The sequence below is a fragment of the Oryzias latipes genome, chromosome 19 (genome assembly GCF_053564925.1).
Source record: "Oryzias latipes strain Hd-rR chromosome 19, Olatipes_Hd-rR_3.1".
NCBI classification, from domain to species: Eukaryota; Metazoa; Chordata; class Actinopteri; order Beloniformes; family Adrianichthyidae; genus Oryzias; species Oryzias latipes.
The window spans coordinates 8,334,775-8,404,369 of NC_136255.1; the positions used below are offsets into that span (position 1 = coordinate 8,334,775).

The following is a 69,595-nucleotide window of genomic DNA, read 5'->3' on the forward strand; positions in this document are numbered from 1 at the left end:
AGCTTTTTCTTTTTGAGCTGCTGCTGGTCTCATTCCACCTCTGACTCCTGGCAACGATCCCAGTTTAAGGCCTTTCAGGTGGGATCAAACTTATGCTGAAGGAATTTCTCTTTATGTATCTCTTACAAATTATGTCTCAAGACATCTGTGATGAAAAAATATGTTTGATATTCAGAATTAGGTCACCTTATAAATGTCGGGCGAAGTTCCCTTGTTTATAGTTTAATTTAATTTTTGAATTTGTGCTCCAGTTGATCTCAGAGAACCAAAGCTGCCCTAAAATTCTAACACAGAATATAGATGTTTATAGATGGAGAGGAGTTAATGGAATAACATAACATGTTCTTGTAGCATTTTTTGTTGATTGATTAAGAATAAAATTGCATTTCTAAGTATTTCTTTATTCAAACTGTTATGAATCAGGAGTAGACGAAAAAATGCCATTTGATAAAGAGTTTATTTGCCACATTGAAAATCTGCAGGGTGGGCCACAAGCTCCCTGCTCTACTCCATTCTAATCCACTTGCAGACAAACAGATACATTAATTCAGAGGTGTAACTCAATTGCTCAGGGGGCAAAAATCCACTTTAGGTCGCAAGCCAAACAGGACAAAAAAACGCCACACACCACAAAGAAACACCCAGTTAATTAGCATGAGTTAATTATCCATTATCTATCATTACACATTTTGATTGAATATCCTACTTTGCTACCATGTATGGTCTCCCTTTTTTCCCTGAAACATCAGGAACAATCACCAAAAGAACAAAAAAGCACAAATAATCAAATACCAGGGGTTTGGGTATAACCAACCAAGGTTGAGAGGGTCTTTGCATTTTTACTTTTCATGCATTTAAGTGGGGTAAAATATAAGCAATTATAACAACCTGCTATTGTTAAAACCACTCTATTGGGCAGCAAACTGCCCAATCTGGCAACACTGGTCAGCAAGGCGGCAAAGCTCTGCATTATGGTATCTGTAGTTCATTTGTTACCAGCGCTACATATCGCCAGGCCATTAATACAAACAATATAAAATGATCTTGCGGGGCGGAGATATAATTACACGCTGGGCTGGATGTGACCTTGACACATGTGCGTTAATGTCTCGTCTGAGCTGGCATCTGCCTCAAAACTGTACGGCTGGATACATCCAATGTTGCTCGCTGTTTCTGTTGCACTGCTAATGTTAGTTTAAGGATGTGAGGGGGCTGTAAGATTGCAGGAGATCATATAAACAGAGAGCTTTCAACACCGAGTACGGTGGGTTGGGGGGTTGTTCCTCGTCACCAACAGCCCCACCCGCAGCTCAGAGGCAAATTTCTGATGAACTATCGCTGCTCTGCTTAAACCATGTCAATGAATTTTTTTTATTTTGGCTAAAAACGGCATAATCATAATTAAAAGAGCACTGGGAACACTTTTAAAATCTATTAAAAGATGAAAAGAGTGGGGCCAATTACAGTATTTCAAAACAAATTCTGATTTGATGATCAGATTCAGATAGGCACATTGTTTACTTTAATCTGACTTTTATTTAAGGTCAATCTGGTAAAGAGATCTCTTATACGTTTGGCTTTATTGATGGTGCATTGTTGAAATAAAATCTTTACTCTTTTTACTTTTTGTTATTTTTATGTATTAACTAAATTTTGACTGGAAAAAATATGCATAACACGTAAATGAGAGACTGCACTTGATGATAATCAATATGGACTCACAATATATTCCTAAAAATGAATTAACAAACTAATAATGTTTAAAAAAAATGTATAAAAATGAGAGCAACATTCGCTAAAAGTTGTCGCGTGAGATGTTGCTGGTTTGTGGGAATGACTATGGGGAAGAACTTAAGCAGGAGATGTGTGATACTGACCTCTAAATGTAGATTGGAGTAAACTATTTTCTTTCCATTCTCTGCTTCTGACCTTCAGTTGAGCGAGCTGCTGAAATAAACATTTTTTTCTTTGCTGTATCTAACCTCCAGAATGATTACAATGTATCTGCCAAGTTCTCAAAAAACCCCTACAAGACCTGAACTCTCAAAATCTTGAGCAGGCTTTACTTTTTATCAGACTGTCACCTAGATTGGGGTTCACTTCTGTTATCTTGACGTGTGTATAGAGTAAAGTAAGGATGGCGTGCAGACCCTCCATGGTGCTGCCCCCCGTCAGGACCTGTTAATAGCAAGCTGAAAGAATGTATTCATAGCATAATGAGCCCTGATGTTTTCCACTACTGCTGACTCGGACTACGGTTGGAGATGTGCAGGGCAGACCCACCTCTAAAAGCTCTGGAACGGACATTAATTAGGAACTATTTTGAATTGGGTCTCACCAGCTTCCTCTTCATCTTGCTCCAGGACACAGACAAAGAGGAAGGTGAAAAGTAAAAGAGGAGTTTTAGTGCTTCCTGATACTGTGGGATGTTTTGGTGAGGCTGTGTTAGATCCTGCACCAGAGAGGCAGTGACACAAGAGGTGTGAAGAGGAAGCTATATAGCAAATACTGAGCTCTGGGTTACTGGGGACATAATTCTGTTTGCCTCACATGCTCTATATGCTGATGTCTATCAACAAATCCCAATTCTCCATGAAAACATTCTCCTCTTTGATGTTGTCAATACCTTTTTTGCTTTCTCTTCCTTTGTGTTGTAATGAATAACTTTACATAATGCAAATCCCCCTTTTGGTTTGGTTCTGGTTGTTGATGTTTTCTCTATAATCTTAAAATTAGTAGAAATATTGTCAAAGGCGAGTCAGCCAGAGCAGGTTAGAAGAGTCAGATACCGGCATGCTTGTAATGGAGCATGTGCAAAGATGCACCGCAGATTTTCCAGAACTACATCCCACATCCTTTGTTGTAATAATAAAAAACTGTTAAACGCTTTAAGTCAAGCAGAAAGAGGCATTTAGTAAAAATCAGAGGTGAATGCACAAAACAAAATATTTTTCTGACTTTCCCTTCTTGGATGTAAATGACAGATTACATTTAAATACACTTAGGTGCAGAAGTCCTCTTTAGCAGTGATGTGTCAAGGCTCAAACTGTCAGTTCTTAACAACCCCACCTCCTGCTGTAATTCCCCTCAGTGTCCATGTAGAGTCTGGAAAAGCAGCCATGGGTTAAAGACGTTGCAGCATCAGGGTCTTTCCCAGAAGCAGCACCAAAGCCTTTCTATTTTATTGTCAGGGGATCCCAAAATATGACGGATTATTTTCTTTTTCATATAATGTTCATATTTAAAAAAAATGTATTGAAATGTTTCATATATCTACATTTGGGGAATTTAGCTGCATTTGAAAAAAAGCATCAGAAGGAATTTCATCAAGTTCAGCAACAATGCTGAGAAGAACAAAAAGGCCACTATGGCTCCCTCATTTAGGGACTAAGTCCCAAATACCAGATCTGATCTGCATGAGTTCCTACTCACAAAGTGGTCACAATCCCAGACCTGGTTTCTCTCAATCTGACTGTTTTCAATCTACAATGCTGAGCATGTCCTCCAAAAGTCAAATGATCTTCATTTTGAGGTAACTTTTCTAGCCATGGGCCCACATGTGGTGTTAGAATGAAAACCGTTTTGTAGTTGATCTTATCCTATCAAGCTTAGAAAAATAGGGAATGGTAAAAAGTAGAAAGCTGTGACTCGCCGCTCTCTGGGAGAATGATGTGTACAACAGCATTAGAGAACTCTTAATAAAAGTGCTAAATGCTTTGCCACGAGCTCCACGGCTCACATGCACTCCGGCTGCACGTAAAACACAACAAAAACCACAAACTGCCGTGCATCCACAGGAGGGGCACAGCACGGGGGCCCATGTTTGACGAGGGACTGATCTGGATCTCAGGGAGGACAGATTCACCAACAGCTGAAGGGAGAAAGACAGCATGGACTCAGGGATGGAGTGATCCTCAGATGTGGACATAATTTGGTGCATATTTGGTTAAAAAAAAAAAAAGGAACATTTTTATTAGTAAATTCAACCCATTTAATGGTTCAGAAAAACACTAAGAGGTAGAACTGAACCGCTTCCTTATCGGTTATTACTAATAAGGATCTGATAGCAAATTGATCTCTGTTAAAATTGATGGTAAGCAGGACTCTTTCCAAATTGTTTGTGCTGCTTTTGTGTTCCGACTCATCGAGAGAGCTTTTTGTGTTTTTGGTGCAAGCAGCCACCTGCAGAAGACAAAACAGCATGTGAGCCACTAAAACCGAGCAAAACATTCCTGCTGTGGGTCAAAACACTTCCAAAGGCGGGGCTTAACTCACCATGTAGACGGATGTTGGTGAAAATAAAAACAGATTGGAGTGGGATTTGTTTTCATCACAGCTGCTTCTGATAGCCACAGTTTTGAGTCATAAGGGTGAAATCATTCTGGTGCATTTAAATGAAGTCACTCAGACCTGATCTCCTCACAGCATGGCTGTTTCACTTTTGTCTGGGGTGCAGCTTAGAGGACTGTCTGCTTGGAGCAGCGGTAACTAGCGAGAGCCACAGCGTCTAGGGGGCGACACGGCTCACTCCATGTAAACCTGCTAGCTAGCACATGCCAGATGGGTTTCTGGGTAATACCAGTGCAGGATCCGAGGTGGGGACGGGTCAGTGATGAGCGAAAACAAAATCCGTTTAGGCTTAGCTGTTGAGGCGCTGAGAAGGCATGCAGTAGAAATGATAAGTTGCTTCAGTCCTCAAAGGGATGGTTCCAACACCAGAATAGAAGGATGGTTTGAAGCCAACCTCGCTTCTGTGTTACTGCCTGATTTTTTTAAGTTTTTTCACCAACAGCCTACAGGGTAAAGCTCTTTTGTAATCCTTTCAATCCAACAGGGCTGGACTAAAAAAAACCAACAGAATCGCACCCTTACAACCTTTTAGTTAAAACTATAGCAACTAATCTCATCCTCCGACAAGTACGTTGCCCCTTTTGAACCCTCTAAAGGCCTTCGTTACCCCCCATATTTGCCACAAATCTCTCTTTTGCTCCCACAACAGACATAAATGTCAATGTCCTGCAAAGACTTGCATGATATCTGATACGTTTTCATGGAGAAGGACATCAAAACCACCACAGAAATGTCAAAATTAGAAATAGATGAACCAATTCCACTCTAACATTGTGTAAATACAGATGAATCTGACAGCTAAAAGAGAAAAACTAGGAAAAAGTAAGATGATGGGACACTTGCAGAATTATAGTATTGATCTCTGTGCCTGGACCCCCCCCCCCCCCCCCCCCCCCCCCCACACACACACACACACACACACATGGAACATCAGCTAGATTGGACGGTCGGCCACAAGAAGCAATCCGACCCCCAAAGCTGGCCCCTCAGGTCACCCCTCCGTGACTCTGGACATCAGGTTGCCATAGTGACAGAAAATTACATCCTTGGCTTGGCCTGGGTGGATGTGAAAGAGTTGGAATTGTGCCCAAGCTCCCCAGGTGCTTTTCATCTCAGGGGCCATAAAGAAACAGCAGCACAGCATTTGTTGCTCTGTACATTTATTCAAGGGCATCACTTTGTCTTGGAAAATTCACTATTTGTTGGTTTGTTTAAAAGCTGTTCTACTGCTATGCTTTTCTCCATGTACAGAGAATAAATATAACTGAGAACATTCTTTCTTTGTCAGAGTTTAGGGGATTTTAGACTAACAAGGTATTTACCACCAAGATTTTCTCCCGAAGATGATCATTTTTGGAGCACAGTAGCATCTAATCAAGTACATTAATTTTGATTTTGTTTGTTCATGTGGCAACGAAAATGCTGGAATAGTGAATTCAAGATGTGAAAAGAAAGATTGAAGACAAAAATGACAATCTGTTTTTCCTGCTTTACAAACAATGTACACTCTCGTAATAAAAGTGGCTGGATAGTTCAGTTAGCTGGGTGTAGAACTGTCACACAGGAAACCTAGGAATGCTTCCCAGGCCATGCAATAAGCAAAAGACAAAAATCCAGTGTGGGTCCTTAGGCAAGACCCTTCACGCCGCTGCCTATCTGGGTCTCCCTGTGCATTAAACATACAGGGTGGTTTCAGGAAAGGCGTAAAACAAAAAAAACGTGCGCAGATTCCGAATAGCAAAAAAGGTTGAATAAAAAAAAAAACACTCACTATGATTGGCTTGGTTACACCGTAAGTGGCCTATTCTATTCTTAAGCATTTTATAGTAATTAACGTCCACGTATACCTTTGGCACACATAAGAACGTTGTTTGTTTTTTTTGTAATAAAATTAGTTATTTTCGCAGCTCAATTACCTAACCAGAAGTAAGACGACTCATTCTCTGAGGCACCGCCTTTCACCCGCTGTGGGTACCGCCCACATGTCTGTGTCTGGGCAATTTTAGAAAAATGTTAAATTAGATAGCTTGAGCAACCAGAAAAACAAAGACTTTAGCAAATTGAAGATCTAACTCAAAACAGGTATAGTGAATGATTTAAGACGAATCACCATTCAGACATTTTACTTGACAACACTGAAGCAAAGAGCAGAAAGCACATAACCCACATCTGATAACCATCCAAGGGCGGGTCCAAGATACTAATGTGATCCGATGGCATTCCAGGAGGAAAGTCAGGCTGAAAGTATTTTCCTTTGTTTAGTTTTTCTTGCAGTATCACACACAATCATGTTGAACCATTTTAGGATTGGTTCTTCATCTGCACTCAATAACTCACACTTGTGTTCTGGTCCATCCCAAAGATCCAGAAAGTAGAAATCTATTTAGATTATTGTTGTACAAAATGTTTCTTTGCACAAATCATTTAAAAAGATCTATCTTTGCTCATTATGCAAGCAAAGAAGTGCAAGTTTGTGCTCCTCTTAGTTTGATTACCTTGATCCATCTAGAACTGTCAGCAGGGAACATTTGTTGTTCAGTGGCTACTTTGCAACCAATTTGGAGTCCTGTCTATAGTTTTAGTTCATCAGGGAGACCAATCCACACTCACGTCGTAGAAACAACAGTAGCAAAACAAGCACTAACAATTATTCTTCTAGCCTCAAGGTTGATTTAAAAAAAAATCCCCATTTGTACGAAACTAAAGAATTTTCCCATTTACATGTATAAAAGACATTTCTCTTACAATACTTAACTGAACTGCCTTTAGTTTTGGCTTGTGTTGACCATGTTTGATTTGCAAATTGCTAAGGATTAAAGTATCTGCAGGTAAATGAACTTTAGGAGCCACATTTTCACCCCTGAGTGTTCAACTTTCAGCTCCAAACCAGCTTTTCTGTCGATTCTCTTTGGCCAGATAACACCAGCAGTTTCACAAGGTCTTTGTCTGTCTGGAATTCATTTACATGTTTCACAACAAAAGCACGTGCATCTCCTAAACAGCTGTCTCTTTTTTGCACAGCATGGAGGCTATGAGCTCAAGCAATTACGTTTTTTTAAAGCTCACTGTGCACTGAGGTTCAATATCCTGCTTCCTTCTTTGCAGTTTGATGTTAATGGATTAAAACTTAACTGACCGCATGCATACTGTATGTACTGCATCTTCAACTTTTTCAATAATTTGCTCTTATTAAACTCCATTTCCTGAAGTGTAAAAAAGGAGGATTCAAACTTAAACCCAACATGATGATGTTGTTTATGACCTGCTTCTGTTTAAATATGGACATAGTGAGGAAGTTTTCTTTGGCTAAGAAGTGTGCATAAAGAACTGTAGTTAATTAGTCCGTAAGACGTCTTTTCTGTCTGATCCTTGACACAAAGGCCTGCCCCTCTTGACCTTAGTGCAAACAACAGAAAGTCTGCATACCATCTGACAAGAACATGCAAAAGAGTGTGAGACAGATACTGCCCGTGCAGCTCCTGCAGGATTTTCTTCCGCCAGATAAGATCAGATGGATGTACTTTGCCACAGCAAACCCTTTTCCCTTTCTTTTTCCCTTTGCAGGGATTCTCAGTCACAGCACATTTTGGCTGAATGATACCTCGGCATGACCACTCGTCTCTGAAAACACATCAGGATGGTAATTTATGCAAGTACCAGCTGCTGTGTCAAAATGATGATGCAAAAGATACCCTTGAAACTTCTAATGAGCTCACCGTTGTGTATAATGTGGACGGCAGGGTCACAGAAGTTGAGATGTGCACACCAGCTTGTGTGGGTTTCTTTAAGGGTTCTGTGTGCACGTTTTATATAAAGTGTGGCTTGACATTCAGCTTTTAAGGACACCCAGTTAGAGGCATGCAAGTGCCTAACAAGTCGTTATCACATCATGTCAGCTGAGACAGAGGAGCAGCAGGCACACTGCAGTACCCAGGTCATTGTGCAACCTTGTTTTTGTTTTTTGCCATTTAAAATGTAAATGAAAAACTGAAACCAAGCCTTTTACAAGAAAACATCAGAATGCACCAGACATGGAAAAACCAATCTGCACTACAATACAATGAAAGGTCATGGTTGTTTTCTTTTCTAAATGTGTAAAAAATGTGAGTTTGTGGTTATTGAGTTATTCTCATGGCATTTTTGTAGATGTTGAGGATGTTCAGACTGCAGTAAATTCAATCCAGTAAGTATCTTCATTTGGTTTGGTTTCTTTTCACACTACTTGTAAGGATGGACTAAACTTCGTGGTTGATGACAATTAAATGTTTAAATAGTGGCTGGATATAAGCCAGTTTCATCTAACCTACCAGGAGAAATAAAAAATTAGAAGAAACTTCAAAGCCACACACATTATTATCTGCACCCTGCTAACACCTTAAATCACATCACAGCAGTGCAGTTTGGTCTGGATAGAAGTTAACTTCCTCTTGCAGTCTGGTTGGTGGTCAAACGATCAAATTCTGGTCAAACTAAGTGAACCCGGGTTCCTAAAGTGTGAATGCAGATGAACTATTCAGCGTATCAAAAACAGGAAATTCATCAAACTTAGTGGTGTAAATACTTATTTTCACATCAGGAAAAAGCAAAAAAGCAAACTTAAAACTGGAAGGTATTATTGAGGTGAAGTAAATAGGTGGAGTTGGATATGACAGCATGACAGTGGACCATTGATTGTATACGAGAACTGGACTGAGTAAGTCTGACATCACCCAGAGTAAATGATTTACTTCTTGCTTTAACGAAATTAAGCCAATTTAGTTGTCTTTTTTTATTTTGGCAACACTAACACTGCCATGTTGGAGCCAGGAATATCAGTAAGCAGTGATTAGTCCAAGTCGGTTTGACTTTCTATGGTAATCACTCTTGCCAATCGGCAGTGAGCTTGATGGAAGTCCACAATCCTACCACTTGAAAGCAGGCTCTGGAAATTCTGTTAGCCACATGTTACGAAGGTTCAACGTGAGACCACATACTTTAATTGAAGCATCTGATTGGCCGGTTTAAAACTTAGATAACTTGCTATAAAGAAAAAAGTATCATAAAAATAGAATGTAAAGAAATGAACAAAATAAAAGGTAGCAGAGTAAGAATGGTTATTCAGCTGTTTATTTCTGAATAGAAGTCTTCTTGGAGAAGATTTTTGAAGATGAAGAAGATTTTTGATTCTTGGAAACCGGCAGGTACTTCTTGTTTGGAAAGTGAGGGGGGAGGGGTCATGCAGTCCAACTCTCATATACAGTCAATGCAGTGGACTAGCGGACTAGTTGTTTGTGTTCTGTTCAGTTTTGGGTAGTTTTCCCCGTTAAAAATCAGCTGTTGAAAAGAAACTTCAAGGGAGTTTGAACTCTTAGGAGCGACCAAACGCAATAAAGATGCCAATATTTTAATGTTATAATGAACCGCCATGCCACCTACTCATCCACAACAGTATAGTTTTCATTCAAACTTTAATTTGAAGGTTAAAAAAAGTTTTTAGCTTTTTTTATTTTGGTTCAAAACAAGCATTACAAGATCTATGACACATAATTTTAATACTCCTCAGAAAAAATCCTTGGAACTTAGCATATACTGTACTTCAGTGGAGCTTTGTTTTGTTGTTTATACATTTTAATTTGTCTATACATGTTTGTTCTTTGTTATTAAACATTAAAGAATCGAATTTGGTTGTGACATATGGATGGCGTCCCGATACTTGTGCATGGTGTCCCGATACCTGTGCATGTCCGCCACCAACAGTCGGAAGAGACTTGGTGTTAAAGTGGTGCAAATCGCGTGAATCTTGCTCAAAGTCTTTTCTTTCTCAGCTCTATTCAGATATATGAAAGACTTGGTGTCATATAATTCTGGCCGGGCACAACCGCATGCCTATACCTTGCAAAATCCATTTTTTGAGCTTTAAGTGTATTTTAGTGTTGATTTCCCACTATAAATGCTGTATTTTGATCCATTCACACATTTCTGAGTATTCCTCTACAAACCTGTGTTCTAAGCACCGGCCCATCCCAACCTATGAAAACAAGCGGTTTCTCATGAGCTGACATAGACCGGTGAGAACAGCCCCTTCCAGGAAAAATCTGCACTGCCAGCACTGCCCCCAGGCTAACACAAGCACCCACTTTCTCCATGGAGCTAGCAGCATTTAGCTAAATTACTTTCATTTTATATAGATTTTTGCAAAAAGTTTGGATGTTGTTTATGTGGGCGAAACGCAGACACACTGCCGAGATTGACTCTAGGTTGACATTAATTGGGCAGCACCCACATGGAGCGGAAGCCGGTACCTCAGTGATATGATTTTTGTTTTTTTACCTCGGTGATAAGTCGTCTCACTCCCTGGTTGGAAAAGAGGTCAGGAAAAGAACTCATATTTAACACAGCAAAACGTGTTCTTTTGTGAGCCAAATGTAACATATTATCTCATACATGGATACTGTTTGCTATAAAAGGCTTAAGAATAGCAAGGCAGAAGCACTTAAAAATCAACTCAATCCATTCACCACAACCAAATCAGAGTTTGTCATTGGAAGTGGTGGCCTAACACGCATTGCCGAAGGCAGTGTGAACGCAGCTTTAGCTTTAAGACAGGAATGATTAAAAAACAGTAAACCTGGTGAGGCAGTGTTACACACATTTTTTGTTCCCTCTTCATCCCTTGTGCTATCTTAGATGACCCCACCCTTACATTGACGTGTTCTCCCTACCATGACAAAGGTGGATAAAGGTGGAAAGATTTCATGTAATCCATGGACACCAGTGAGGTTCACAAATCATTGAAGAAAAAGGTTCAACGCACTGTCTAGTGGGTCTAGATGACCCAACTCCCAATGTTAAAGTGCCTAGGATAGCACAAGGGTTGCTTTAGGTTCAAACTTTCTAAATAAATCTAGAAAAACATTCAGGTAAGGGCAGTTCTGGAAGGGGTTTTTATGCTTTGTTCTCGTATCTGTAAGCCACTGAAAAATAAGTAAAAAATTATATAAATAAAACCAGGATAAAAAAAACACATAAAAAAAGAGACTTATTTCCTGGAATTCCAAACACACGCAACTGCTTAACTGCTGTGAAGCAAACGCTGGCCTCAGGTGCTTCAGCTCTGCATCTCTAGAGCACACACACACACTAATGGAATCACAATCACACAGTTAGCAGACAACAGAAGGTGGGAATCAACCTAAACGGATTGCCAAGTCTTACAGAGGGCGGAGAAACACCCATCGCTCAGTAGGTCTCAGATGCTGATCCTGCCAGAAATAAAATGGAGGGTCACAATCTAAGAGATTAGCCATCTGGACATTTCAATTCAATGTTTGTTTGTTTTTAAATCATGCTTGTACTTTTTGATTTCATTTGCAGACGTACAAGTTCTGGAACTCTACTAAAATGTTAAAAACTGACTGTTTCCATCTTGTTATTCTGAGTCTGTGGCACCTCCCCCAGGGAAACGATGTTTATTAGCTTGTAGATGTGACACAGCAGGCTGTGCAGTCAACCACAGCAACTGCAACACATAAAACGAGCCATTAATGTGGAGCCACAGATTTTAGCTCCAGATCAACTAACAGGACACTGGATCACGCATACAATTCAAAAAAATAAAATAAAAAGGTTCGGATTGAAGCCAGTTTTCTCCACAGTGTTTTGATTTATTCAGACTTATTTACAAAGCTGTACAATTTGCATAAAAAGACCTAAAGCACCTATTTCAGATTATCTGCAGTTGCTGCTTCCTTGACATCCATACAGTAAAATGTGAAGGAGCAGCTGCATAACTGCTAACATATATTAATAATACTGCTTTAGCATTTGGAGTAAATCCTTCCCTCTTTGTTTTGTTGGCACAGATTGCTTTCCTTCTTCAAGCAACAAAAGTGTCCCCACAGCATTAAAATCCTTTTCAGGTCCTCACGCAGGCCAAGCTTCATCTTTTTTTGCTCTTGTTGTGCTTCACCATCTTCTTCCTCTTTAAGATCATCTCGTAAAGTCTCTCCAGGCCGGCCTGCAGTCCCTGGCCATCCACGGCGCTGCAGCTCTGCACGTGGTGCTGCGTGAACATGCTGAGCTCCTGGATGGACAGCAGCTTCTCCACCTCGCCGGCAGACAGGGCAGAGTCCAGGTCCTGCTTGTTGGCCAGGATCAGCACCGGGATGCCCTGGTTCTCCGAGGTGCGGGTGATCTTATGAAGCTCCACCCTGGCCTCCACCATGCGCTCCAGTTCCGTGGAGTCCACCACAAACACAATCCCATCGGTCCGACGCGTGTAGGACTTCCACAGCGGCCGCAACTTCTCCTGTCCCCCCACGTCCCACACCTGGAAGTTTATGGAGCGGGACGCCCCCACAGGGACCTTGATCTTCTCCGTGTTGAAGCCCTTGGTGGGGATTGTTTTCACAAACTCCTTCAACTTGAGCCGGTAGAGAAGGGAGGTTTTTCCGGAGGAATCCAGGCCAAGGACCACCACATGGAGACTATGGAAGCTCGGCAGGAACGGCGTGTTGGGAGCGATATCCGTCAGCTGGTTCCCCATGATGGCCACCCAGTCCAAATGAGCGTTAGCTCTTCAACTTCAGAGAAGAGACTAAAGATGGGGACCTGGTCAAAACACAAGCGCATTGAATGAGGAAGGAACTGTTAGAAGCAAAACACCTGAATGTTTAGTTATCCTCTAACTGCAGGCGTTTCTACTGCAGTTTCCACATTTCAGAGGAAACAGGATTCACTCCGCTTTACGTTTCGATCAAACTCATGAGGGGCAGCAGACAGACAGCCTCTTCATCGGGTGTATTTATTCCTCCTAATCCTCTTTGCAGGCTGATGGAGCACGCGCTGGTAGAACTGCGCGTGCTCCATCAGCCTGGGCTCCAGTCTGAAGCCCTCCCTGCGCTGCCTGCCTTCAGCCATGCGACAGCCAGCCCCCTCCCGCGTGCAGGGTTCCAGTCACCTGAGCCTACAGAATCACGGCTTTTTAAACGTGATGCGGCAGTTTTGAAGCAGCAAAAAAGCGCCATGTCATCTTCCAAGCCTAACTTGATACATTTTTTTACATTTACTTTACCAGAATTTTTTTTTTACATTCAAGTTAACACGATACGACATAACTTAATCAAACAGGATCCAATTAAAATGATATTTCAGGATAAAATCATGCGACCATTTTCCGAACTAAAACGACCATAAACATCAAAATAACTGCTAATTATCGTCCAAACGCATAGGAAATGCTTTTACCTTTTTAAGTGTTTCGATAAAATTACCCCCCGCAGGAGGTCAAAGCACCCATAGTTGAATAAAGGTAGGTGTCCAAACCGAGGTAAGTCTCCTCTCGGACTCCGGCAGCATTTAGCCGCTCTCTCACAAGTCCTCGCCTTCTTTACCTCGAGCTCATGTGACGTCACGGCCACCTGGAGGGACACGTCGCGACCTCTGATGGCAGAGTTAGGAATTGCAGAGGTTTAAAAGCCAAAACGCGTCTTTATTAACTTTTAGCTAAATTAAAATAATTTTTGCAACATTTGGTTACTAAAGAGCAAGCAAAAAATCTGCATTTGTTAACTACTTGCGTTGTTAAGAGCGACACGTGTTATAACGGTTGGTAGCAATATCTTTTGTAATAGTTTAACACTCTGCTAACAAAGAGGTTTGGCGCCACCTTGCGGTCAAGTGGGGCCCAGTTCAAAGATGGTACAATTTAATATTTATATTTAGAAGTTTTGATCCAAACTAGCTTCTAATTCAAAGGGTAACTGGGAACATGGGTTTAACAACACATTCAAAACACAAGTTAACTTATTTAGAAATTTTATTGCATACATATTTTTAAAATTTACACCTTTAAATTTATCGAAAACACGTGATTTGTGGACAGCAGCCAAAACATTGTTTCTGCAGTTTTTATAAGTAAAGCAGTTTATAAAAAAATGATTTATTTAAAATATGTAAACAGCATCATTGAAATCCCTCAAATTATTAAATTTTCAGGTTTTCATTTTAAACAATTCTTTGCGGGCTCTTTGGATAAAGTAAACATCCACATTACTGATATAAAACTGTTAAAAGCATGTTTACCTCCAGGCTTTGGAAAGACATGGAATATCTTTAGCAAGTTTTTTGTTTTTGTTTTTCTGAGAGGGCTCTCTTTCAAAAACCAGTACCACTGAAAGCAGTTTATAGTAAATTAAAATTATTCATGAAGCTTCACAGTTCATTAAAGTGCAAAACACAACAAAATAACCAGACATTAAGGCTCTCCTGCATAAAAACATTTTTTAGTGACTTAAACAATTATGTACATGTGGGAAAAAAAAGTCTTTGTAAATTTTACACATTTACACATTCATTTCTGAATATTTAGAGAGAAATTAACTCTCTTGGGCTACAAGTTGATTTGGAGCATTTCTTTTCTCACATTTTAGCACTGTAGTGATTGGTTTAGGCTGTACAGGCGACATGCCTGGTTGGAATTAAATTCACCATTCTGGCAGCAGGATGGCGGTGAGTCTGGGTATTTCATCTCACAGGATGTGGGACGGTGGAATTGGTGCCGCAGTCGATGTACTCAAAGGTGTCGACTGACAGCTGCTCCATGTGTGACAGATAGGAAATGTTCATTGTCATTCTGGGGACAAAAAAAAAAGCAATTACAACCCCATTTTTAGAAGAGACAGGTTTAGTAGTAATTTTTATTCAATTTAAGATCTCAGATAAAAAATATAAAAATAAACATTAAGCTATCTTTGCTGTCTTTTTTATTTTTTTAAAGTTTTTGCTATTATTTTTCACCAAATCTGCTCGATTTAAACTTCCTTTTGTTCAGGTGCAGCTACTTGCATCATAAATGCTTATTAAAAATTATTGGAACTAAAATTTTTCCTAAATCTACACAATTTCTTTCCCTTTGACCACTTCAGGTCCTCTGCACTGGCGGAACAAAGATTTTGAGGTAGTTTACTGCTAAACAAATGTGAGGCTTTAGCGTGACAGAGCTGTAAACACAGCAGCTGCTAAAAAGCAGAAATAGTTTTTAGAAGAATGGATGACAGAAGTGAAACCAAGTCAGTGTGGCTGAAAATGTTTCTTTTTCCAGAATTCAACATTTAAAAACAAACTGTTTTAGATCAAAGATTCCCTGCAGGGGTTTTCTGCCAATGAAAGTGGTGTTTTTGTGTTTTTAACGTTTGTGGGGCATTTCTGTAAAGACGGAGGACCTAAATAAAGAACATTAAGATTTAAATTGTATTTCTTAGTATTTATTTATTTAAATCGTTGTGAATCAGGAACAGACAAAAACATGCCGTTTAAAGAAGAGCTTATTTGGGCCACATGCTCCCTGTGCCAAGCTCTCAACAACAGGGAGGGGAAGGGGGGGCGGGGTTACTCAGCACCAACAGTACCACCCACAACTCTGACGTGAATTTCTAATGAACTCCTGCCGCTCTGCAGAAACTGTTCTAGAAAATAACAGCTTTTTTGATTTAGGCTAAAAACAGCGAAATCATATTCAAAAGCCACTGGGAATGCTTTTACAGTAGATCAAAAGATGATTAGAGTGGAACTTTAAAGTTTTAAAACTTTTGAAACACTCACTGCAACTCCACAAATAAGGTGTGAATCTTGATAGAGGATGATTTGCAGTAGTTGCTGTAAGAGAGGAACACGTGGATGAGAGGACCGTTAGATGTTTTATGTTAATGTTAACCCAGCAGGCCCAAAACTAAGAGTGCTGTCTTACTTCAAGCCTTTGTCTGTGATCAGGAGGTTGATTTTAATGACGTCCTGCAGAAGAAACACAGATCAGAAGGCAGCATGCGGCAAAGGCGCTGTGGATTTAGAAACACTCACCGATCTCTGGGATCTGGGCTGGATGGAGGTCATGTTGGTCATGCTGGTCTTTCCCATAACAGTCTTGCTAACCAGACCCTGCATGTTAAACGTCACCACCTGAACTGGAACGTAGTTCTCATTGGAGATCTTGATGAGGTTCTGATAAAAAAAAAAAAAAACAATGACACATGTGAAGTTCATCATATCGAGGCAGCAGCTGGTTTCAGTCTCATCTGGAACAAATGAGAACAGGATGTCCTCACATTTGGTCCACATCATGACTAAAGAACATAAAGCAGCAGCTTATGACAACCATGGTTCCATACTCAGGAGGTCCACGGACAGTTTTTCAGTTCAGCACTGAAATAATACCTGAAAGCCCAGTTTTCGCACCGGTACATAAACACAGCACATAACAAACATTAGTCTTCTCAAATATTCAGCAGCAAACTCCAAATTTGAATTAGTTAAATTCAACATGTTACAAGTTCCAAAAATGTTTTCTTCTGAATTAAACTGAACAAAGATGTTTGGGTTTGTAAAAAGCAGCTTCAGCATAAACAGAAATAAATCCATTGATGGCTGTTCTGATGCTGCATCTTGAAAGCAATAAAAGGTTTTCTACTCTTAAAAATTGAAGTTTGGGTGTTGAACACCTTGTAGGGCCTACATTATGCTCTTCTTACGCCTTTCAAAGTAAGCTATAGCCATTTATATTATAATATATTACATTTGGCACGCTAAAGAACACAATTTTTATCTCCAGCTCTGAGGAACCGGCTTTCACACCTTGTGGGTGCCGCCTATTTCATGACGTCAACCCAGAGTCGGTCTCGGCAGCATGTCTGCGTTTTGCCCACAGAAACAAACTTTTGCAAGATGGATTTATATATTATGGAGCCTTATGCTCTTGATAAAGCTGATCACCACTAGCTCAGCGGAGAAAGTGTGTGTTAAGCTGGGGGCAGTGCTGGCAGTGCAGACTCGTCCTGGAAGGGGCTGTTCCTCACTTTGTGACGTCACAATGTGAGAACCCACTCGTTATCGTGGATCGAGAGGGGCTGGTGCTCAGAGAGCAGGGGTTTAGAGTAGTGGAGTAGTAGTAGAGTACAGCTGTCTACATTCGTCTCGGTCACCTGAACAACATCAGAGATGCTTGATTTATTTATCTATTTTCAGTCTGGCCACGCACATCTGAACTGAAGTGCCAATCCATTCCTAACCATAGAGTTCAAAATGATGTTGGTCCACCTATTGCAGATATTACAACTTCAACTCTTCTGGGAAGGCTGACCTCAAGGACGAGGAGTATGTTTATAGGAATTATTGATTAGTCTTCCAAAAGTGCATTTGTGAGGTCACACACTGATGTTGGTTGAGAAGGTCTGGCTCTCAGTGTCCGCTCTAATTCATCCCAAATTTGTTCTATCAGGTTCAGTTCACGACTCTGTGCATGCCAGTCAAGTTCATCCACACCAGACTCTCTCATCCATGTCTTTATGGACCTTGCTTTGTGTACTGGTGCACAGTCATATTGAAAGAGGAAGGAGCCACTCCAAACTGTTCTCACAAGGTTGGGAGCATAGAATTGTCCAAAATGTTTTGGTATCCCGAAGCATTCAGAGTTCCTTTCACTGGAACTAAGGGGCCAAGTCCAAGTCTTGAAAAACAACCCCTCACCATAATTCTTCCTCCGCAGAATATCCCACTCAGCACAATCCGGTTGGAAATGTACCGTTCTCTCAACCTCCAAACCCAGACTTGTCCATCAGATTGCCAGATGGAAAAGTGTGATTCATCACTCCAGAGAATGCATCTCCACTGCTCTAGAGTCTATTGGAGGTGTGCTTTACACCACTGCATCTGACGCTTTGCATTGCTCTTGGTGATGTGTGACTTGGATGCAGCTGCATGGCCATAAACCCATTCCATGAAGCTCTCTGCGTTCTGTACTTGAGCTAATCTGGAGGTCACATGAAGTTTGAAGCTCTACAGAAATTGACTGTGCAGAAAGTCAGTGACCTCTTTGCACTCCTCTCCGTCAGGTTACATGGCCTACCACTGCGTGGCTGAGTTGCTGTTGTTCCCAAACTTCAATTTTGTTCTGATAGAGTGGACAGTTGACTGTGGAACATTTAGGAGTCAGGAAATTTCACGACTGGATTCGTTGTACAGGTGGCATCCTATAACGGTTCCATGCTGGAATTCACTGAGCTCCTGAGAGTGGCCCATTCTTTCACATATGTTTGTAAAAACAGTCTGTATGCCGGAGTGCTTGATTTTATACACATGTGGCCAGGCCAAGTCATTGGGTTACCTGATTTTGATCATTTGGATTTATAAGTTCTGTTTCAGAATAAAGTAGATGAATAAGTCACAATGTGTAGCAAGCATGTACAAATAGCTGAAACCACCCAAACTGGGTATAAGACCTGCAGGGGTGTTTCTGCACCCTGGAGTCTCAGAACTCCCTGGAAAAAATCTTACATTAAAAGCAGGACTTCACCCAATCCCAAAGCATGCTGGGTAATTCTGTGATGTTTAAGTGATAAACATCTTTAAAAACCTTCTTCCTGATTCCCATCTATCCAATTTGGCGGGAATGTTAGGAATGTCCAGGGAATGCCACATTGTCATGCCAGTTCTTCACTCAGCTGCAGTGCGGAGCAGCAGAGCCAGGAAATGGAAGGTGTGGCTGTCTGGTATTCACGCAAACAAAAGGTGCGTTTCTCTGTGTGCATCAAGCTACAACAGGACTTTGTGGTGGACCTGATGAAATCTTCAGACCTATTCAACAAAGCATGGGATCAACAGGGATAGATTTCCAGTCAAAAGGCAAACATCCCTGCAGAATAGAAACGTTCATATTGCAACATTACAAAACAGGAATCTGTGGTGGATTTCACTTCCTACAGCAGGATATCGTGACCGCGGTTGAACACATGTTTAAAGAAGAGATGAAGGAGAAATGGATTGAGATTTGGTGTAAATATAATTTCATGTTAGTTTTAAGGATCCTTCTCTATGTCTGAATTAAACTATTATCTTCCAGAAGCTTCAATAAGACATCAAAGAGAACATAAAGGGGGAAACCAAAACAAATTGTACCAATTGTTACCTTAATGCAGTGCTTCTCAATTATTTTTTGCCAGGCCCCCCCTAGGAAAAGAAAATGTTTCGCGCCCCCCCTGACCCCCCCCCCCCCCATAACCCCCCCCCCACACACACACACACACACAGACACACTCGCGCGGTGACAATACATCAGGTCAGTATCTATAAAATTTGTATACCTAAAATTGTATCTTTTAACACTAACAAAAGAAAAAAGCAAAATAAATCCACTTTCAACAAATATTAACTTTATTTAGCCACAGAAACCCTGTTCTAGTCTAAAACAAAAAAGAAGCTGAAAGTACCTGAAATAAAAAAAATCTGTCATTCCTTATTTAAACTAGAAACATTTTGACCAACTGAACCATTTGATGCTGAAAAAAATAATTCAATCAATAAATAATATTAAATCTAAATTGATCTGAAACATTAACACAGCAGCACCAATATATTTAACGTTTTTAGTCTGAAGAAATAGGTAAAAACGTGCTGATTTTTTTTTTCTAAATGACGGATTGTTTATTTCTGATCTCATAAAAGTGCAGCTGTTTTCCTGCATTACCTGCTGTCTTTATGTCTGTCTGACACCAACTAAACCACAGGCAGACAAAGAAAACATGGATGGAAAATAAAGACACGTCATCAAAATGTCTACAATAGTTCATAAAGAATGACATTGTTAGCATGAGCTTAGGAATCTAAGGGCAGCGGTGATCTTGGGCAACAGGCAGCGGTAGCAGTGGTCCGCGTGCCCCGATTCCCCTGGCAGACAGAGCCCACACCACCCCTCCCCTTTCGTTCTCACTCGCGCAGCCGCGGACAGACAGAACAGACAATAGGAACCGAATAGTGGACCAGATTATTTTCCAAGCACTGAGCCGCTGTCACCGCTGCCCCCACGTTAAATTTGCGCACCGGACAAACCTGTGCCTAAAACCGCCACCACCGCGCGCCCCCCCTGGCATCGCTTCGTGCCCCCCCCTGGGGGCGCGCCCCACTATTTGAGAAGCACTGCCTTAATGTATGACCTTTCTGAGGCTTACCGTGACATCCATGCTGATGTTGTCAGGGGTGAAGTAAACCATCACTGACTGCACAGAAACCGGGGTGAGGGTGACGCTCCGCGGGAAGAGGAAGAACAGGATCAGGCAGCAAACGAAGAGGCACAGCACCATGGCCAGAAACACGTACAGCTTCCTGAAACACACATGTTGCAATGCACTAAAAGCTCCATCAGCAGACGGGTCCTCTCTGCAGACAGACCCTTCCTCAAACACATCCCTGAGCAGACAGATGCCCGTGCCGTCCTTACGTGTGTCTGGGTTTCAGCCTCACGTCGTTACATGGGATCACAGCAACCAACTGCTCCTCTTGGCCTGCAGATGCAAAAGAAAGAAAGGACAAGTTTGTCAAACCAGCAAACAGACTTTTGGCTTCTGCCACTGTATAAATTTAGCTACCTAGCTTACGACTGCAGAAAGATGAGTAAAAAGACCATAGATTGGCACAGATTTTTAACCGACCTCTGGGAATTCGTCCAGTGCCTCGACATGTTGGGCAAGTGTCGCCGTCGACGCCACCGTACGGAGGAAAACGCACCAGAAGTTTTCTCCTTTCTGCCTCTTTGGCAAGCTCCTGGTCCCCTGCAGGCTTGCCATTGTGCTCCAGAGTCACCATGGCGCTTTGTGTTTTCCACCTTCAGACCTGTCATAAAGCCATAAAATGTCAGTCCACATGACAGGACGAGGGCAGTCAGCAGACTTGATGAGTTTACCACTGCAAAAATCCGACAGGAAGAACAATCAATTCACAAAGAAACAGGTCAGGCTAAGGTCAGTCCCCCCCTGAAGGTTTTTTTTTTCTTTAAACAATCAACAGTTCTAACTAGGGGTGTGTATCGGCAAGAGTCTAGCGATGTGATGCGTATCCCGATATACGTCACACGATGTGATAAATATCACGATATTTTTGTTAAGAGTATGACTTAAAAAAAAAATTCAACCTGAATATTAACATTGTAATAAAATGGTAACATTTATTTTGTTTAATGATCACAATGTTAAGCACTGCAACTGCATCTCATTTATAAGTCACTTTTCCTCAAGCAAATCCAAGCTTTTATTTTGGTAACTTAAAATATATTTATTCCTAAATGGAAAAGTCCACATTGTCTGATTTCCACAACCAAATACATTTTCAGTATAATAAAAAAAATAGAATGACTATGCTTGAACCAATAAGATTCTAAAAGTATGATTGAGGAAATAAAGTTTCGTGTATTTCAAACATTGCTGAATGTAGCTTCTCCAGTTCCTTTAAACGGTTCAGGAGCCCGAACGGTGCAATCCACGTTTTTATATGATGATCCTGGCTGCAACACGGCACAGAGTTTTGGTTTGGTACCCATCCCAAGTAAAAACTATGTAGTGCATGTGCTATTTTCTAATAGCATAAAGCCTGTTTAAGTGTTACCATACCTGAGGGATCTCAAACAAACTGCTACATTATACTCCGAGGCTATGTCCGAATTCCCACCCTAACCACTATATAATGCACTATATAGGGCGTTCGCCATAATAAATAAATAAGTCATCAATGTTTTCATATTTTGAAGACAGTGTACTCATAAATAAATCGTCGCAAAACACTCCTTTCATTAAGATTTTAACTTCATGAAATCGATTACGTCATATCCACCATTTAATTAATCCACCGTGAGCATGGTGTCTGAATTGCTTTTAAAATTCAGAGCCCTACATAGTGCCGCACCATATCGTTTTTTGAGTAGGGTGGGAATTCGGACATAGCCCAAGCCATAGCCCCTCCCCCGTCTTCCTTTTCTTTTGACCACACTATTCCAAAGACTACTGTTGCCCTCCCCTTCTGCACCATCTCCCATTAGAGAGGTGGGCTCCATCATCCTAAAATCATTTTGTTATCCCAATCCATCCTATTGTTTATTGTCTTTTTGGTGTCAATTTCTATTTGTATAATCACAAAAATATTTGTTTCTAACTTGTGATGTAATGATTACAAGGAATTAATGGTTTATTTGGGGATAAAGCTTACATTTTGGTTTGTTTCATTTGTATAGGAACTGGAGTGGGCAGGATCATACGGTGTGTTTTCTGTGTGTTTGTTCCCAGAAATAAAGGGAGGTTTCTCTCCAAGAGTTAACACTGTGTCACGCAATAATTAACCAGTATAACGCAGAAAGCGACCGGTTACACATGTCTCATAACAACAAAAGTAGCTGCTTCTCGCTAAGATCTTGTAGTTGTTTTGTGCGGAGTAGAGCTGCTGCCAACCAGCGGTTTAAGTGGAAAAAAAGTCAGTCGCTGAAGGTTGGCCATAAAAAATGTAATATTGTCCTGACAGCATTTTAAATCAATACAAATATCTCCGAATCGATTTTTTCCTACACCCCTTGTCCTAACGGTCCATCAAACACATGATGACTTCACTGATGTCATTTTTGGACAGGTTCACCTTCCTATATGACCAAAGCAGATTTAAAAAAAGGAAAACATTTGCCAATAATAATAAAACATCACATTTTACCTGAAATACGTGTCTAAATTATGAGTGCACTTGATTTTTTTTAAAGTTCCACTTTCTCCATACTTGTGGGATACTGCAGGTCCTTTTTAAATTTAACATTAAATTATTCATTTCATGTTCAATTTTTGACCAAAAAAATAGAAATATTGTGCATTACACTATAATGGGAATGCACTGCATTGAAAACAGAGTAAACAGTAAATCTTCCTTAATTTAAAACAACCAAAAACTGATTAGTATTAAATAAATGAAATTATTAAAATATATTTCTTAAAATATATTTTTAGGCTGTTTGGATCATTTTGATTGTCTAATTTAGGTTTCTGCCTTTACATAGAATTTAAATGGAATTTTTAAAAAACTTCTTTCAAATGTAGAAACTCTTAGAAATATTCCTTGTTTTATTTGGTTGACTACTGCAACTTACATAGCAGCTTTGTTCATTTATTGGATAATCAACATTAACGATCATCGTGTTTTGGGGAACTTTTGGCTCCAAAAGCTCAAACTAAAACAGACAAGAGCAAGAAGCATGTCTATAAAACTGGAGTTTCCCGTAAAACACTTGCCTTTTCAGCGTCGCTTGGATGTTTCCAATCCTGAGGGTTCTTCGGTTAAAGGCTTCACAGCGGAGTCATCTCAGCAGTTTTTCAGCTGCGCCAGAAGAAGCCTCGGAAGTTTGAAGACTTCCTGTTGAAATGCTGTCCGAGCAAGGGTCACGTGACACTTCGGTAAAGTTACACAGATATTCACAGATTAGGACTTCCGGCTGCAAATACGCTTCTGATAAACGTTCAAATGTGACAGCAAATATCTCAATGCTTCTGTATTAACACAGCGAGTGAACTACAAATGCATTTCAAAAGACCGTTTTTAAAAAACAAACAAAAAAAAAACAACCTTTTAATGAGAATTGTTCTCTTCGAGCTATGATGCAGACACACAGCGCGAGGCGGCTGCCATTAAGGGACCGTCAAGAAACTGCAAGCTCCATGAAAACACCGATCTATATATCAATATCTTTCTAAATTTAACGAATTTCACGAGCCCTCTTCTCTGTGTTAAATCCATTAACCACGAACACGAAGGAAACACTTTTGCCAGATCAGAAAGTCAGAATGTGCTACTAAAATGGAAACTATGATTATTTATTAGGGCTTTTTAGGTTTTGAAGAAAAGATGACATTTAGAAGAAATTGGTCTCTATGACAAAAATCCAAAGCAAGTTCGTTTTTACTGCCCACTACCGGCTAAAAGCCAAATTACCCAAAAAGTAACAGCATGTTTAGCTGTCAAAAACAGTCAAATTCAGGGCTGCCAACTTGTGAATTTGAATAATTTCTCAAACTCTCACGCCACACCTGTATTTCTCACGGCGAAATACAGAGATTACATTAAATTAACAGAAAAGAGTTCCAAAGGAATGTGTCTTGTGTTTTGTGCCTATTGAATAGTGGAGGAAATACTTCACTAATATTTTTCTCTGAAAGGAGAAGCAAATAAACCAAAAGTGGTCAAGATCTTATTCCCCTGTATGTGATTTATTTCTCACAGGTTACAGGTGCAAGATTGTTCCAGAGGCTTGTGACCATTGCAAAGCTGGCCCTGGTGCTGCTCCACTAAAATGGAAGGTGGGCCTAAACCAAACCAAAGTTTGGCCTTGGATGGAACTTTATCATTAGTAATGACAATCAAAACATCCACTGAAAATCTTAAATCTTCAAAAAAGGGTGAAGACCATTACACAAGGGACAGTTTTACATTTCTTCTTAATGCTTAGTTTGTCCTAGTGTGTAAATTAGTTTGTCATATTTTTAAGGTGAACAATTCATTTGTGTTAAAAATTCCTTTCTTTCTTATTACTTTTCAATTCATCTTTTTTCCCTAGTGGTGCTTCGTTTCACAATTACAGTTTCACAAAACTACACTTGACTCGTCTCATGACTTGCAGATGTATAGAATCACTTCTTTTTTATGAGTCTCACCAAAAGCTTTGATAAAAAGTTAGCAGCCCTGACTAAAACAATCCTTTTTAAATTTACAAAGATGAATTAAAGAATCCTACAGTTTTGGATTCAGTCTATACAATATTTACCACGTGACCATGTTATGGGAAATGTTAAAGGTACTTTTTTAATGCAGCTAAAGTTGGTCTTTTTTTGTTGTGGTTGTTTTAACCAGATAAGCTTTAATTACCTTCATAGGTTAATTGGTTATTCTGAATTTTCCCTAGGTGTGAATGTGAGTGCACGGGTGTGTGACTTCTGGCCCTGCGTCAGACTGGCGACCTGTCCAGGATGTTCCCTGCCTTCGCCCTGGAGTGGCCGGGATTGGCTCCGGCGGCCCCGTGACCCAGAAAGGGACAAAACGGGTTTAGAAGATGAATGAATGAATGAACGCATTAATTGTTTTTATAAAACACTTGTATAAAAAGGCAGAAAAAGCTAAAGATGTTTGAAATTTGATTAAGATTAGAGTTTTTTTTATTGTGCTCCATGTGTCTAACAAAATCCTTGTGCTTACAGACCCACGCCAATGAAAATCTTGTTTTTAACATGTTCTTGTGGCATTTTTCTGACGATGGAGGACATGTTTAATAAAAATGAATCTTAAAATTGCACTTCTGTTTCTTTATTCAAATCATTATGAAGCAGGAGCAGACAAAAAAATGCTGCTTAAAAAATATATTTGTAATGTAGAAATAACAATGGGCAGGCCACAAGCTTCCTGCGCCGCTCCATTCTGATGGATCCACTTGTAGACAACTAGACCCACATGCCTTGTTTTCCTCATCTGAGCTGGCATCTGGCTAAAAACTGAACGGCTGGATAGCCCCAATACTGCTCAACATTGTTCTTGCATCCCTAATGTTAGGTTAGAGGTGTGAGGGTCTGTGAGTTGGTGGGAGAGCACACAACAGATGGATGATGGGAAGGGGACGCTCCGTGCCAACAGTCCCGCCCACAACTCATATGGAAACTGCCACTCTGCAGAAACTATGTCCAAGAAAACAATTCAGGTTTTCTATTTTTTTAAATAGTTAAAATCCACTGGGAACTCTTTTAAAACATTTTGAAATGAGTGACAAAATGTTTGCTCATAACCCTTACAGGACAACTTAAGGAAACTAATCACCTGAGTGGTAGCAGCCTCCTAAACATTCAAACATTTCCTTTAAATTCTTCAACATGTAGATTCACTGAGCTAAATCTTGGCACATCTGAAAGTTTTACGTGTAAAAGCTATTCTAAATAGATTAAACTATTAGTTTAAATTGGAGTATAATCTGACTTAAGTACACTTTTACCCTTTTATGCCATCAAGATTTTGCAAAATGCTTTGTCCATCACCCACAAAGCTGTGCGAGCTAAGAATTACCAGGAGCATGAGAAAATGTTTATTGGCAAATTGAGAAGGGATATGTAGTTTTACTGCAGAATGGTAAACTGACAAGCATTAGATACAGTCAAAGTCCCCAAAACCCTCACACATAAATCCAGGCACACAACAGTGTGGATTGAATCAACAAATGATCGTCTGCTTTAAATAAAACTAAGTAAAATAAAGTTGGTTCCAGGGTGAGGAATGTGCTGTGAGATCCAGCTCTGCTGGAGGAGAGGCTAAAACGCAGCAGGGTAGAGGAGAGGAAAGACAATGAGAAGACGTTTTTTTTCCCACTGTGACTGTGCAAAGACCACGAGGACATTCCTCATCTCTAAAGCCTCTATCCTTCATGCAGGCGTCTCTTTAAAAAGGTGTAAAAACAAAAACAGTTTGGACAGCAATCCCCTCTGACAGTTTGTTATACATTCCACATGTCTAAAAGAAAAGAAACAGTACTTTGATACAGATAATAGATTGCATTGTTAGGCAAATTTCACAACAAAGAAAAGTTTTTAAATATCCATTCTTCCCGTTACTGATTTCACTTCACAAGCATAACTGTACAGCAGAGCGGTTTTTTTTCCCAGCCACTTCCCTTTCAAACATTCAACCCCTCCCATGTTCAGCCCTGGTTTCCAGAGTTGAGGAGGCGGCGGCAGCAGCAGCAGCAGCCATAGAGAAAGAAATGAAGAGCTGAAACGCTGAACGTTTCTCACTACACTGCAGCCCCTGTAAAGTCAGACCAACACCGAAGGAAAGGCAGCCAAGCAGAGCTTACCCACTACTTATTTAAGTGTTTTTATTCTGTATACTTTCATTGAAGCTTAACTAAAAAAGCTCTAATAAATGCTAATCAAGAAATAAATGCTCTGATTTCATCTCTTCAATATTTTGGTAATATAGTTGTAGTGTTGATCCCATTATGTCATAAAAAAATTAAACGGAACACAAAAAAGGTTTAAGCTTTACAGAGTAGAATATACAACAAGCTTTGAGAGGTGCAGTGGATTTCCTCTGACGCCGTCAGCGCAGGGCGTCCACAGCTTGGTTCTGGCTCTCCTCAGACATCTGTACCAGGTCGTGGACAGCGTGCTGAAGGCTGTAGCTGTGCTTCCTCAGCAGCTTCTCGTTGAGCCGCTGGTCTCTGAAGCCCATCTCCAGCAGCAGGGCCATCATTGAGGGGTCCTGCCGGGTGGCGGGGTCGATGCCTCGCTGATGAACCCCACACACAAAAGAAAAGGAACAAGGCTATGTGATTGGGACATAAAGTGTTTTTTCATTTCTCATTTCTTCATTTCTCATTTTGGTGCACTGTAGAGGTGGCCAGTTTCAATGTTAAGTCAACGGAGGTCATGTGCTGCGGCCGTCTGGCAGCGGCGCAATATTAGGACACGTGATTTCGGTTTTTATGTCATTGGTTTTAATTGAATTTAATCTGAGCATTTCAGAACTGTAGACTCACCTGTACGGGACAGTTTGGACCCGTGAAGAGAGCTTTATAAGCAGATGCGGCTACAGAAAGGGCCCCCTTGACGAACCCCTCTGTGATGCCTCCTTGGCCCCTGACACAAACACACAGCAATTTGGCTACACGTGTTTAGAGACTCTGCTTTCTCTTTATGTCACCCGTGAAGCTAATTCTTGTTAGGTTTTTGCCCCAAAGAACCCTGTTCCTCTTCCTCTGAGAGGAAGAGCGGCAGAGCTGGACTTCTCTGGACTCCACAGAGGTCTTAGTACCTTGGCTGCAGAGCGTTGCTCAGCCTGGGGTTGTACGTCTCAAAGGCACTGGATGCTGAGCCCGATGATCTTGACAAGCTGGATGGTACTGCAAATCCGATTTTTTAAAGAAAGGTCACACAAGTAAAAAAAACAAAAGACAACATTAGTAGAGTGTTGCACATTATGAATCAGATTTCAAAGCAAACTTTAGATAACATGGTGAAAGGCTTGGATGCGGAAAAAAGCTTTTGATTCAGTGAGACGGTCCTTCCTCTATAAAGTACTTGGAAAATTTGGTTTTCATAAAGGTAATATTAATAAAAATTTTGGATTGTATAAAAAAACAGTTGCAAGCATCAAGATAATTGGGGAGCTTCCAGATTGATTTCTTCTAGAAAGGGGAACCAGGCAGGGGTGTTGTACTTCTCCACTCCTCTTCACCTTGTGGATCAAACCGCTCAGTTGTTGGATTAGACAAAGACGGGACATCACAGGGATATTAATATCAGAGATGAAACAAAAGTTAGCTCTATTTGCAGACAATTTGTTATTAACAATATCCCACCCTACAAAACTCCTATTATTGTAAAAATGTTGGAGGAGTACAGCAACATTCTCCCTAAATTACTTTATTTGTACCAATTCCTACCCGTTGTTATACTCCCCAAATAATTTGTTGAGCTTGATATACTACTTTCAAATTTCATATGGAACCAAGGGTAAAACATAGAACTCTGCAACTGAAAAAGGAAAAGGGTAGTATGAGTCTCCCTTAATTTCAAAATTGCTACTTTATGTTAAATATGTTAAACCTGTTTGAACAGATTTTTTGTAAGAGTCAACTTTTGAATTGATTTGACAATTTATATTGTTGGGTAAAATTGGTCTCCCCCATGTTTTTCTTTCTCCTTTCTTTATTCTTTTGTATTTCTATTTATATGTTGTTGTTTGATTTTGATATAAATGAAAGGCATATCCAGTGTATAATTTTTTACTGTAAAGCTGAACGTGATTTGCATTCTAAAGAAAAATAAAATTTGGTTTGTAAAGCTTACCTTCTGAAACCAAAAATGGCATATGAAAGAAAGGTGACAGGAGAGGGAGGAATAATGACTTGATTTAAGCAACACCCTGAAATGCCGTAAAAATGACTCATCTCTGTTTTCAATTCTCCTTTCTTCCCATAGAACATGATCTGGTCTGCTCAAAGATTTCGTATTCATTCATTGATTCATCTTCTAAACCCATTTCTGTCCCTTTCGGGGTCACGGGGCTGCCTATCCTGGCCACTTGTGGGCGATGGCAGGGTACACCCTGGAAAGGTCACCAGTCTGACGCAGGGCCACAATCACACATCCATTCACACCTAGGGACAATTTAGAGTAACCAACTAACCTATGAAGTATGTTTCTTCACAGGTGAATTGGGTACAGATGTTCTATTTTAGTCTAATTTGAGTCTCATGAGTTCCTGAACCTCACGTGTGCACAAACGTCTGTATCTGTTTTGGATTGGGAAACTCACACTTGAGGTGGACTTGTGGTTGGTCACATGGTTCGCACGCTGGGGAAACAGGATCCTCAGCCAGATACAGTGCCTCAGATCTGAAACACACAGGCAAAAGCCAGGCTGAAACCCCCTCGTAGGCTGTGGACAGACTCTGGAAAAGGAAAGAGCGTGAAAGCTGCAGTGCCAGTCAGTAACCTGGGCGAGTAGAGGGCTGGAAGAGGCTGCAGGGCCTGGGGAGAGCCAGGCAGGGGCACGACTTCAGGCGTGAGTGTCACAGTGTCCAGAGTTTGGGATGCGCACAACATTTGGTTGACACTGCTGTGGGTGGGAGAGGTGCCGGGGGACTCCTCCATGTCCTCTGACCTCGCCGCCTGCGCCGCCTCCCTGAAAGGCTCAAAGTCGCAGCCCTCACACGCTTTCTCTGTACTGGTTACAGTCGGCGCGGCGATGGCGTCCGGCTGAGACATAGCAGAGCTGTACATGGACTCCCCCAGAGGCCGGCTGGTGTCAAAGCAGTCCGGGAGGACAATGATGTAATCGTCACCGGAGGAGACCGAAGACGTCTGGCTGCTCACCTGAGACACAGAGGAGGGAACCTCATGGGACTTCATTGCAAAACTGAACTTTTCTAGGATATATATGGAAAAAATAAACTCTGCATTTTTCTTAGTATAAGTCCTGGGTTTTTGCATAGTTTGACCAGGGGTGTGACTCCAGAGCGACTTCTTCTTCTTAAACACTTTTTGGCTCCTGCGACTTCTTCTCCGGTGCAACGTATACTCCGAAAAATATAGTAGTAAAGCTTTAAAAACAGCTGCATTTTGATGAGAATAGGTTGTTTTTTTATTCTGATATCATTTACATTATAACAACTTACTTTATTACTCCCAACTTCAATTAAAACATATTTTTTATGTTTCCATGTGTAATTTTTGTGCAATATTTCAGTTTTTGTGATGATATGAACATTTATTATTCATTCATCTTCTTCCGTTCCCTTTTGGGGTCACGGGGCTCCCGGAGCCTATCCCGGCCACTTGTGGGCGAAGGCAGGGGACACCCTGGACAGGACGCCAATCTGTCGCAGGGCTAAACATATATTAAATACAAATAATCAGATTGTGGGCAAACACTACAGAATTTAACTCAATTTTTTTTACAGTCTTTCCTACAAGTGCTCCGAGATGTGGGAGGGACCTACAGCAGCACATGCTGCATGCTGAAGAGTAACAATAACAATGCAGTCTTCACATTTTGTGTTGGCTTGAAAATCTTTCACGACAACAGAAAATGTTAAGATTTGGTGCAAGTTCCTTCAAATCACTGTTCGTAAAGGGAAATGGCATCTAATTAAGTTACTACGTTGGAAAAATGGTGAAGGATGAAAGTTAAAAGGCTGAATTGTTTAAAAACCAAAAAGCTCATTAGGCTGGGGTTTGTCCTGGGCAATTTGTCCCTTTGGGGCTTCCATAAACAAGCCTTGTATGTGTTTGACACATGTAAACAAAGTTCGCTTTTTTGCTAAATTTGATAAGATCTTTAAGAATGTGAACATCATGAAACTAAGCAAATATCTTAAAGTGTCAAAAATCTTTCTTTTTTGACAGAACACAAAGAAAAGTGATTTGTTTTATAATATCCAGAAATGTTAATAATTTCATGACTTCCAAAAATATCTGCCCCAAACAAAAACTGGTTTGTTGGCAGCTGTTTCTGTAGCCTTTTTAACTTGTCATCAGCTTGTTTTTCCGATGGGAGCGATAAAAATGAACTTTGTTCTGGCAAACAGTATTTTACATAAGGCCTAAAAGCTTTGCTGAGCAGAATTTCCACCCATGCACATTCATTAATGCTGAATAACACCAGGCTGACGTCTGGAGGCTAAATTCTAAATATGAACCTGTGAAAATAAAAAGCCTTACCTCATCCCAGTCCTCTCTGGCTCCGCCCTCTTCGTGACTTCCTCTCATGCTTTGATGAGCATGGAAAGCACCTTTGTCCTCACCATCGCCAGGAGGGCTGACTGGCAGGTTTTCAGCCTGCGTCTCTGGCAAAGGAACTGGAAAAACAAAAAAATAAATAATGCACACATGGTTTAGAGGTTAAATGAAAGAGGAAATAAAGTGAAGCGTTTGCTAACTTTGTCCCGCCTCCTGCTTCTTCTGGGTGATGTCATGGACGCCTGTGTTCACAGGCAGAAGTGAGACCTCCACCTTCTCGCTTTCTTCCAGCTCTTTTTCAGTCTCGGCAACACTCTGGAAGTTTTTGGACACAGCTGGAAACATTTCAAGTGAAAATCATGAAATCGGTTTATATGATACGACAAATAATATAAAAACAATAAAAAAAAAGACATATAAATACATTTATAAGAATAAAGTCGTAAAACAATGAGAAAAATGTGTAATTTTACGAGAATAAGGTCGTACATTTAGAAGAAAAAATGTTATGTAATTTTGTCATGATTTTACGACATTCTCGTAACATTTTGACTTCATTTCTCATAAAAACTTTATTCTTACAATTACAACTTTTTTTCCTCAGAATTTATGACTTTATTCTTGTATATTCTTGACTTTTTTTCATAAATTTATTACGGTAAAAGTACAATTATTTTCCCCATATTTTTACGACTTTATTCCTGTGAATGTATCATTATTTTTATGGTGTCCCTAATACTCTTAAAAAGGAAATAATCAAGTCCACGAAAAGGAACAACAAGCTCCTCCCACCCTGCATTCTGTGTCTTTCCTGCTGTGCTCGGCGCAGTGGTCTGTGGTCAGGGGCTTCTTCTAACGTCAGGGAGCGGATGATCGTCTCACACAGGAACTGAGCTCCACTGATCTCCTCCTCCTTCTCCTCCTCCTGGGTCATGGACTCTGACACCTCCTGCTGCTTCATTATGTCTTCTTCAAAACAAAATGGAAGTCAGTCTAAGAGAACATGCTTTTTTGTTTTGTTGTTTCATTTTATTTGGTAGGCCCCCGGCCTGACACCATCAGTGTTTCCTGAAACCCCAGCAGATGGATCTACGTCTCACCAGAAGGTCTTCTGCCTCTTGTGGCCTCTGCTTCTGCTTTCATCTGCAACGTAATGGACTTCTCAAACAGCAGTGCATCATGGGGAAGAGGGGATATGCAGGGTGTAAGATCTACAGATGAGAAAAGCTGCAGTCAAGCAAAACAGGTGCTGATGGGAGTTTTTCCAGAGAAAGTCATGGAGTTGGAAGTTGATGTCCGTGATCCAACTCACCTACAGGAGTGTTGTTGGGAACTTTCTCCAACTCCTGCACAATGTTTATGTCCAGTAGTTCAAATGACAGCAGATCCTTAAAAATAAGAAGAAAAAAAAAAAGAAAATGTACCCAAAATTTTTGAAGATTTGTGTCCAGGGGAATTGTAGGAACAGAGCAGTGAACCAAAGAGTAAAACTTGGTTTCTTCTGACTGTTTCACGGCAGCAGAAACTCAAGTATTTACCCAATTTGTTTTTAAAGCACTTTAGAACCTCACAAGAAAATTCCAACAGGTTTGTTTACTATGACTGCAGCTAAAGCACACTTTCTGTTCGGTTCTTCCTCCTCAGTACAGAAGATTATGAGGAAAATATCTACATTCACACAATGACTGATATATTAAAAAAAAGATCAATTACATTTATGTTTAAATAAAAGAGCAAAGTTAATGAGTCAGACAAAAAATGGAAAAAAAGTGTGGAAGCTAAACAGAGGTCAGAAGTCAACATTTATGAGCAAGACTTTGGTTTAATGGTAAGGAAGATATATTTGCTTTGACGATGCTTCTATAGAAGAACTGAGAAGGTTAGAAGAAGCTGCAAGTGTCTTTGTAGACCAAAGAGGAGGTTCATGGATGTAGTGAAGGAGGACATGAGAGTGGTTGTCAAAAGTGAGGAAGATGCAGAGGAGAGAATGAGATGAAGGCAGATGATGCGTGTGGTGACCAAAAGACAAAAAAACCTTCTTGAAAAACTCCATACAGCCTGTGGAGCTAAATATTTGTTGAGAATCCAAAAGTTTGGCGTGTCTTTAGAAAGAGTTTTTTTCTTATTCATTACCACCAACATGTGGCCCATTGGTACAACTTTTGAGTTGATGGGATTAAATTTACAGAGAAATGTCTCTGCTGGATGTCAGGAGATTGAGGTGAGCACCTGTGCAGTCAGCAGGTCGACTGAAGGGAAGTAGAAGTCTTCATGGGGGAGATCTACAGGCAAGCCAAAGACGCCATCCTTGAACCTTACCTCGCTTCCCACCGTCTTCACGTCCTCCTTCTGGAGCACAGACAGGAGTATATGAGGATCATTTTCAACATTTCAGATCATAAATCACTTAGAAGCACCTCACCTTCGCTTTCTGTACAGACTTATTTAAACATACATTTTATAATTTTACATTCGTTTTAACTGAGTTTAAAAAATAATACGCATTTAAAATGCAGAAAGCGAGCTTCATTTACTGATTATTATTGTAGCTGCTCTGCATTTGCATTTTATTTACATTTAATATGATCAATGGTGTATTCAAGAACAATAAGGAGAATTTGATCTTAAAACATTTATCAGCTTCATTTCTATTTAGTTGATTCTATCAATCTTAAACAAAAAAAATCTGTCAGAGTTTTTTTGTATTTTTTTTTTTACTTCCTGGGGATGTATGGCAACGAACTTAAACCACCTGAACTTATATTTATGATAGATTTACAAACACTAATAATTAGTTATTTACATTAATTATTTTAGCTTTGTGTTTAGGCTCATGTTAGATTTCAGTCGATGCAGCAATTCAAAAATTATATGAGTAATGTTCTTCTATTGTTAAGACGATGAACATTCAGGAAGGGAGTTCTTGAAAATCGTATAAAGTCATGACTTTTTCTAAGCCTTTAACACCAAAGTTGTTGCTGTTGACAGCATAACAACAAATGCGCTTTGAAATACCGTACCTCTCGGACCATTTACACAATTAATGTCATTTTAACAAATTCTTATGCAGAATTTCTTCAGTTCTTCAGAAGGTATTGAGTCCAGTTCCTTTCATTTACTGTATTTACATGAAAACTGGACTGGACTAAATGACCCCTCCCCACAAGAATAACCACTCTAGTTCTACTACTTTTTTTTTTTAATTGTTCTTGATAATCCTTGTTTTTATCATATTTTATCTGCACTACAAGTTATTCAAGTTGTAAACTGGCCAATCAGATGTCTGAATTAAGTAGGTGGTCTCATGTTGATTCTTCAAAACGTTTGACAGATTCTCTCAAGCCCGTTTTCAAGTGGTAGGGGTGTGGACTTCTAACAAGCTCGACCCTGATTGGCAAAAGCTGTTGCCATAGACTCACACAGAATCGGGCCAATAACTGATTACTGACGTCATCTAGCTCCAACATGGTGGTGTTCGTATTGCAAAAACATTGTGACTGAATTGACTTCATTTGGTTGGAGCTAGAAGCATAATTTTCAATGAGTAATGTCATAACTTGCTCGTTCCAGTTCTCTTATACAGTCAATGCCATTTACGCAATTAATGTAAATCCATCGGATTCTGACAGAGAAAAACACTTTTCTGGCAGAATCAACTGGTTTATGTTAAATGCATAAACACGTCACGACTGCAAAGTGTTGCATATCAGAGCAAGAATCCCTCTCTGCTTCACAATCCAATGGAATTCTGATAATTGTGTCAACGGTTGTAAAGATACAATAGCCGAAAGAATGTAAAGACTGAAGCTAAAGCTTCATGTTAAGGGGTTAAAGTTCATTCACACTTTTGGGGTTTTTCCTGTTTCTGTTTGCAGACACACACATGAAGAAGCTTCATGAAGATGGGAAACAGGCTGCTGATCAATTCTATCGTGCATCCCCGATCAAAACCCCGCCCCACACATTGATAAAGACACAGCTGTCACCGGAGAGCAGACTTGCCGGCGGTTTGCTTTGCTGCCAGAGTGCACTGCGGCTGCTTCCGGTGTCCACCACGATGCTGCACCAGACCCGCGGGCCGAACTGGCAGCCGCAATGTGCCAGCCGCCAGTGGGAGGTGTACATCCCCTCCATGACCGGAGCCACAAAGGCCACACTGACCACGCCCACTTGTCCAGGCAGTAGAAGGGGCACGGGCACCTCCCTTCTGTCCTCCGACGCCAAGCCCAGGTTCCCCCACATGAACACCAGCTGGGTGCACGCACACACACACAAAAAAAAAAAATATAGGAATATACATACAAAAAAAGGAACGCCAACGAGGGGTGGGGTGGGGGGGTGGGGGCATGCCACAGGTGAAAAGGATCCACGCACACCGAGACAAAAACGAAGACTTAAGGGCTTAAAGCAAAACAGATTCAACTGAAGGAAAATCTCGCATCAGACAAAGCCAGTGGGTTTGTAGGGATAGGAAATGTTAGCTGTTAGAGAAAAAGGCTGTAGGGGGGGGCTGGCCTCTCGACGAGTGGGAGGGGTACCTTAGTCTCTGGCGTCCAGCTGATAGTGCCAGAGTTCTTCATCTTCCAGTATTTGATGAACTTGGTACCAGGCTCCAGACGGGTGCCGTCAGGCAGATTTTCATCCAGAAACAAGGCGGCCATAGTGGGCACCAAGGAGGTGTGCGAGGCCCCGGGACCCCTAGTTTCAAGTGTACAGAGCATTGTTGAAAAAAGCCCTGATTTCTTATATCTCTTTTTGTTCTCTATGAATCAAAAAAGCAGGACCCCCTTGATTTTTTGCAGCCCGAAAGCACGTTTTCTTAGAAAATCTACGAAGCAGCAGCAGCAGCAGTTTTCATACTGAGGTAGTTCCAACATTTGCCACCAACCCAGGGCAGCCAGCGATACACCCACACAGACTAAATTACAAAGATGTCATATTTTGATTTGTTTTCTTGGAAGAAGAAAAAAAAAACAAAAAAACCCAAAAACACTTTTTGTATCCCTGCTGGGTTAAAGGGACCCAGCACTGTCTGACGCCCTTCCGAGGAGGCGCTTACTCTGGACTGGAGGCCTGGGGGTCAGGGGCCATGGCTGGGATGGGGCCGTGGACTGTGGCTGGACCTGAGGCTGTTTCTGAGGCAGCCGGAGGAGGCGAAGCGGGGACCTGTGTGGACGCCGAGGCCGTGTTTGTCAGGTTGGCTCTGGCCGAGGTGGAGGGTCCGCTCCACTGCAGCCCCCGCTTCTCCAGTCTCAGTTTCTTCTTGATTTCCTTCACTTCTGCTCTCAGCTGCCTCCTTTCAGCTTTGAGGCGCTGTCGCTCAGCTTTGCGCACAGTCCTGTCTCCTCGCCTCGGGAACCTGGTTTAGGAATGTCATCAGGAATACCTATTTGTTGACTATCAAAACTCCCAAAATGATCAAACACACCCCCAAAACACTAATCTAAGCTTCAATATTTGCCAATACTGCTAACGTTTAATCTCTCAGTTTAGGTTTAGGCAGTTTAGGTTTACCTCAACTCTCCTGCCGGTCCATGCTCAGGGATAGAGAGAGGCGTCTTAGTCCTCATGAGACTGTGGCTGGGGTCGTGGTCGTGTCTGCACTTCTCACAAAGGATGCAGGAGGGGCACACTCTGCAAAAAAAAGAAAAAAGGGAAATAATAAAAATGGACACCCACAGAAATGTCCGCCGAGCCGAAGCCCACCTGCATTTGTAGGCTCCTTCAGATGTGGGTTTGTTGCAGCTGCTGCAGTTTGGGGTGTAGCCAAGAGATCCGTTGGAGGTGGAGGGGCCTGGTCTAGGTTCCATGACATCCCCACTGGTTTCCTGAAGAACATCTGATGATTTGTGGGTGCAACACTGTCCTGAGAAGTCGCTGCACATCCTTTCCACCACTTCCCTAACAACTTCATCCTTAAACTAGAGGTAATAAACCTGAGTTAGTAGGTCAAAGGGTTTCAAACAGAACTCCTTTTTTCAGATAAAATACCTTATCCATGTAGGACCGGAACCACATAGGAGGGGGCTCATCTTCCGGTTTACTCTCTTTGCTGTCCTTCACGATTACCTTTGGAAAAAAGGGAAATTCTCAGACAGAAATGTGAAAATTTTGTTGGATAACATTTTTTTTCTTTTAAAAACATAAATGTTTTTGTTTAGGGGTGTCAAATTATCACGTTTATTGCAAATAATTAATTACAGAGATTTTTTTCAGTGCGTTTATCTCATTTTCGCGTCGGATGGTTACTGCCATGTTAATGCACAGCATTATCTCGCTCACCCCATGTTCATTTATGAAAAATATAAATATTAAATCAATTACTGGAACTTCAATCCTGTTATATTTTGAAGTTTAAATGGTTTTTAACAAAAAGCAGACCATTTAAAAAGTGGTGCTTGGCTTTGCTCTTCCTCGTTTCTCTTTGAGGAAGATGCTCCTCACGAGAAGTTAAAGCATCATTTCAGAGGGAAAAGTTCACCTCTTAGCTTGTGTTCGTCCAGATGATTAAGCAAAAGCTTGTTTCAAATAAACAAAGTCTAAAGCCTAAAGATTTCAATTCCAGTGTGGTGTCTCATTTCCTCCTTCTAATGTTCTCTTTCTCTTTCCCTGCATCCCAGTCTTCAAAATAATCAAATAGATTAAAGGAAACTATAAAAATCACTTGTGTCTTTTCTACTGTCTTGCTGTTGTGATTAATAGTGGAATAAGTTATACCAACATATGAATTATATTATTAATAAGAAGTTTGTAGTCAATATTTCTGTCTGAAAAGCAGGTGGAGTTTCCTCACATTTTCTCGCTCTGGAGTGACTTGAGTGCCTTTGTCCACCGTCTTGACTCTTGAGGGATAAGGTGGCGCTGGCCGCAGCTCCCCTTTCAGCTCCTTCACCTCCGTCTTCAGCGGGCCCCCGCAGGCCTGCCCTTTCATCTTGTACACGTTCATGTGTAACTGGTTCCCCTGCTTCTCTGCACTCTAAAACACCAACGTGACACCGTTCCTCAGCGATTGCATATTCTTTAGTTTCCTGATCACTTAGAAAAACATAGATGTTTTACCTTGATGGCTTCTTCATATTCATCTGAGGAAAAATAGAAGATGACATGGGTTAATCAGCAAAAAAAAGAACAAAGTTATCTTTAAAATATATTAAATGAGCCATTACTGTAAATACTTTTCTTACCTTGACTGTTAATACAGATCTGAAAAAAAGGAAAACAAAATGTATAGCGTGTACTTTGAACCCAGCAAATATCACAGCTGGTTGTAAAAAAAAATAACACACAGTTGACTAATGCGTAGGTTTCCAGATCAAAAGATCAAAGATCATTGGGCGAGACAATGACTTGCTGTATGACGACATGCAGAAAGCATGGATGGAAAGCTGAGCTGCTAAGAAAACTGAACAACAAGAACTGCAAACACAATCTATTGGTATGTGTATCTAATCACATGCTGAAATAAAATGTTAAGTTAACTACTAAAAAAAGAGCACTAACATAGTTAAAGGTTTTCTAAAAATAAACAACTCAAAAAATGTGTTGATCTGTATGTCAGAAACAACAATTTTTAAAAAAATCCTTAATACTTTACACCTCGGTGAGGGTGTCAAATCCTCTTTTCCGTGAAAATGTGTTTTCTTGTTGATTTATGAAAAATCAATATGAATCTTTTTTTTTAAATACCTAAGAAACGTCACTTTTCAAATCTTTTTATGATGTTGGTTTTTTAATGTTTGTGTTCATAAACTTTACAAAAAATTGATTCCAGATAATCAATAAATCCATTTTAATATTGATTGTTTTTTCCACGCAAAATACGTTTTTAACGTGAATATATTTATGCAGAATATCTCACCTCTTCATTATCTTCATCAAAGTATTTTACTTGAAAGTGGCTTATTCCAAATGAAGCTTTAATCTGGAATAAAAAGCAGAGTTTAGATTAATTCAACCTGGTCACATGAGCAGAAACGTCAATAATGTGGACAGTGCGTGGAAACACAATCACGAGAAATCACGCAGCTCCTGTGACTCTTCCTTTAGGAATTGCGACCAAACCACGCATAACACCCGTCAGCATCGCCTGTCCTTCAGCTGCGCTGCTGTTTACGTATCTAGGCCACGTCTGGGCCTGCTTTTCGCTAAACTGCGCCAGCTTTAGCCGCCACGCTATGCTTGCTAACACAGCTCACCCAGGTTTCCACGGACTCCCACTCCAGTTTGTCCAGATCTTGAGCCAGAAACCGCTTCACGTTCCCCCGGAAATTGACTTTAATCGTAACGGGGAGTCCCATTGCAGCGGTATGCGGTTATTTCAGAGCATCTGAGGAGACACCGGCCTGTTTGATCCCCGCTGCCCTCGAATGTCTTGTTTACATCGTCAGCTGCGTCGAGAGAAATACGATGACGTATGGCGCATGCGCAATGAGGGCAACGCTTCCGTAGGCGATGCTTTTGCTTTGCTTTTAATATTGATTTTATATTTATACATCTATATGTAGATCTCTATATATAGATATATATATATATCTATATATAGATATATATAGATATAGATAGATAGATAGATAGATAGATAGATAGATAGATAGATAGATAGATAGATAGATAGATAGACAGACAGACAGACAGACAGACAGACAGACAGACAGACAGACAGACAGACAGACAGACAGACAGACAGACAGACAGACAGACAGACAGACAGACAGACAGATAGACAGATAGATAGATAGATAGATAGATAGATAGATAGATAGATAGATAGATAGATAGATAGATAGATAGATAGATAGATAGATAGAGATATATATAGATATAGATATATTTGTGAGGTGGAAAAGGATGATTCGCTGTGGCGACCCCTGACGGGAAAAGACGAAAGAGAAAGAATATATATATATATATATATATTTAAAATAATTTAAAAGATACCAAAAATAATTTAAACATTTTAAATTAATTGGATCTTTTATTACAGTCCCCCTCCAATGAGGGGCATTTTTTGGTGGCATTTTTCTTATGAAAGAGAGCAAATGTAATGAAAAAAAAATAATTTTTGCATTTTTGAGTATTTCTCCTTTTAAATCACTGTCAATAAAACCACCGCGAATGATACATTTGTAGAGAATAGACACTGTCAGTTTGTATTGCCTGTATGGCATGTAGGAGATTTTGGAAACAGAGGCTTAAGATGGACATGAAATATGGCTTTTTAAGTCACTTAGGTTATGGGATGTTGGATAAAAATGTCATAATTAAAACACCACTGGGTGAGTTTAAAAAAATTGTCATGGTGGACCTAAAATTTAATTTCGACATTAGGAGGGGACAAGGAAAAAATGGCATCATACGAGGGGCTCCAGACGGATTGTTTTTTTTTTTTAAGCACTCTTTTCTCTTAATTTTTGTAGATTTGGTCTCAAGACAAATGAAAAAACTTTATAGCATTTTGTTTGTGGACAAGTTGAAATATGATGGGTGGTACATACAATCTTCTCCAATTCTAAAATGACTTGTATAGGCCTCTCATTTGTTTTTAATTCTGGCTCTGAAAGAGTCAGTGCCTCACCAGCCACAACCTTCACTGCACGTCACTGCTCCTCCATGTGTTCCATGCATTGTAATGACATAGACAGACACTGCTCCATGTTGCGATCAGGCTGAAAACATTTGGTGGCCCCTCCCACATGTGACTGGGGCGTCACGCTTATGAACATATTTTTGGACAGGTGCTAAGGCAAGAGAAAAGTATCATAAATCTCCAGGAAATGTGGTGTAAATGGTGGTGTTTTGACCATCAAAATTTCCAGTTTCCAGAGCAGGTTGCAGGTTGACTCTCACCCGTCTATCGTTTTTATTGTTTTAAGCATCTTTTTAATGTTTTTAAATCCTGTAACATCTTTCATGTTGCTTTTACTGATCATTCTCTTGTGGTTTGGGTCTTCTATGTGAAGGATTTTTAATCAAGAAGTGCGTATTGGCATTTTATTTCGGTTTTAACGATTGATGTTGGTTTTAAGGATGTTTTGAGGTTCTTTTGGACCCATCTTAGACAAAACGTTTTAGTTCTCTTTGGCAATGGTGGTAAGAGTGAAATTAAGCTTTTGTGCCAGCAGTACACTCACATTACTGTTGATTTATTAATGACTTGGAGGCTGATATGGTGGGCTTGAAATCTTTGAGTGAGTCCACTGAAAATCAAGGATATATTGAACTCCTCAAATCGAGGAAGGGGGACTCTGGATGTTCAGGGAGGCACTGGTTCAGTCTCGGTTTCAGGATGTCTCTGAAATGGATGCTCCCTCTAGTTTATTTTTGGTCTGGAGAAGAAGCATGGACAGATGAAGGTGATGCACTCCTTATTGTGTGACACAGGAGAGGAGCTGTTTGAACTTGACCAGAGCACATTGGGCGAGCCAATGACTTGCTGTATGACGACATGCAGAAAGCATGGACGGAAAGCTGGGCTCCAAACACTGGCTGTGGACTTTTATTCCTCATTTTACACCAGTGAGTGTGATGATGATGGCAGCCTGTTGAAGGAGTTCTGCAGTGGACTGCCTCAAGTGTCTGAGGAGATGAACTCTCAGCTGGATTGGCCTCTCCTGCTTCCTGAACTGCATGCTGACCTTCAGAGCATGAAGGGCCGGAAGGCTCCTGGGATCAATGGCCTCACTGTGGAGTTTTACAAGGCTTTCTGGGACATCCTTGCTCCTGAAATCTTGGAGGTATTCAATGACTGTCTGCTCTCTGGCTCTCTGATGTCCTGTCACAGAGCTGTTGTTGCTCTCTTGTCAAAAAAAGGAAATCTCCAAGACATAAAGAACTAGCAACCCGTCTCTCTGCTGTGTGTAGACTACAAGATTTTATCCAGGGCTCTCTTCAATAGGCTGAGGGATGCTGTGGAGCAGGTTATCTACCGGGACCAGACCTACTGTGTCCAAGGTAGGCTCATGGTTGATAACGTTTTTCTAAATAGAGATGTTTAGGAAGTCTCTCAGCTTTTGGGTCTACGATCTGGTCTGATTTCACTGGACCAGGAAAAGACTTTCGACTGAACAGAGCTGTAAAGTTATTGAGAAGTTTGGGTTCAGCACTGGTTTCATTGCTAAAATTTGAGTATTTTATGCTGAGATGGAGAGTGTGCTGAAGGTAGAAGCAGTCTGTGTGCTCCTTTTAGAGTACCGTAGGTTGCGGCATACGGCAGGGCTGTGTTATATCCGGCATGCTCTACGCTCTCTCCCAGGAGCCCCTCCTCCATGAGATCTGTGCAAGTCTTGAAGGTTTGTGTTTTCCTGGTTTCAGTGGAAACATTTTTTTATCAGTTTATGCTGATGGTGTTATTGTTTTTGTGAAACATCAGGCTGATGTGAATGTACTGCTGCACACAATACCTGCTTTTTGTAAATTGTCATCTGCCAGGGTTAACTGGCACAAGCCTGAAGCCCTTGCCGTGGGAAGGTGGCAGGACGGTCTCCGGGCTCTCCCTTCAAATGTCATGTGGAAGAATGATGGTGTAAAGTGCCTGGACGTTTTTCTGGATGGTCCTGCCATGGTCAAAAAGAACTGGGAGGATGTTTTCAACAAACTGGAGGGGAAGATGCAGCTAATCAACTTCTTTTGGGACAGTCTACACTGGGCGCCACAAGGAATGTTTTTCTACCTAGGGAGAAGGGGGGACAGGGCCTAGTGCACCTGGTCAGCAGTACTGCCACCTCCAGGATCCAGGTCCTGCAAAGGTTTTTGACTGGGCCAATGAATTTGATGTGGAGGGAACTGGCTAGCTGCATATTAAAATGTGTGAGCTGTCTGAGGGTGGATGTCACTGTTTTTAATGGACACCAAGCTTTTAAATTTACGTAGGTTGCCTCCCTTTTATCAGGGTGTTTTTAAGTCTTGGCACCTTTTTAATGTTGTGAAACAAAAAAAAAAAAAAACTCTCCCTCTCTGTTTTGGCTCTTGAAGGAGCCTTTGATCTTTGGGGCGGGGTTAGACATTTGTGATGACCTGCCCGCCCCTGGACTTCAGGGTCTGGAGTTCTGACTTTGGAACAGCTAGTGACTGCAAAAGGTCACAATGCATTGCGTTTGAACAACTTCTGAAAAGCAGATGTATTTAAATGTATGTTATAAAATAAATTTTAACGTTTTCATCTTCAGAACACAGTGGATTTATAAATGGTTGTCGCAAAATGCTCATATCAATGAGATTTTCACATTGTGAAATCGATTACATCATATACGCCGTTTAAAAAAAGAGTGAGTATGGTGTCCGAATTGCTTTTAAAATCCAGGGCTCTACTTAGTCGTGCACTATATCGTTTTTTAGTAGTCAGGGATAAGGGTGGATCTGGACACAGCCACCGATTTTTGCTTCCGGAGTGGAATTCCGTCTGCTATTTATTTTTCTGCAGCTAGGTACTGGAAAATTAACAAATCTTCCACCACCACATTAATGAACTTTTTTCACCTAGACACAGGCCAATGTATTTGTTAGGTATGAAGAGATAACAGAATTACAGGGAAAATAGAACATTAGTTATTAAAGATTATCAATATCATTTTATTATAGAGGATATTCTTAACAAGTTGGTATTTTTTTATTTTTAAAAATTTCTCTATATTTTAACATATTGACGTTTTTCTCAAATTCTGGTTGCATCTCCAAAGTAAAATGAAATTGCCAATACTTGTTTTCAACAATTTGATTATACTGTTGTACGCAATGTTTGGTAATATTATATACAATACATATTTGTGCGCATAAAAGGCACAATTCCCGTTATTGTTGCTAAGACTTTTCTAAATATTTTTATATAATAATAATAACAACAACATCAACAATAATGATAATCCTGAAGTAAAAATAAAAAGATGGATTCCAAAACTTTGAAGATTTACATTTGTAAAAACGGTTTATCAATAAAGATTTTGGCGGAAAAAGTGCAACTGTCGCGTAATTACGTCATCTTTAAGCTACACAAGTGTGGCTGACAGCAAGAAGCCACACGTTTACAGGAGACTTTATTGTTGCTGGGATAAACGTCCTATCTACATTTGATCCCAGAAGATGTCTTCACTCCTCAAAGTGGACAGTGAAATTAAAACCAAGGTGATGTTTGTCTGAACGGCCCCTGCGCGTGTTATTGTGGGAATTAGCCTGCTAGCATTTTGCGGCATGTTGTGGAGTCTTTGGTTAGCTTTAGCGCTAGCTAGCAATGTCTAACCGGTATGTTTCCCGCCTGCTGCAATTTATCTGTCAAAACTTATCACAGGTGCTGCGACAGACTGGTAAAATGCTTCAAATGGGTGGAATTAAACGTCTTATTGCGTGCTTGTTATGTTTAATTGATAGTTTGAGACAGAAGACCACATGTCAGGAAGGCCTTAGCCTCCACTGTGGCTAAGCTACAACCGACCCACCGGCGTCATCATGCTACAACTTTATATCGACTCCTTGTTGCCCTGATCAGTATTTAAACTAACTTTAAAGAGCGTGTCGTTTATCAAATTTAAGCAAATGAAAAAAATGCGAACTACGGAGAGACTTATTCATTTAGAGACTCTAATAATATAATAGTTCCCTAAAGAAATAACTACAATAAGTTTAGGTTTAAAAAAAAGGTTTAGTCTGTGTTGGTGCACATGAATATAAACCTTTTATAAGTAATATTTATGGTTTATTTCTGTAGCTTTTATATGTACGTTTCTATCTATGATAGCAAGATTAAAGAAACATGTGCTTTTTAGATTATGTTAAATCTGTTTTATTTTACTGAAATATTGATTCTTTTTTCTTCTTAAAACTGCTTTGATCATATAAAAGTATGTAGTTAATCAAAAGTTGATCTTACTTGCATTCTTTAATCTTAAAAATAATAATAGTAAAATAATCTATCGTTATTTTACTGTAAATTTTATCCATAACATAATTAAACTTTGAAGAATGAAAATCGATTATGGCTGTGTTTTATTTTTTCAACTAACCTTATAGTAGAAAATAAATTCTCACTGAGAAACACATGTTCGTGGGATGTACTGATGCTGAACTTTTGTCTAAATATTTATTATTTTACAGGTTGATGCATTCAGGGAACGGATCACAGCAGAAGTGAGATTTGCATTTGGAATACTTTTTTTTCTATTTTTTTTTTATTTAAACCCCCTTTTTTAAAGAACAGTATTAGTATTAAAGTTTTTTTCTATTTGCTTCTCTCTTAGGCAGAGGATCTAGTTGCAAATTTCTTTCCAAAGAAATTACTGGAACTTGATTCTTTTCTTAAGGTATGTTTTATCCTTTGTAATCTTAGTTGTTCAGTATGAAACTTTCTTTAACTACAGTTTTGACTCTAACTACTGTTGGCACAGTAAAAAAAAAAAAAAGTGTAATCTGATTACAAAAAAAGAACAAATTTGGTTCCCCCCCCCAGGATCCAAGCATAAACATTGTTGAGCTGAAAGACATACACTCAGAGATTAACCTGACAGTACCCGACCCCATCCTAATCCCAAACCTTCACGACGGACTGGAGGCAGTGAGTTGTGGATTTTTACAGCACTTCCTTTTAACTAATTTGTGTAGAAAAACTTCTAATTTTGGGGAATCTTTTCCACAGCAAAACGCCAAAAAGAGGAAGCTTGAGGATGGGAGTGGAGAGGACAAAAGTAAGGACTGTTTTCATTTTCAAACTCATGTCAGAGTGGACTGTGTGCCTGGTAACTAACTTAACTTTCTTTTATTTCCAAGTGACCGGAACCAAAGTCTTTGTCATGCCTGGTGGAATGATGAAGAGCAATGGGAATCTTGTTGATCTCATAGAAAAGGTCAAGCCGGAGATCAGGACGCTCATAGAGAAATGTAACACAGTAAGTTGCCTTTGCATGTATTAATGTCTTAACGCTTAAATGTCTACAGGCACCTCTGCATTGGCCCTGATCTGAAGTCTTATGATAAAAAACTGGGTGAAAAAATGTTGGCAACCCACATTTTTTGTTTTTGTCTTTTCCTCTAAATTCAATCTTCAGGTCAAAATGTGGGTTCAGCTGCTCATCCCAAGGATAGAGGATGGCAACAACTTTGGAGTCTCAATTCAGGAGGAGACAGTAGCCGAACTCCGAACAGTTGAAGGAGAGGCAGCCTCTTACCTCGACCAAATATCGAGGTAAATCAAACACTTTAGAGAGCAAAATACGAACTTTGTAGCATCAGTGCTTAGTTGTTTTGGTTTTTTTGGTCATGTTTTGATTGAATATGTTCTTTTATTCTCATTTTCTAGGTACTACATAACGAGAGCAAAGCTGGTTTCAAAAATAGCAAAATATCCGCATGTGGTAAGTAAATGTCCTTCAGTAGGGATGTGGATGAAAATGGTTTGGTATTTTGTTCCTGTTGCTGTAAAAAAATGGATGCTTTTAGAAGCATTTCAAAATAGTCATTGGAAAGCTAGGGATTAATAATTAATTTCTGTAACTAGCTGTTTAAAAAAAATATTGATTTGGAAAAACACCCTTCACTAAAAACTGAACATGTTCCTGTAATTTTTTTGAGCAATTTGTTACAAGCTACTTATTAAGAATGTATCAGGAGTTTTGCACTGAAGCTCAGAGGAAGATAGGGTTATTGATAAAAAAACAAACAGATTTGCACCGCACAGATCAGTAGTTTCTAAATAACAGAAATGCATAATTGAGAAAAGTAGTGATGGAGTGAGGAAGTTCTGGTGCTCCTTTTTAACTAAATAGAAAAAAATTAAAATGCTTTTAAAAGTTACAATGAGGATATCTGGTGGCCAAACCTAGGTACTGCATTAAGTCTGAGCCACACAGAACATTTTTGATTCCATTTCCCATTAGCAACAAAATTGAACAAAACTTCCTATTGATTCATTTGTGTTTGTTAATTAGTTATCAGTTAGTTATTTGTTAGTTTGTGACTGTAAAGCGCTTTGGGCCTTCGAAGAAGGTAGAAAAGCACTATATAAGTATACGCCATTTACCATTATTTAGCTAAATAAATAAACACTTGTTGCTAGGGACCTGAAGCCTGTTGGCAGAGCAAAATTCAAGCTTAAAAGCAGTTAAAAGCAGTGGAATACATACTGCTAAAAAATACTCATTAAAAAGCAATAGATGGATTAGTTGCATTCCATAAATCTCGACTAAAAAACAAGGTCTAGCTGTAACAAAGTTGTGATTTGATTTATTGGGGTGAACTGTAAAAGTCAGTCTGCAGAGCGGCAGTAATTCCCCTCTGAGTTGTAGGTGGGACTTTTGGCACTGAGTAAGTACGCCCGCACTTCCCGTCACCTATCTGTTTACATACCCTCCTGCTAGTTTACAGCCCCTCACGCCCCCCAACCTAACATTACCCATGCAACAAAGATGACGAGCAGTATTGGAGCTATCCAGCCGCACAGTTTTGAGCTGGATGCCGGCTCGCACGAGGAAAATCAAAGATGTAGATGGATCTAGTCGTCTACAATTAATCAGAATGGGGCAGAGCAGAGAGGTTGTGGCCTGCCCAACGTATCTTCTAAGTCACACCTACAAGCTTTCTCCAACGGCTTCTGTTTTACAACAATTTGAAACAAGAAACACTCAGTAAGGAAATTTTAATCTTGATATTTTTTATTAATGGCCTCCATCAGAAAAATGGCACAAGAACATGTTAAAAACACCAAAAACTTCTACATAAATGCATCACTTTCACGATTACAAGGATATTTTTACAGTTTAGCATCACTTCAAAGTCAAATATCCTTAACTCCTTGTTGTTTCCACTTGCAGTTGAAACCAGATTAACCAGTTATTTAATATAAATTACTTCTGTCATTTTATCTTTCCTCTTTACAAACCAGGAGGACTATCGGCGCACGGTAACAGAAATTGACGAGAAGGAGTACATCAGTCTGAAAATCATCGTATCAGAGCTCAGAAATCAATACGTATGTTGCCGCCTGGGTAAAACTTTCCACTCAGCTCTGATGCTAAAATAATCCACATTTGTTTCTCCATCCAGGTAACGTTGCACGACATGATCCTGAAGAATATTGAGAAGATCAAGAGGCCAAGAAGCAGTAACTCAGACGCATTGTACTGATGGAGATCGCCGCCCCGTCCTTTCAGTCTCGTGTTATGCCTGATGTTGAACTACAGTAGCCTGGCTTTTTTTTCTCAAAGTTCAAGACATTCATCGTGTTCAATACAATCAGATGTTCAGTATGTAAACAAAGCTACATTTTTGTTCTAATTGTAAAATATTTTGTTGTTTTAAACCGTTCAAAGACTTAAATATCCTCCAAGGTAATGGATCATAAAGCGCTATGTATTTTTTAATTTTAATTAAATTTCTCGTCCTCAGACTGTTATAGTGCCTCTGTTTGTCATATTTGTTCTATGTCTCAACAGCAAATTCATTTTGTCTTGTGTCCAGCCTCTGGTGTTTTACGAGGAACTGCAACACAAAGTGGGTCTGGAGTTTTAGAGTTTAGAGCACTCGTTAGGCTTATCAGATTGAGGCTTTTTAGTGGAAATGTCTGCCACCAAAGCATCGCATTGTTGGCACAGTGCTGAATAAAATCCTTCTTCGTATGGTCCTGAATTTTTTATTTTGTTTAAAAAGATTTTCCATCCAAGTAAGACCTGATCAAATCCTTAAAATGATCGACAACCATGGAGGAGTGACAACAGTGCCTCGTGTTTCGGGAATTACTTTAAAAAATCTGACCAATTCCAGCAGATCCATAAATCACTTTGTGGATTTCTTCTGGGGGCTTGTCCAGGAAGAAGTCCATCCTTGCCCTGAAGTTAAACTTTAGGAATCTCCGTAACACTGCAAAGGACAAATCAAGAACAGAATATAGTTTCATGTGCTAAAATTATTTTTCCCATTTTAATAATGCTTACATTTGCAGCATTTTTTAAGTAATTTGTTGGCTCTTTATTAAACGTTGTCCTTCAGAACCCCAGCTTGGCAGCGGATCTGAAGCATAATGCCTAGTAAAGACTCGATCATTGTTACGACACATCCAAAACATTTTCTTTAGCTTATTACGTATTTATTAACATTTGACCCAATTGATGACACAAAAATTGTACTATGTAAATATGTACATATAGTTAGTTTAATCAAGTTATTGTGTTTTATTTCAAAGGAATTGAAATGACTTGAGGATAAAAATATTGACTTTTTGTAGGTGCAGGTTTGTTTTGAACTTTGGGTGAAAATTATTTAATTTTTTTTTAATCCAATGTTCATTTGTAATTATGAAGTTGTTTTTATACAAACTTCATAAGTTAAAGGAAAAAAAGCCAATTTATAAAGCCATTTATAAATTTCTGTTTCTATTTTTTATCTTTACTTTTTAGGTTGTTAGTGTGGTACTGGGTGATAAAATAAAAATTGAAGCTTAATTTGTTCTTTATTATATCAATAGGAATTATCTATTAGGGTTTGTATTCTTACATACTCTCATGATTGCTAATTTTTAGCTCATAAATACACTATTCGCTTATTGCAAATTTATTAAATTTAGCTTTTCTTTTTTACTTACAGAAAGCCCTTTAAATTGTTGCTGATAAAAAAATCAATTCTTACTGTATATACTGTAGTAAGGTTAATGTGAAAGGAAGTCTTTAGCCTGCTTAACCGCGTACTAGTGGCCTTGTCATTATATGGTACATTATATGGATTTTAATAGTTTCATTTTTACTGAATTTCTCCAATTACACAGAACTAATCTATGTTTATGTGTTTCTAAAGCATGCTTTTATTCACAAACCCGTTCACTGGGTTTTTCTGTTTTGTCCAGCAGGTGGCGCTCTTAAGCTTCAGTTGATGTAGTCATTTTGTTGTTGATTTATTTTCTGCAGGAGAATTTCCATCTCAATGGGAATTCTCTCCATTGCTGCTCAGTGTTTGATCAGCGTAAAAGCCTTATTATGAAAGTTAATTAACCCTTGTGCTATCCTAGGCACTTTAACATTGGGAGTTGGGTCATCTAGACCCACTAAAAAGTGCGTTGAACCTTTTTTCTTCAATGATTTGTGATCTTCACTGGTGTCCATGGATTACATGAAATCCTCTCCACCTTTATCCACCTTTGTATGTTAGGGAGAACACGTCAATGTAATGGTGGGGTCATCTAAGATAGGACAAGGGTTAAACTACAATCAATTGGTTCTTTATGGTAGAAACATATCATCGTCATTCAAAATGATTCAAAAAATTACTTTAACACAAGAATTGGAAAAAAAAACTTTAATAAATATTTTTTGCTTGTTTTTGTAATTGATTTTAAAGGAAAAAATAGTTTATTCAAAAAACAGTTTGCTTTATTTTTTTAAAATTATTTTTTTTAACAATACTAAAACATGTCTCTTTTTTAGAGGGGAAAAAAAAGTAGTTTTTTTTTTTTTTTGTCAATTTTGTGCCCAAGAGCCTTACTGAAGCCCTGGTTTCATGAAGTGTACCATATTTATTTAGCTGATCTTGTTACTACATCTGCAACACTGCAATGTCCAACAGGTATCTTTTCCACTTAAAACGTGCCTACACAATTTCTTACACATATTGCTTTTAATCTTCTTCAAAAGATTTAATAAAAAAATATATTTTTTTGTAAAAACAGCTTCTTTTTATAAAAAAGAAACCCATCTTTCTTTTTGAGCAAATGATACGATACCCGCCAACGACATTTTCAAAATGTATCTAGAAATATATTTCTAGATACTATATACATATTTGCGGCTTGAAGAATTTGCCCCACCCCACCCAAAAAAACAAAAACAAAACACATGTTTTATTATGTTATTATTTTTCTTGTTTTTTCAGCTTAGTAAAATTGTTTCTTTTTTTGCTATACAAAGAGTTATGAAAATGATAGATGCTTACCCTCCTTCTGTATTGATGGCACTCATGTCACCAATCACACAAAGTGACGGTGAAGCTGTGATTCAAACATTAATCCAGACTGATAGATCAGCACATACCTGTTGCCAGAGAGCCTGGACAGGTGTGCATGCATGTAACTGTGGGGTAGATTACTATCACAGTGCTCACACCCATCTTGAACATCCTCTGTCCAGTTTAGTAAATTCTGTGAAGAATTTTGAATTGGGTTATTTGCAAGTTAGGACTTTTTTTCACTTTAAAGGTGTTTAGTTCTGACCAGAAGCTTTGATCTGTGCTGATGCTTAAGTCTGCATCACATTTTGTTATCGGATTTAAAATGTAATTATCTAGGTTGCGTAAGAGTTTGTATATTTTGGAGAGAGTTTTATTCATTGAAAAATTAATCAAAGAAGTAACTTGTTCTGGTAGATTTAGGTCATTGTCATTGTATTTAAACTTTTTAGTAATTATAGATTCAAGTTGCTAATATTCCAAGAAATTATTCCATATTTTTGTTTTAATTCCTGGGGTGTTATGAATCTTCTATCAATAATTAAGTTCTCTAGTAGTGTTAGGCCCCTGCTTGCCAAGCTAGGAAGTGTAAAAAGCTCGGATTAACCCTTGTGGTATCTTAGATGACACCACCCTTACATTGACGTGTTCTCCCTACCATGACAAAGGTGGATAAAGGTGGAAAGATTTCATGTCATCCATGGACACCAGTGAGAATCACAAATCACTGAAGAAAAAAGGTTCAGCGCACTGTCTAGTGGGTCTAGATGACCCAACTCCCAGTGTTAAAGTGCCTAGGATAGCACAAGGGTTAAATTGCAACGGGAGGATTTTTTGACATCAGGCAGTGGCCACTTGGGCACATTTCGAGGATGCGCGGTGGTAGTCCAGTAGCAGGCAGGTGGCAGGAAGGCAGCAGGGAGATAACTGACTGATGGGAGGGTCTCCAACCCCCCCCCGCTCCCCATGCTGCCGTCCCACTGCCATCATCCGATTGTTAGAACTCATACGGTAGCAGCGCGGGGACTCGATGACGGCTGTTGAGATGGGCTGGTGGCCCGGCGATGACCAGACAACAATCTGGCAATCCCAGTCACTGTGGGTCTAAATGGGGAGATGCACAAAACTCATGGCGTTGATGGCACCACAGCGACGTCGTGACGAGTGTATTGACAAATTGTGGTTGTTGCTGAGAGGAAGACAGAACATTGCGCTTTCTTGGGAGGCATGTTGTCCAAAAAAATATTTAATTTGTAAATTGACAAGATTAGAAGTTGTGAATGACCAGTGGTGCAGAATTGCCTGCTTTTTATATAATCCCAGCTATAGAGCGACTAGTGGCACTCTCTCCCACCCCAGTCATGGAACTTGACCAGTGGCATTTGATATGGATGTCCGCTGTCCGAAGACATTTACACATCGTCCAATTCAAAGCTGCCGGCCGGCGATCTGGCTGCCACCACCCAGCTGTTGCCCAGCTGGTGCCCAATTTAAAACAATTGCTTGACCGACTGATTTCTGACTGCTGTCCTTTGCATGCATGTATGACCACACCAACGATTTTCAAAGAAATTGGGCAGAGATGGGGAAGCATTCTGCCAACGTCTCCCCATCGCCCAGTGGCAGTTGTATATGTGACCGTAGCATTAGTTAGCTGGTTTGTTAACTGGAAAAAACTTTAAGTTATTTGCTGCTGGATGTATAAACCATTCTTAAAACAACAGTTTGTTAAAAAAAATAAAGATTCAAAACCAGTGTGTTACAATGACATATTTCAAATAATAAAAAAGTAATTTATAATTGTTTTCGCTTTCTTATGTACAGTTCATGTTATCTTTTGGTGTTTCTCTTGAAGCCACAGATTCTAATTAGGTCACTAAAAGGAAGGGTGAAATGAGAAAAACATCTAGCTGGAGCTGACAAACCAAAACAATTTCTTAACTTTATTGATAAAGTCCTGGTTGTTCATGCTGACCCCATTCACTGTCCACGCTCTGAGTTGCACCTTACACATAAGTGTTTCAGATATGCACCGGAAACAACTTCATGATAAGAAATGAGATAAACTGTTCTGAGAGGATATGCATGCTCTGATATGAATGATAATAATTTCCCTTTAGATGAAGCGTTTTTTAATCATGATTTAACATCTAATTTAAGTGTGGATCAGAGGTTGAAGATATATAAAAGGGAAACTTTAAGTATACTGACTTTTAGTATGAGATAAGTATAATGGTAATGCACTTAAATAGACTACTTTGTGCAAAGGGCAGTTTCCACTGGTATCAAGTGAAGGTAGGTGTTACTCTGGGTGTATAAACATTTAATTTAGTGATATTAAAATTTAAATAAAGTCTTCCCTATAACATCTGTATTTCTTCTTGTTTCTGTGTCAAATATGAAAACTCCTCTGATTTGTCACCTGAACACTGTTCTTTGTCTGCAGCATAAAAGCATATTCGCGCTGTCAGATTTCCTTTCCGCCCCTTGACCCTCTGCGACTCACTGAAAGGTGCCTGCTTGTGCTGTGAAGAGAACGTGCTCTTGTTAATGTTTAATACTTGTTCAAGCTTGGTAATTTATCAGTCTGAGACATTCTGAGAAAAAACTGCAAGTGAAGCACAAGAGCACGAGATGATCATAAAAGCAGTTTTATTTGCTGAAAATAGAAAACCTGAGTTGGTGGGTTGTCCATATTTTGGCCAAGATTTGAACTTGCAACACATGTAGTTTTTATTATTTTGTATGATAATAAACATCAATCTAGCCACAGGGGTTGCAAGCCAGTTGCCTCTGTGCCGGTCCCAAGCCCGGATAAATAGAGAGGGTTGCGTCAGGAAGGGCATCCGGCGTAAAAATTGCCAAAATAACCATGCGAATCATCCACAACACTTTAGACATACCGGATCGGTCGAGGCCCGGGTTAACAACGACCGCCACCGATGCTGTTAACCTACAGGGTGTCGGTGGAAATTTGACTACTGTTGGTCGAAGAAAGAGGGGAGGCAGAAGGGCCCGTGGCCAGAGAGAGAAGGGAAAAGGCAGGAACATAGGTTTGAGAATAGGGACTCTTAACGTTGGCACAATGACAGGGAAAGGCAGAGAGCTGGCAGACATGATGGAGAGAAGGAAGGTAGATGTACTGTGTGTGCAGGAGACAAGGTGGAAGGGCAGCAAGGCACGTAGTATTGGAGGAGGATACAAACTGTTCTATCATGGTGTTGATAGGAAGAGAAACGGGGTAGGTGTGATTCTGAAGGGGGAGTTTGTAAACAGTGTTCTAGAGGTGAAAAGAGTCTCAGACAGGATGATGAGCTTAAAGTTAGAAATCGAAGGGGTGATGGTGAATGTAGTCAGTGGGTATGCGCCACAGGTTGGCTGTGAGTTAGAAGTGAAGGAGAGATTCTGGAGTGAGTTGGATGAGGTCATAGAGAGTTTTCCCAGAGGAGAGAGAGTTGTTATTGGAGCAGACTTTAATGGGCATGTTGGTGAGGGCAACAGAGGTGATGAGGAGGTGATGGGCAGGTTTGGTGTGAAGGAAAGGAATCTGGAGGGACAGATGGTGGTGGACTTTGCGAAGAGGATGGAAATGGCTGTAGTCAACACTTACTTCCAGAAGAGAGAGGAACATAGAGTGACATACAGAAGTGGAGGTAGGAGTACTCAGGTGGACTACATCCTATGTAGACGAGGTCATTTGAGAGAGGTTAATGACTGCAAAGTGGTGGTAGGAGAGAGTGTAGCCAGACAGCACCGCATGGTGGTGTGTAAGATGACTCTGGAGGTCAGGAAGAAGAAGAGAGGGAAAACAGAAAAGAAGACCAAGTGGTGGAAGCTACAGAATGAAGAAACTTGTGAGGAATTTAGGCAGAAGTTGAGACAGGTCCTGGGTGGTCAGGATGAGCTTCCAGAGGACTGGGAAACTACAGCAGAAATTATCAGGGAAACAGGTAGGAAGGTGCTAGGTGTGTCATCTGGAAAGAGGAAAGACGGTAAAGAGACTTGGTGGTGGAATGAGGAAGTACAGGAATGCGTCCAGAGGAAGAGGTTGGCTAAAAAGAAGTGGGATGTAGAAAGGACTGAGGAAGGTAGACAGGAGTACAAGGAAGCGCAGCGTAGAGTGAAGAGAGAGGTGGCAAAGGCCAAACAGAAAGCTTACGATGAGCTATATGACAGGTTAGACACAAAGGAAGGAGAGAAGGACTTGTACAGGCTAGCCAGACAGAGAGACAGAGATGGGAAGGACGTGCAACAGATAAGGGTGATTAAGGACAGAGATGGAAAGGTGCTAACAACCCAGGAGAGTGTACAGAAAAGATGGAAGGAGTATTTTGAGGAGCTGATGAACGAGGAAAATGACAGGGAAAGAAGGGAGGAAGATGTGGTTGTTGTGGAGCAGGAAGTAGCAGAGATTGGAAAGGATGAGGTTAGGAAGGCTCTGAAAAGGATGAAGAGCGGAAAGGCCGTTGGTCCTGATGACCTACCTGTGGAGGTATGGAAGTGCTTAGGAGAGACAGCAGTGGAATTTCTAACAAGGTTGTTCAATAGGATTTTAGAGAGTGAGAAGATGCCTGAGGAATGGAGGAGAAGCGTTCTGGTTCCGATCTTTAAGAACAAGGGTGACACGCAGAACTGCAGCAACTATAGAGGAATAAAGTTGATGAGCCACACAATGAAGCTGTGGGAAAGAGTAGTGGAAGCCAGGCTTAGGAAGAAGGTGGAGATTTGTGAGCAGCAGTATGGTTTCATGCCCCGTAAGAGCACCACTGATGCCATTGTTGCTTTGAGAATGTTGTTGGAAAAGTACAGAGAAGGTCAGAAGGAGCTGCATTGTGTGTTCGTAGATTTAGAGAAGGCGTATGACAGGGTGCCGAGGGAGGAGCTGTGGTACTGTATGAGGTCGTCTGGAGTGGCAGAGAAGTATGTCAGAGTAGTTCAGGACATGTATGAGAGAAGTATGACGGTGGTGAGATGTGCTGTAGGTCAGACAGAGGAGTTCAAGGTGGAGGTGGGACTACACCAAGGATCAGCTTTGAGTCCTTTTTTGTTTGCTATGCTGATGGACAGGCTGACAGACGAGGTAAGACAGGAATCTCCCTGGACAATGATGTTTGCGGATGACATTGTAATTTGCAGTGAGAGTAGAGAGCAGGTGGAGGAACAGCTAGAGAGGTGGAGGTTTGCTCTGGAAAGAAGAGGCATGAAGGTCAGTCGTAGTAAGACAGAATACATGTGTCTGAACGAGAGGGATCAAGGTAGAAGCGTTAGGTTACAGGGGGCTGAGGTGAAGAAGGTGCAGGAGTTTAAGTACTTGGGGTCAACAGTTCAGTGTGATGGGGAGTGTGGAAAAGAGGTGAAGAGGCGAGTGCAGGCAGGTTGGAGCGGGTGGAGGAAAGTGTCAGGAGTGTTGTGTGACAGAAGAGTGTCAGCAAGACTCAAAGGATAGGTGTACAAGACAGTGGTGAGACCAGCTCTGCTCTATGGGTTAGAGACGGTAGCAGTGAGACAGAGACAAGAAGATGATTTGGAGGTAGCGGAGATGAAGATGTTGAGGTTCTCCTTAGGAGTGACCAGGTTAGACAGGATAAGGAACGAGTACATCAGAGGGACGGCTCATGTTGCCTGTGTTAGCGACAAAGTCAGAGAAGCCAGACTGAGATGGTTTGGACATGTTCAGAGGAGGGATAGTGGATATATTGGTAGAAGGATGTTGGAGATGGAGCTGCCTGGCAGGAGGGCAAGAGGACGGCCAAAGAGGAGATACATGGATGTCTTAACAGAGGACATGAAGTTGGCTAATGTTAGGGTAGAAGATGTCCATGATAGAGTGAGGTGGAAAAGGATGATTCGCTGTGGCGACCCCTGATGGGAAAAGCCGAAAGAGAAAGTATGATAATAAACATCAGGAGTGACTTCAAATATAACCCATGTAAAGTTGACAAAGTTTTTTATATATATATAGCCTCAGAAATGGCAGGTTAATAGCAGCTCAGATTAGAGAGCAGGTCAATGGCACACAGAGTTCTAGCAGCAGACACATCTCTACAACAACTGTTAAAAGGAGACTGTGTGAATCAGGCCTTCATGGTAGAATATCTGCTAGGAAACCACTGCTAAAGAAAGGCAACAAGCAGAAGAGACTTGTTTGGGCTAAAGAACACAAGGAACGGACATTAGACCAGTGGGAATCTGTGCTTTGGTCTGATGAGTCCAAATTTGAGATTTTTGGTTCCAACCACCGTGTCTTTGTGCAACGCAGAAAAGGTGAACAGATGGACTCTACACTGGTTCCCACCGTGAAGCATGGAGAAGGAGGTGTGATGATGTGGGTGTGCTTTGCTGGTGACACTGTTGTGGATTTATTCCAAATTGAAGGCATACTGAACCAACATGGCTACCACAGCATCTTGCAGCTGAGCCATCTTTTATTTTTCAACAGGACAATGACCCCAAACACACCTCCAGGCTGTATAAGGGCTATTTGACCAAGAAGGAGAGTGATGGGGTGCTGCGCCAGATGACCTGGCCTCCACAGTCACCGGACCTGGACCCAATCGAGATAGTTTGGGGTGAGCTGGACCGCAGAGTGAAGGCAAAATGGCCAACCAGTGCTAAGCATCTCTGGGAACTCCTTCAAGACTGTTGGAAAACCATTTCATGTGACTACCTCTTGAAGCTCATCAAGAGAATGCCAAGAGTGTGCAAGGCAGTAATCAAAGCAAAAGGTGGCTACTTTGAAGAACCTACACTATGACATATGTTCAGTTGTTTCATAGTTTTTGCTATGTCTATATTTCCACATGTGTTAATTCACAGTTTTGATGCCTTCAGTGTGACTCTACAATTGTCATAGTCATGAAAATAAAGAAAACTCTTTGAATGAGAAGGTGTGTGCAAACTTCTGGTCTGTACTATAACTATATATATATATATATATATATATATATATATATATATATATATATATATATATATATATATATATATATATATATATATATATATATACTTATATATATATACTTATGTATATATACTTATGTATATATTTTTTTTTACAAAATACACCCATCTTACATACATTTGTTCACTGAAGCTTTGAAAAGAATCATTACCAACTTCTCCAAATCTTGAACATGTCGGCTTAAATAATCAAAATACACAGAAGCAGATAAGCGTGTCCGATTTAGGGTTTACTTGACAGACTTTCATTGACTAACATGGTCAATGTATGGCAATGTTTGCACATTTGTTTTCACACAAACTTTTTTCCCCACCTATAATTTAAATACCAATTTTCAGTTGACTCTTTAATTTGCAGTTTTGCAGTATTTGAGCATGCATCTTTTAATGTATTATTTGATATAAAAAAACCATGAACAACGCTTTATAATAAGATTGGGTAATACTGCCTATAGATATTTTTTAGCATTTGAAGATGTCTTAAGTTTAAATAAGATGCCTGTGAAGACATTTATCAGCATTTGTTAATCGTTCATAATATATTTGTTAGCATTTGCAATGTTCTACAAATTCCTTGTAAGATAATATTAAATGTACTAAATGTGTTCTTGTTAACAGTTTGAGTGTTTTGCAGCCCCCTAATCTAAAGGATGAACAAATAGGGGTTCATCTTCACAAGCTATGTATAAATCGCTTGTTTGTGATTAACCCCTTAATGCCAGAATTTATTTTAAATTGAAAAAATTGTATTCAAGTAGATGCTAAATTAAGTTGATATAGTAACTGTGACAATAACATAAAATATATATAATTTTAGGTTTGTCGCTATTTAATGAAAAAATCCTTTCTATCTAAATGGTTGGCCCTTAAATATTTTATACCATCAAATCTGCCCCTCTTTGCAAAAAGTTTGGACGCCCCTGACATACTGTGATAACTGCACGTTAAACTGAAAAATCTTAAGCTTTACAACTGTATAGTACAGAGTTACCCAACATGAAAAAAATGCTAACTACAAACATTCTGATGCAAAGGTTCACTGTAGACGGAGAGCATTTGGGCTATTGGTGCACATACTCAAGACAACTAAAATCTAAACAAAACAATCATAAACTTTTTTATTAATATACAATTTTTAAGTAATATATTCACCTTAACAGGCCTGGTGGATTCAGGCTAATTGCTGCTTCTCATTCCCATTCTGTTTTACAAGCCTATGTGATAACATGATGACAAGATGTCACTGTACAACATCAATGACTGTCTCACAGCTCAAAAAGTAAAAAAAAAATAGAAAAAGAACTATTTCTATATGCTAAACTATGTTTTCACAAGTTTTTCCCATCTGTCTTTCCTGTAAAAATCCTGCAGAGGGCCCAGGGAACAACAGCGGTCGGGATTAAAAGTGCAATTGCACTCTTACAGAAAGAAAGAATATAGAAAATGAGATGGTTTTCAGAGGAAAATGTCCACTCATCCAAGAGCTGAAGAAGGAACAAAGAAATGGTAATAGAACCTATCTTAAAAGCAGTGGTAGAACTTTTCTTCTTGACACCATTGTGGATGGGGGAGTGCAGGCCCATGCCAAGACCTAACAGGCTGCCCATGTTACGCAGCAGACTTGCAAATGGCGTTGAGTCCAGGTGAATCCATTCTGGCTTGACACACCATTTCTGGGCTTTGTCCAGAGTCCAAAGGAGATCTACTCCCAGAGTTCTGAGCAGTAGATAGAAACCAACTGCAAAGAAGGTCAGGTGGAAGGTGATGAAGAAGTACTTGTTCATGCTGGCATTGTACATCCATTTGCTCTTGGAGACAATCTTAGCCACAAGAACACCTGAAACACAACAGAGACAGAAGTTAATCAAACCCCTGTTGCACATCATAGAAGCAGACCTTCTTTTCTTTAAGGTGGGCCCACCTGTGATCACTCCTGCAACAACCTGATGTGGGAAGTGGGCAGCCATGAAGACCCTGGACATGCAAACCACCAGCTCCACCAGGAAGAACAGCCCCCATAAACCCCCCTGCAACAGTCTTTGCAGAGGAAACACTCCATGTCAGTGCATAACACTGTTGAAGGCTGTTTTTACAGAAATGCATTGTTGCAAAACCTCAAACTCACTTGTATAGTAAAGGGGGGCATCGTTTTTCTGCAGCGATTGAAAGAACTGCTGTTACCATGACGTACCAGACACAGGCGGCTCCCATAGCATGTCCAGAGGGGCTTCCTGGAAAAGAAATGTGCCAAACAGAGGAAATATTTGTGTTAATTGGTTTGAGTTATCAAATTTCTCCTCCGTGAACCACCACCTTAACCTGGTGGAGGGGTCTGGGAGCTTGAGTAATCCCAGGAGCTAAGCTGTTCAGAAGCCCCTCATGAGAAGTACAATTAAGGAGTAATGTTGCCTGGATTGGCGTCACCGGGGTCCCATTCTGGAGCCAGGCCTGGGGTTGGAGTTCGAATGCGTGCGCCTGGTGATTGGGACTCTCTCCCACAAGCCCCAGTCGAACTCAGCCCAAAGGAATGAAGTGGGACAACTCTCCAATGGGCCGACCACCCGTAGGAGACCTCAAAAGGGGCCGGTGTTATGTGGTTTGGGTGGCAGTCATTGACAGATGCCTCGGCGTCCCAAACCCCGTCATGGAACTTGGCTTTTGGGACATGGAACCCGGACTTCTTGGTTTCTCTCGCATTGAAGTCCTGGGGGACTTCAGTGCTCACCTGGGCAATGACAGTGGCACCTGGAGGGGCGTGATTGGTATGAATGGCCTCCCTGATCTGAACCTGAGCAGTGTTTTGTTTTTGGACTTCTGTGCTCGTCATAGTTTGTCCATAATGAACGTCATGTTCGAGCACAAGGGTGTCCATCAATACATGTGGCATCAGGACACCCTCGGCAGGAGGTCAATGATCGACTTTGTAGTTGCTTCAGGCGACTTTCGGCCTTATGTTTTAGACACTCGGGTAAAGAGACGGGCAGAGGTGTCCACTGATCACTACCTGGTGGTGAGTTGGATTTGCTGGCGGCGAAGGAGGCCAGAAAGACTTGGGAGAGCTAAACGCACTGTGAGGCAGACGCTGGGCAGTTTGCGGCCGAGTGTGAAGCGGTTAGAATAAGGGTCAGCACAGCTAAATCTCAGCCCATGGTTCTTGACCGGAGGAAGGTAGTTTGCCATCTCTCGGTTGGTGGAGTGTCCCTGCCCTAGGTGTAGGAGTTTAAATATCTTAGGGTCTTGTTCACGAGTGAAAAAAGGCCGGAGAGTGATATTGACGGGGGAATGGACCAGCGTCCGTAGTTATGCGGTCGGTGTACTGGTCCGTTGTGGTGAAGAGAGAGCTGCTCTCTTCCAATACTCACCTATGGTTGAGTTCTGGGTCATGAGTCATGACCGAAAGAACAAGGTCCCGAATACAAGTGGCTGAAATGAGCTTTCTCTGTAGGGTGCCCGGGTGCTCCCTTAGAGGTATGGTGAGAAGCTTGCTCACCTGTGGAGAGCTCGGAGTAGAACCGCTTCTCCTCCACATGGAGAGGTGCCAATTGAGGTGACACGGGCATCTAGTCTGGATGCCTCCTGGACGCCTCTCTTGGGAGGCCCACTGGGCGGAGGCCCCAGGGAAGACCCATGACTTCCTGGAGAGACTACTTCTCGGGTTCCCTCCAGAGCAGCTGGAGGAAGTGGTCAGGGCAAGGGAAGTCTGGGCATCATTGCTTACACCACTGCCCCCACGACCCGGTCCCGGATAAGCAGAAGAAGATGAATGGATGGATGGTTATTACATCTACCTCAAGGAACTCTTGGGGTAGATTTATTTGAAAACAAATCGAAGGTTTTGTTGGAGGACATGAAGCAAAATCATGAAACTCCTTTTTTTGTCTAATTATAAGTTGACAAGAAAATCCCTTAACCCTGTGAAACCAATCATATCATATTTAATACACATATTTCTGAGACACCTATCTCATTAGCATGATCCAAACTTTTCTTAAAAGCCTATTGGATTTAACTTGGTTCTTGTTTTCTGCTCCTAGTTCATTATCATTCCACTAGGTGCAGTAGTTTAGTTGTCAATTTTTCATTTAATTAAATTTGATTATTTGCTGTATTGAACAAATGCAAAATGTGTTGATACTTAATTTTTTATAATACAATTACACCATGTTTATAATGTGTGGATAAAAGTTGAGACAGTAGGTAAATAAGGTGCTTTTTTTTCTGGACACTCATGTCAATATTTTTGCCTCTTAAACTAACCTTGTTGTGAACAAAAACGTACCAAAACATCCAACGTATCTTAACTGACACTATCGATAGCTCACTAAAAAGGATTTTGTGAATATCGTCAAAAAGTAAAAAAAAACATAATTCCAAAAAAATGTCAATTTACTGTTTATTCTTTGATGGACTAGTGTGCTTTACAGGGTTATATATTTTTCAGACAAATAGTCAAAGTAAAACTAGTCAAACTAAGTCAAAACTATCTCAAACAGAGGTCAGTTTTGTGAAATTTGAGGAAAAGACAGTTGTCAGTAGTGCTGATGGTCCTACCTGGACCAGTCTCACATGTGATGGGAAACTGTTGCAGTGGAGGAGCTTCTCCTTTTCTGTAAAACTGGGTTTCATGAACCCACCAGTATGGTCTTTCCCCAGACAGAACCCTGCCACAGGAAGACAACAAATACATAAAAAAGATTAAATCCCTTTTTCCCTTCGTGTTTATGTGATGGTTGTTTCCACGTTTCCACTACAGTTTACCATTTCAGCACCAAGTTGAGCCAGTCCCCAATGACAGCCACCCAGATGAGCCTGAGCCCTGTGTCTCTGCGCAGGTGAAACCAGATGGGAAACAGAAAGAAGAAGGTGGTGTGCAGATCAGCCACGGTGGACGCCAGCCTGAAAAACTCCTCATACTGGCTGTATCTGCTCTGCAGATGAACTGCCAGTTCAATCCCCCAGCTGTAAAGAAAGTCCATCGTGCCCAGCGTCAGAGAGCGATAGCCAAGGATTGGAGTTTCGCCTTTTTTTTTGTAGGAAAGGGTTCCGGCAAATGTGTTCCAGGTTGTCCTGTTTCTGTGTGATTCCCACATGGACTTTACTCAAGGCTAGCAAACTTGTTTGCATTTGGGACAGTGCAGACAGTTCCCCTAACCTTTACACCCCTGAGGCTCTGTCTGGTAAAACCCATCAATAGAAAATGAAGCTGCCTGAGCTTGGATTTCTAAGAAAGGGTTTTATTAGGGATTTAAGGATTAATCAATTATATTCCTGTGATCCAACCAGATTGATCTTTATGAGGGAAGTTTTTAATCAAATTGACCTATATCATTATGAAATTGTTTCAAAATGAAATAAATCGATTTTATCGATCTTGGAAAATACCCTTTGGATTGAGAAACGGTAGGTTAATTTTACGTCTACATAGAAACGACCAAGTGACATCACAGCGGAAAACACATATGTGATCCAGTAAAAAAAAAAGATCAAGCCATCATTAGAGGCCACTGGAAGAATTTTTGACTAAAAATGTTAAATGGCGTCTAAGGAGAAGCACTCTTGTTCTTGGGGTGGGGTGGGGGTGCTAAAATAAGACTGTGAATAAGAGAAAGTATTATCTAAATACTGTTGTTAAAAGTTGAAATTTTTGTAATGGCTGAATCGAGTAAAATGTAAAATCTGTTTCTGATTTTTTTTTTGTTGCATTGAAAATTTAATAAAAAGAATGTGGCAAAAAATGGTAAATGGCGTACACTTATGTAGCGCTTTTCTACCTTCTTTGAAGGCCCAAAACACTTTATAGTCACAGTCCCATTCACAAACACACACACACTGGTGGTGGCTCTGCTTCTGAACACTCCACCAGAGTCAAGGTGGGGTCCAGTGTCTTGCCCAAGGACACTTTGACAGGTAAGGCGGGAATCGAACCTGCAATTCTGTGATGACAGGTCGACTGCCCTACCACTGCACCATAGCCGCCCCACGGCCTCTAAAGATGTCCTTGATCGATTTAGGTCAGTAAATTGTATCGTTCAAAATGAACCATTATAGACTATGAATCGTATCATCATCCACAAACAAACAAATTTGAATTGAATTGGTAAAATGAATCCTTACAACCCTTATTTTTTATCCTGTGAAAAAAATGTGAAAACATTTAACAAGTGTATTGATCAAGTTGTGAGAAAAGTCATATTATATCTCCAGAGTTCTGCTTGAACATGCTCCTAATCAGTGTGTAAGACCAGTTCACGTGTGTGGACTTCCCTGATGTCAGTAAAAGACAGTGACTCGTCACTGTCTGCCGCTTGACTGTGAGCTTTTTAGGTTTATCAGTGACCTCAATGTCTGCGCAGCACAAAGGCGATCATACAATAATTAATTTTCTTATGTAATGGACACTGGGGTTACTCCAACATCCATAGATGTTTTTTTTAAAAATTATCAAATGAACACTTACATAACCATCAAATTATCAGTGAGCGGCTGCATGAACTTGGAAGACGTATAACGCTGCACTTTAGAAAATTTGAATAAAAAGCAAAAATCAATCTACAAACTGTTTCATTGAGGTTATCAGTGGGGTAGATGGGTATCAGTCACTGACCCCCTTTACTCTGAACTGCGGCAGTACTTCAGATAACAAATGACGTTTTGTTTTTGCTATCTTTTCACCTTGTTTGTGTGACAAACGTCCCAAACTCTGTGTTTTATTACACATGGGAAGGGTCCAAAGATCAGCATGAGCATGCGTCTGTGTGGTGAGGCCCTGGTATAAAATCAACCAGCTGTGTCCCTGATAGCTACAGCTCTCTCTGTTTGGCTGAACCTTCTCACAGAGTAGCAAACATCTTTCCTCCAAGCTAAGATGCTTGATGCAGTAATGGATGCCGTTCAGGGTTTTGGTGTGGACAGCACCCACTACCTGCAAACCAACTATGGGGACACCCAAGGGTTGTTTCTCTGGGTCTCCTGGGCAGCGGACCTCAGGAACACCTTCTTCATCTTCTTCCCAATTTGGGTTCACTTGAAGGCCTCGGTGGCCATCAAGCTCATCTGGGTGGCTGTGATTGGAGACTGGTTGAATCTGGTGTTCAAATGGTGAGTTATTCTTCTTTGGAATTCCCATGAATTTTTTCTATGACTTTAACAAAACGGTTTCTGCTGACTCCAGGATTTTGTTCGGAGAGAGGCCGTACTGGTGGGTCCATGAGACGGCGCATTACGCCAACAATGCTCGCCCACATATTGAGCAGTATCCCATGACCTGCGAGACCGGGCCAGGTGAGACATGAATGCCTCCGATCAAACCCACAGATCTTCAAACTTTCTATACACTTTTTAAGCAAATTAATCTAGAGCTCCTGTTTTCAATAACGCTTTAAAAATGAAGGTTTTTGTAGGTAATTTTTCGCTAAAAGAATCAACTTAAATAAAAAAAAACTTGCATTTGCCAATAATGTTGTAAAAATTTACTAAAGTAAAAAAAGAAAAAAATTGAAAATTAAGTTTATGTTTAAGGGTCAATGAAGTAAACTCCATGGTAAAAAATAACCCAAATTGGATTGTTTTTGACCCAACATTGAGGTTAAAAAGGGGGTAACTTTTTTCTGGGTTGTTTTAACTCAGAAGAATTAAAATCAGGAAAAAAATGTAAATTAAGTTAAAATGAAACCACTGCAACCCAAAAAGTTTGTATTGTTTTAAAAAGTAACCCTAAAAATATCTCAGAAAACATAAATTACACAAGAATTTAGTTGAAAAATTTTGTTATAACAGTGTATTTTTCAAATTGCACATGTTGGTGTACCTACTTAAATGTGATAACGTAGTTTTTGTGCTCAGTTTTTACTCATTTCTATTTGAAAAAAAAAAAAATTGTTAATCTTACCTAATTATTTAGAGATCCGCCATAATGAACAGGGTTTTCCGAGGGAAAGGGAATATATATCTTGACCGGATTAAGGGGGCTGGGGAATAAATATGCTGAAGGAAAACTGTATTTTGGTGCAGCAGCTGAACTGGAAGATCCTAATATCTCTGACTTTGGTTTTCAAGGCAGTCCTTCTGGACACGCCATGGGAGCTGCAGGAGTCTACTACACCCTGGTGACCTCCATTCTCGCCATTCTCACCAGCAGGACCCAACAGAACAGCAAGCCTTCCTCAAACAAAGACTGGTGAGTGAGAAGACTTCTTTTTTTCTTCTTCTCCTGAGACTTTTTTTTTTTGGCTCTGCCCCCTCCTCACTGACAGAGCTGTTTACCACTTTCCTCCATCCGGAACTTATCATTCAGGACATGCTATCAGTCCTGTGCTGCAGTTGATCATTGACTTAGTTTGAGCTCTCGGAGGTGTTATTCACACGCTATTCTGATGTTCAGGATGACCAAGATTTCCTGAGAAGCAGATCAATTTATCTGCTATTTATAACTTTAAAAAATCATTTAAAACAGTTATTGATCGATAGAAGACCAGGATTCATAGGAGTAACAGCTTCTCTAAACTTGTGGTCTTGCAGGTACCTGAAGGCTGGCCTATGGTCCTTGTTTTGGGGAGTCCAGGTGTGCGTCTGTCTCTCGCGGGTCTTCATTGCAGCTCACTTCCCCCATCAGGTTGTTGCTGGTGTCATCACAGGTCAGTGTGGAAGTCTTTCTTTCACACATTTGAACTTTAAAAAAATGAGATGCTAACTTGCCTCCATCGCTTCAGGCATGATAGTGGCTGAGGCATTCAACAGAACCCAGTGGATCTACAGCGCCAGCATGAAGAAATACTTCTACACTACACTCTTCCTGACCTCCTTTGCTGTTGGCTTCTACCTCTTGCTCAAATCTCTGGGTGTGGACCTGCTGTGGACCCTGGATAAAGCCCAGAAGTGGTGTGCCAGGCCCGAGTGGGTCCACCTGGACACCACGCCCTTCGCCAGTCTCCTGCGCAACATGGGCACTCTGTTTGGCTTGGGTCTGGGCCTGCACTCTCCGCTCTACTCTGAAACCAAAAGAAGTAATAGTGCCACCGTCAAAGCAGGGTGCATCATCAGCTCTTTGGTCCTACTGCACCTGTTTGACTCCTTCAAGCCCCCCACTCACACTGCTGCTCTGTTCTACCTGCTGTCCTTCTGCAAAAGTGCCACTGTCCCTCTGGTCACAGTTAGCATTATTCCGTACTGCGTGAGCAGAGCTCTGACCTCACAGGGAAAGAAGTTTATGTGATCTCCTACTGTAAAGACTGAAGAGTTGAACTTTAAAGACCTTTTCTCACAACTTTTCTGGTGCTTCTTCCCTTACCACGACCCCCGGAGACCACCTAAGATGAATCTGCGTTCTGTGCAGAGGCTAAACTGAAGACTGGGTGACACTTGCTGAAACTCTGGAAGCTCTGGGACTTTCAAAAATGAATAGTATTGAATTTATCAGAAGGCTGTAATGACAGTTGGTGCAAAACTGGAGAAGCTGCAAGGTTTTTATCACAACCATACATATCTTATTGCATTGTTATATTGTATTTTTGTATGTATTAGAAGTTATTTTTGAATAAAAAAGTAAATGGATCTTGTTTTATTTTTCAGTTTATGATCTTTTTGTACGTAAAAAAATCTGTAAAGGTACCAAAATATGTCTTAAGTTTTAAATAATTTATTGGTATTTTTGACACCATCAGATAAACAGAAAATATAAACAACATAATAATATTATATTAAAGTTTACGTTTTTTACTAAAAGTCTGTTCGAACATTTATTTCTGAGTGTGGCTTAAGATCCTCAAAATATAATTTAGTCAGCTATTGTCATACTGAACCCTCCAATGAAATGTAAATTACAGAGGTTTAGAGTCAAGTAAAGATGTCACAAATCCAATGTTTTTTATTTACAGTACAGACCAAAAGTTTGGACACACCTTCTCATTCAAAGAGTTTTCTTTATTTTCATGTCTATGAAAATTGTAGAGTCACACTGAAGGCATCAAAAATATGAATTAACACATGTGGAATTACATACATAACACAAAAGTATGAAACAACTGAAAATATGTCATATTCTAGGTTCTTCAAAGTAGCCACATTTTGATTTGATTACTGCTTTGCACACTATTGGCATTCTCTTGATGAGCTTCAAGAGGTAGTCACCTGAAATAAAATAAGATAAAGATACTTTATTGATCCCAGCTTGGGAAATCTTGTTGTTACAGCGTCAGCGATAGGCTCAAGATACACACATACAACAATGGGTGGCAACAGAGAAACAGAACAATCAGTCAGAAAGAAACATCAGTGAAAACAGTTGTATTGCATGACAGCTCTGGAGAAAAACAGACAGACATTAAATGAGTTTATCTATTGCAAATGGACGACAAGTTACAGAGTGCAATGGAGTGAGGTATGAAAGGTCTCCTGTAGCGGTTGGTGTGACAGCCAAACTGCCTTGGCCTATTGGAGAAGGTGCTCCGCTGACCATCAAGAACAGGATGGTTAGGATGGTGGCAGGTTGGCCACCCCAGGATCAAGAAATGTTTTCACTTCAAAAGGTGTGCCCTGTCAGGTTTAAGACATGTGATTTCTTGCCTTATAAATGGGGTTGGGACCATCAGTGGTGTTGTGCAGAAGTCAGGTGGACACAGGTGATAGTCCTACTGAATAGACCAGGGGTGGCTAACCCTGGTCCTTAAGAGCCTCAACCCTGCCTGTTTTCCAGCTCATTGAAGGCATACTGGACCATCATGGCTACCACAGCCTCTTGCAGCGGCATGCTATTCCATCCGGTTTGTGTTTAGTTGGACCATCTTTTATTTTTCAACAGGACAATGACCCCAGACACACCTCCAGACTGTGTAAGGGCTATTTGACCAAGAAGGAGAGTGATGGGGTGCTGCACCAGATGACCTGGCCTCCACAGTCACTGGACCTGAACCCAGTCGAGATGGTTTGGGATGAGCTGGACCGCAGAGTGAAGGCAAAAGGGCCAACAAGTGCTAAGCATCTCTGGGAACTCCTTCAAGACTGTTGGAAAACCATTTCAGGTGACTACCTCTTGAAGCTCATCAAGAGAATGCCAAGAGTGTGCAAAGCAGTAATCAAAGCAAAAGGTGGCTATTTTGAAGAACCTAGAATATGACATATGTTCAGTTGTTTCACACTTTTTGGTTTTGTATATAATTCCACATGTGTTAATTCACAGTTTTGATGCCTTCAGTGTGACTGTACAATTTTAATAGTCATGAAAATAAAGAAACTCTTTGAATAAGGTGTGTCCAAACTTTTGGTCTGTACTGTTCACATTAACCCTTGTGCTATCCTAGGCACTTTAATGTTGGGAGTTGGGTCATCTAGACCCA

The 69,595-nt window shown here is 40.4% G+C and overlaps 6 protein-coding genes and 1 long non-coding RNA gene across 14 annotated transcripts; 3 read left to right on the forward strand and 4 right to left on the reverse strand.

Moving 5' to 3' along the window:
* Positions 1-11,972: 11,972 nt before the first annotated feature.
* On the reverse strand, positions 11,973-12,874 carry arl4d (ADP-ribosylation factor-like 4D). The gene has a single exon (XM_004086833.5). It carries the CDS (start codon positions 12,872-12,874, stop codon positions 12,269-12,271), a length of 606 nt encoding a protein of 201 aa, XP_004086881.1. The 3' UTR covers positions 11,973-12,268.
* Positions 11,973-23,550, reverse strand: tmem106a (transmembrane protein 106A). Of its 2 annotated transcripts, XM_078937740.1 has the most exons (9): positions 23,412-23,550; positions 20,805-20,985; positions 20,594-20,657; positions 20,325-20,478; positions 16,186-16,326; positions 16,076-16,119; positions 15,931-15,984; positions 14,818-14,962; positions 11,973-12,939 (listed from the first exon to the last, which is right to left on the reverse strand). In XM_078937740.1, the coding sequence occupies exons 2-8, from the start codon at positions 20,956-20,958 to the stop codon at positions 14,854-14,856; spliced, it is 720 nt and encodes a 239-aa protein (XP_078793866.1). In that variant the 5' UTR covers positions 20,959-20,985; positions 23,412-23,550; the 3' UTR covers positions 11,973-12,939; positions 14,818-14,853. The 2 variants fall into 2 exon arrangements, with proteins under 2 accessions (XP_078793866.1, XP_011471840.1); XM_011473538.3 differs by lacking the exon at positions 11,973-12,939 and having other exon boundaries at positions 14,129-14,962.
* LOC144987929 (uncharacterized) lies at positions 23,439-25,213 on the forward strand. Its single transcript, XR_013651617.1, has 3 exons — positions 23,439-23,573; positions 24,397-24,473; positions 25,076-25,213. It is a non-coding gene; the product is annotated as an uncharacterized LOC144987929 (long non-coding RNA).
* Positions 25,214-26,216: 1,003 nt separating this feature from the next.
* nbr1a (NBR1 autophagy cargo receptor a) lies at positions 26,217-39,818 on the reverse strand. 7 transcript variants are annotated; one of them, XM_078937739.1, is made up of 22 exons: positions 39,590-39,818; positions 39,253-39,315; positions 38,579-38,597; positions 38,454-38,476; positions 38,188-38,370; positions 37,386-37,463; positions 37,101-37,222; positions 36,909-37,028; positions 36,454-36,753; positions 35,933-36,092; positions 35,397-35,645; positions 33,714-33,743; positions 32,707-32,782; positions 32,495-32,605; positions 32,187-32,363; positions 31,595-31,729; positions 31,377-31,513; positions 29,650-30,029; positions 29,470-29,549; positions 27,964-28,051; positions 27,689-27,788; positions 26,217-27,438 (listed from the first exon to the last, which is right to left on the reverse strand). In XM_078937739.1, exons 1-22 carry the CDS (start codon positions 39,689-39,691, stop codon positions 27,250-27,252), a joined length of 2,922 nt encoding a protein of 973 aa, XP_078793865.1. In that variant the 5' UTR covers positions 39,692-39,818; the 3' UTR covers positions 26,217-27,249. The 7 variants fall into 7 exon arrangements, with proteins under 7 accessions (XP_078793865.1, XP_078793864.1, XP_078793862.1 ...); XM_078937738.1 differs by having other exon boundaries at positions 32,187-32,360; positions 33,624-33,743; XM_078937736.1 differs by having other exon boundaries at positions 33,624-33,743.
* Positions 39,819-44,348: 4,530 nt separating this feature from the next.
* On the forward strand, positions 44,349-48,998 carry psme3 (proteasome activator subunit 3). Its single transcript, XM_004086832.5, has 10 exons — positions 44,349-44,510; positions 45,477-45,509; positions 45,620-45,682; positions 45,829-45,933; positions 46,015-46,063; positions 46,146-46,264; positions 46,424-46,560; positions 46,675-46,729; positions 48,256-48,342; positions 48,417-48,998. The coding sequence occupies exons 1-10, from the start codon at positions 44,469-44,471 to the stop codon at positions 48,495-48,497; spliced, it is 771 nt and encodes a 256-aa protein (XP_004086880.1). The 5' UTR covers positions 44,349-44,468; the 3' UTR covers positions 48,498-48,998.
* Positions 48,999-59,359: 10,361 nt separating this feature from the next.
* Positions 59,360-63,381, reverse strand: g6pc1a.1 (glucose-6-phosphatase catalytic subunit 1a, tandem duplicate 1). The gene is made up of 5 exons (XM_004086831.5): positions 63,024-63,381; positions 62,817-62,926; positions 60,391-60,496; positions 60,187-60,302; positions 59,360-60,102 (listed from the first exon to the last, which is right to left on the reverse strand). Exons 1-5 carry the CDS (start codon positions 63,353-63,355, stop codon positions 59,594-59,596), a joined length of 1,173 nt encoding a protein of 390 aa, XP_004086879.2. The 5' UTR covers positions 63,356-63,381; the 3' UTR covers positions 59,360-59,593.
* A 1,538-nt stretch (positions 63,382-64,919) lies between these two features.
* On the forward strand, positions 64,920-67,824 carry g6pc1a.2 (glucose-6-phosphatase catalytic subunit 1a, tandem duplicate 2). Its single transcript, XM_004086829.5, has 5 exons — positions 64,920-65,363; positions 65,437-65,546; positions 66,321-66,441; positions 66,783-66,898; positions 66,974-67,824. The coding sequence occupies exons 1-5, from the start codon at positions 65,131-65,133 to the stop codon at positions 67,474-67,476; spliced, it is 1,083 nt and encodes a 360-aa protein (XP_004086877.1). The 5' UTR covers positions 64,920-65,130; the 3' UTR covers positions 67,477-67,824.
* Positions 67,825-69,595: the final 1,771 nt, after the last annotated feature.

Coding starts and splice junctions, on each gene's coding strand:
- arl4d (XM_004086833.5), bottom strand. CDS start 12,874: ATGGGGAACCAGCTGACGGATATCGCTCCCAACACGCCGTTCCTGCCG.
- tmem106a (XM_078937740.1), bottom strand. CDS start 20,958: ATGGTGACTCTGGAGCACAATGGCAAGCCTGCAGGGGACCAGGAGCTT. Junction 20,658..20,804: donor CACTGGACGAATTCCCAGAG/GTCGGTTAAAAA, acceptor TTGCATCTGCAG/GCCAAGAGGAGCAGTTGGTT. Junction 16,327..20,324: donor ACATCAGCATGGATGTCACG/GTAAGCCTCAGA, acceptor TTTTTTTATCAG/AACCTCATCAAGATCTCCAA.
- nbr1a (XM_023949363.2), bottom strand. CDS start 39,691: ATGGGACTCCCCGTTACGATTAAAGTCAATTTCCGGGGGAACGTGAAG. Junction 31,730..32,186: donor GGAAAGACACAGAATGCAGG/GTGGGAGGAGCT, acceptor AAATGTTTCCAG/CTGTGTCCAAAAACTTCCAG. Junction 30,030..31,376: donor CCAGAGAGGACTGGGATGAG/GTAAGGCTTTTT, acceptor TCTGTGTCTCAG/GTGAGCAGCCAGACGTCTTC.
- psme3 (XM_004086832.5), top strand. CDS start 44,469: ATGTCTTCACTCCTCAAAGTGGACAGTGAAATTAAAACCAAG. Junction 46,064..46,145: donor TGGGAGTGGAGAGGACAAAA/GTAAGGACTGTT, acceptor TTTATTTCCAAG/TGACCGGAACCAAAGTCTTT. Junction 46,730..48,255: donor TAGCAAAATATCCGCATGTG/GTAAGTAAATGT, acceptor TTTACAAACCAG/GAGGACTATCGGCGCACGGT.
- g6pc1a.1 (XM_004086831.5), bottom strand. CDS start 63,355: ATGTGGGAATCACACAGAAACAGGACAACCTGGAACACATTTGCCGGA. Junction 60,497..62,816: donor CACATGTGAGACTGGTCCAG/GTAGGACCATCA, acceptor TTTCTTTTCCAG/GAAGCCCCTCTGGACATGCT. Junction 60,303..60,390: donor TGCCCCCCTTTACTATACAA/GTGAGTTTGAGG, acceptor TCCTCTGCAAAG/ACTGTTGCAGGGGGGTTTAT.
- g6pc1a.2 (XM_004086829.5), top strand. CDS start 65,131: ATGCTTGATGCAGTAATGGATGCCGTTCAGGGTTTTGGTGTGGACAGC. Junction 65,364..65,436: donor TTGAATCTGGTGTTCAAATG/GTGAGTTATTCT, acceptor TGCTGACTCCAG/GATTTTGTTCGGAGAGAGGC. Junction 66,442..66,782: donor CCTTCCTCAAACAAAGACTG/GTGAGTGAGAAG, acceptor GTGGTCTTGCAG/GTACCTGAAGGCTGGCCTAT.